General features: G+C 43.2%; 1 protein-coding gene, 8 non-coding genes and 3 pseudogenes across 9 annotated transcripts; all 12 read right to left on the reverse strand.

Moving 5' to 3' along the window:
* Nucleotides 1-25,019: 25,019 nt before the first annotated feature.
* Nucleotides 25,020-30,502, reverse strand: LOC147973658 (uncharacterized; annotated as a pseudogene).
* On the reverse strand, nucleotides 27,000-27,073 carry LOC125511859 (small nucleolar RNA Z267). Its single transcript, XR_007285133.1, has one exon. It is a non-coding gene; the product is annotated as a small nucleolar RNA Z267 (small nucleolar RNA).
* On the reverse strand, nucleotides 27,218-27,307 carry LOC125511863 (small nucleolar RNA R44/J54/Z268 family). The gene has a single exon (XR_007285136.1). It is a non-coding gene; the product is annotated as a small nucleolar RNA R44/J54/Z268 family (small nucleolar RNA).
* On the reverse strand, nucleotides 27,603-27,723 carry LOC125511697 (small nucleolar RNA SNORD14). The gene has a single exon (XR_007285060.2). It is a non-coding gene; the product is annotated as a small nucleolar RNA SNORD14 (small nucleolar RNA).
* LOC125511887 (small nucleolar RNA snoR2/U65) lies at nucleotides 27,768-27,904 on the reverse strand (annotated as a pseudogene).
* Nucleotides 27,957-28,137, reverse strand: LOC125511857 (small nucleolar RNA Z112). Its single transcript, XR_007285131.1, has one exon. It is a non-coding gene; the product is annotated as a small nucleolar RNA Z112 (small nucleolar RNA).
* On the reverse strand, nucleotides 28,177-28,271 carry LOC125511861 (small nucleolar RNA Z152/R70/R12). Its single transcript, XR_007285135.1, has one exon. It is a non-coding gene; the product is annotated as a small nucleolar RNA Z152/R70/R12 (small nucleolar RNA).
* On the reverse strand, nucleotides 29,722-29,810 carry LOC125511763 (small nucleolar RNA Z103; annotated as a pseudogene).
* Nucleotides 29,851-29,945, reverse strand: LOC125511760 (small nucleolar RNA Z103). Its single transcript, XR_007285110.1, has one exon. It is a non-coding gene; the product is annotated as a small nucleolar RNA Z103 (small nucleolar RNA).
* Nucleotides 30,011-30,105, reverse strand: LOC125511759 (small nucleolar RNA Z103). Its single transcript, XR_007285109.2, has one exon. It is a non-coding gene; the product is annotated as a small nucleolar RNA Z103 (small nucleolar RNA).
* Nucleotides 30,178-30,276, reverse strand: LOC125511752 (small nucleolar RNA Z103). Its single transcript, XR_007285104.1, has one exon. It is a non-coding gene; the product is annotated as a small nucleolar RNA Z103 (small nucleolar RNA).
* Nucleotides 30,503-31,593: 1,091 nt separating the features above from the next.
* LOC147973659 (uncharacterized) lies at nucleotides 31,594-33,015 on the reverse strand. Its single transcript, XM_087525066.1, has 2 exons — nucleotides 32,221-33,015; nucleotides 31,594-32,151 (listed from the first exon to the last, which is right to left on the reverse strand). The coding sequence occupies exons 1-2, from the start codon at nucleotides 32,833-32,835 to the stop codon at nucleotides 31,948-31,950; spliced, it is 819 nt and encodes a 272-aa protein (XP_087381192.1). The 5' UTR covers nucleotides 32,836-33,015; the 3' UTR covers nucleotides 31,594-31,947.
* Between the last annotated feature and the right edge of the window lie 39,074 nt (nucleotides 33,016-72,089).

The raw sequence follows: 72,089 nt of genomic DNA on the forward strand, positions 1-72,089 counted from the left end.
AAAGAGTATGAGCACCGACATCTAGCAATGAGTGTGTGTGAACATAAATGTAATGTCGGTGAGAAATACGTACTCCCCAAGCTTAGGCTTTTGGCCTAAGTTGGTCTATTGCCAGGGATAGCCTGGCGGATACCCGTAAGTGTAGCTGGGGTCGTACTGCGACGAAGAATAGTTGGGATCATACTGTGATGAAGAAGAAGACTCTGATTGCCACTGGCTGACAGTCATCTCTGGATCCCAAGAATAAACAGATTGTCGTGGAGGCTCATCTTGTGGTTCCTGTTCCGGGGCTGGTGCAGGATTCTTGTAAGCTTGGACGGCAGCCCACGTAACGAGGTAGGGTCCTACAAAATTAAACAAAGAAGGAGCAGGCAATGTAATAGTTTCAGGATAATGTTTATCAAAGTATAACTTATATTTGAGCTCTCCATTCCTGTCCTTAACAAGAAAATCATGGGCTATCATGCTCTTATAGTCTAGATAAGCATTAGGCAGCAATTTTTCTTCTTTCTCATAATGCCTAATAGCTATGTTAAAGTGTGCAGCAAGGCGAGAAGCATAAATGCCTCCAAAGATGGGGCCTTTAGTACGGTTCAGACTCAACCGCCTAGCAATAATTCCGCCCATACTGACAGTGTTGTCGCGGTATAAACCATGGAACAGAATAATAATATCAGGAACACTAAGGTTCCCACAGTTCCCACGACCAATCAAGCATCGACTAGCAAATAAAGCAAAATAGCGTAACACAGGAAAATGTATGCTAGTGATTCTTGCATCAGAAACCTTCCTAGTTTCTCCCACAGAGATAAGGTTAATAAATGGTTCCAACTCTTTACGAGGTGGTTCCTCTAAGATACCATCAGGAGGTATGTTGCAGACTGCGCAAAATTCAGACAATGGCATTTTCTTCACAACGTCATATAAATGAAACTCTACTGAAGGAGGTGACTCTTTAGGGAAAAAGTAGAAGTTTTGCACAAAAGTATTTGTGAGTAAGAGATACTGTGGATGTTGGTCGCGGACGAAGTCGGTGAGGCCAGCATTCTTAATCAATGAATAGAAATCCTCATAAATCTCGGCCTCTCTCAAGAAATTATCAGAAGGCCATTCACACGGCCGGATCTCCGCGGTACGAGGCAAATTATATTTGGGCCTCTGAGCTTCTTCATTTTGTTTATCCTTTGAGCTTCGGCTCGATGAACCCCTCAAAAGTCTCCTCATTATTTTTCTGAAATAATCTGAAATTTTTAGTAACTTCAAACAAAAGTGAACCAACTTCAATAAAACTGATAGCAACTACTCCTACAAGTGCCTAGAGCCTATATCAAGCATTGGAACTACTTGGAACCATATAAATTTGGCATGCAAGCTCAAGAACATGGTCACCTATGCAGCACAAATTTGCAAAGAATAAAGCACTAGAACAAAAACTAATTGGACCAATGGAGGAGTCACATACCAAGGAACAATCCCCCCAAGCAGTTTTGCGAGAGGTGCTTTGAGCAAGGAGATCGAAAATCACAGCAAAAGTGGCTGGAACTCGTGCTTGAGTTGGTTTTTCGGGTTTGTGTGAGACAGAGGAAGAAGATGGGTGCTGGGATAAGTGGAGGAGGGCCACCGTGGGCCCATGAGGCAGGGGGGCGCGCCCTAAGGGGGGGCGCCCACCACCCTCGTGGCCAGGTGGCAGCTCCTCCCGCGGTAATTTTTGCACAGTAAATCCTCAAATATTCCCGAAAAAATCTTATTAAATTGGCATGGCATTCTGAGGACTTTTATTTTTGGGATATTTTTATATTGCATGGATAAGCCAGGAAACAGACAGAAAAAATATTATTTTTACTTTATTTCTACTAATTAACAGAAAGTATAGAGAGGGTACAGAAGTTTGTGCTTCTAGTTTCATCCATCTCATGCTCATCAAAAAGAATCCACTAACAAGGTTGATCAAGTCTTGTTAACAAACTCATTCCGATAATCATGAAACCGGAGAAATTTTGAATAACACTAAGTTACCTCAACGGGGATATGCACATCCCCAATAATAAGTATATCGTATTTCTTTTTGACAGTAGGAAGAGGAAATTCAAAACCTCCAATTATAATCGATGGAATTTTTCCAATGGAGTTGATACTATGAACTTGAGGTTGTTTCCTCGGAAAGTGTACCGTATGCTCATTACCATTAACATGAAAAGTGACATTGCCTTTGTTGCAATCAATAACAGCCCCTGCAGTATTAAGAAAAGGTCTTCCAAGAATAATAGACATACTATCATCCTCGGGAATATCAAGAATAACAAAGTCTGTTAAAATAGTAACGTTTGCAACCACAACAGGCACATCCTCACAGATACTGACAGGTATAGCAGTTGATTTATTAGCCATTTGCAAAGATATTTCAGTAGGTGTCAACTTATGCAAGTCAAGTCTACGATATAAAGAGAGAGGCATAACACTAACACCGGCTCCAAGATCACATAAAGCAGTTTTAATATAATTTCTTTTAATGGAGCAAGGTATAGTAGGTACTCCGGGGTCTCCAAGTTTCTTTGGTATTCCACCCTTAAAAGTATAATTAGCAAGCATGGTGGAAATTTCAGCTTCCGGTATCTTTCTTTTATTATTAATGATATCCTTCATATATTTAGCATAAGGATTTGTTTTGAGCACATCAGTTAATCGCATACGCAAAAAGATAGGCCTAATCATTTCAGCAAAGCACTCAAAATCCTCACCATCCTTTTTCTTGGATGGTTTCGGAGGAAAAGGCAGGGGTTTCTGAACCCAAGGTTCCCTTTCTTTACCATGTTTCCAAGCAACAAAGTCTCTTTTATCATAACGTTGATTCTTTGATTGTGGGTTATCAAGATCAACAGCAGGTTCAATTTCTACATCATTATCATTACTAGGTTGGGCATCATCATGAACATCATCATTAATATTTTCATTAGGTTCATGTCCATTACCAGATTGTGTTTCAACATCAGACATAGAGATATCATTTGGATTATCAGGTGGTTTAGCAATAGGTTCACTAGAAGTTTGCACAGTTCTATCATTTTTCTTCTTCTTCTTTTTAGAAGAACTAGGAACATCAATATTATTTCTTTGAGAATCTTGCTCGATTCTCTTAGGGTGGCCTTCAGGATACAAAGGTTCCTGAGTCATTCTACTAGTTCTAGTAGCCACTCTAACAACATAATCATTTTTCTTACTATTCATTTCATCAAGCACTTCTTTTTGAGCCTTAAGTACTTGTTCTACTTGAGTGGTAACCATAGAAGCATGTTTGGTAACAAGTTTAAGTTCACCTTTAATATTAGCCATATAATCACCCAAGCGTCTAATCATATAAGCATTTTCTTTTAATTGTCTACCAAAATAAGCATTGAAGTCATCTTGCTTAAACATAAAGTTATCAAACTCATCCAAGCACTGACTAGCAATTTTAGTAGGAGGGACTTCAGCTTTATCATATCTATAGAGAGAATTTACCTTTACTACCTGTGTCGGGATATCGGGATCAGGAAGTTCTTCAGTAAATAAAGAATTGAGATCATATGTTTCTTCAATAGGCGGTATATTAAGACCATGTGTTTCTTCAATAGGAGGTAAATTCTTAACATCTTCAGCTTTAATACCTTTTTCTTTCATAGATTTCTTTGCCTCTTGCATATCTTCGGGACTGAGGAATAGAACACCTCTCTTCTTCGGAGTTGGTTTAGGAATAGACTCAGTAATTGGAGCAGGAGCTGGCTCAGGAGGTTCCCAATTATTTTCATTTGTCAACATATTATTCAATAGAATTTCAGCTTCATCTGGTGTTCTTTCCCTGAAAAGAGAACCAGCACAACTATCGAGGTAATCTCTGGAAGCATCGGTTAGTCCATTATAAAAGATATCAAGTATTTCAGGTTTCTTAAGAGGATGATCAGGCAAAGCATTAAGTAACTTGAGAAGCCTCCCCCAAGCTTGTGGGAGACTCTCTTCTTTAATTTGCATGAAGTTGTATATTTCCCTCAAAGCAGCTTGTTTCTTATGAGCAGGGAAATATTTAGTAGAGAAGTAATAAATCATATCCTCGGGACTACGCACACAACCAAGATCAAGAGAATTAAACCATATCTTAGCATCACCCTTTAATGAGAACGGAAATATTTTGAGTATATAAAAGTAACGCGATCTCTCATCATTAGTAAACAGGGCGGCTATATCATTTAACTTAGTAAGATGTGCCACAAAAGTTTCAGATTAATAGCCATAAAACGGATCAGATTCAACCAAAGTAATTATATCAGGATCAACAGAGAATTCATAATCCTTATCAGGAACACATATAGGTGAAGTAGCAAAAGCAGGGTCTGGTTTCATTTTATCTCTAAGTGATTCTTTGTTCCATTTAACTAATAACCTCTTAAGCTCACATCTATCCCTGCAAGCTAAAATAGCTAAAGAAGATTCTTTATCAAAAACATAACCCTCAGGAATAACAGGCATATTTTCATCATCACTATCATCATCGTATTCAGATTCAATAATTTCTTTTTCTCTAGCCCTAGCAATTTGTTCATCAAGAAATTCACCAAGGGGCACAGTAGTATCAGGCATAGAAGAAGTTTCATCATAAGTATCATGCATAGCAGAAGTGGCATCATCAATAACATGCGGCATATCGAAACGAATAGCATAAGCAGGTTTAGGTGTCGCTAGCTTACTCATAACAGAAGGTGAATCAAGTGCAGAGCTAGATGGCAGTTCCTTACCTCCCCTCGTAGTTGAGGGATAAATTGTGGTCTTAGCATCTTTCAAGTTCTTCATAGTGTCCAGCAGATATAAATCCCAAGTGACTCAAAGAATAGAGCTACGCTCCCCGGCAACGGCGCCAGAAATTAGTCTTGATAACCCACAAGTATAGGGGATCGCAACAGCTTTTGAGGGTAGAGTATTCAACCCAAATTTATTGATTCGACACAAGGGGAGCCAAAGAATATTCTCAAGTATTAGCAGCTGAGTTGTCAATTCAACCACACCTGGAAACTTAGTATCTGCAGCAAAGTGTTTAGTAGCATAGTAATATGATAGTGGTGGTAGCAGCAACAAAAGTAAAGACAGCAAAAGTAATGTTTTTGGTATTTTGTAGTGATTGTAACAGTAGCAGCGGGAAAGTAAATAAGCGTAAACCAGTATATGGAAAACTCGTAGGCACCAGATCAGTGATGGATAATTATGCTGGATGTGGTTCATCATGTAATAGTCATAACATAGGGTGACACAGAACTAGCTCCAATTCATTAATGTAATGTAGGCATGTATTCCGTATATAGTCATACGTGCTTATGGAAAAGAACTTGCATGACATCTTTTGTCCTACCCTCCCGTGGCAGCGGGGTCCTATCGGAAACTAAGGGATATTAAGGCCTCCTTTTAATAGAGAACCGGAACAAAGCATTAGCACATAGTGAATACATGAACTCCTCAAACTATGGTCATCACCGGGAGTGGTCCCGATTATTGTCACTTCGGGGTTGCCGGATCATAACACATAGTAGGTGACTATAGACTTGCAATATAGGATCAAGAACTCACATATATTCATGAAAACATAATAGGTTCAGATCTGAAATCATGGGACTCGGGCCCTAGTGACAAGCATTAAGCATAGCAAAGTCATAGCAACATCAATCTCAGAACATAGTGGATACTAGGGATCAAACCCTAACAAAACTAACTCGATTACATGATAAATCTCATCCAACCCATCACCGTCCAGCAAGCCTACGATGGAATTACTCACGCACGGCGGTGAGCATCATGAAATTGGCGATGGAGGATGGTTGATGATGACGACTACGACGAATCCCCCTCTCTGGAGCCCCAAACGGACTCCAGATCAGCCCTTGCTACGTCTTGAGCTTGCGTTGGTTTTCCCCGAAGAGGAAGGAATGATGCAGCAGAGTAGCGTAAGTATTTCCCTCAGTTTTTGAGAACCAAGGTATCAATCCAGTAGGAGCCCACGCTCAAGTCCCTCGTACCTGCACAAAGCGATAGCTACTCGCAACCAACGCGATTAGGGGTTGTCAAGCCCTTCACGGTCACTTACGAGAGTGAGATCTGATAGATATAATATTTTTTGGTATTTTTGGTACAAAGATGCAAAGTAAAAAGTAAAAGCAAAGTAAAAAAGCAAAACAATATTAAAGTGATGGAGATTGATATGATGAGAATAGACCCGGGGGCCATAGGTTTCACTAGTGGCTTCTCTCAAGAGCATAAGTATTCTACGGTGGGTGAACAAATTACTGTTGAGCAATTGATAGAATTGAGCATAGTTATGAGAATATCTAGGCATGATCATGTATATAGGCATCACGTCCGTGACTAGTAGATCGAAACGATTCTGCATCTACTACTATTACTCCACTCATCGACCGTTGATACGTCTCCAACGTATCTATAATTTTCGATTGCTCCATGCTATATTATCTACTGTTTTGGGCAATATTGGGCTTTAATATCCACTTTTATATTATTTTTTGGACTAACCTATTAACCGGAGGCCCAGCCCAGATTTGTTGTTTTATGCCTATTTCAGTGTTTTGAAGAAAAGGAATATCAGATGGAGTCGAAACGGAACGAAATCAACTGGAGAAGTTATTTTTGGAAGGAAACACACCCGATGGACTTGGACCCTACGCCAAGGAAGGAACGAGGTGCTCACGAGGGTGCCCCCCAGGGCGCGCACCCCTGTCTCGTGGGACCCTCGTGGCTCCCCTGATGTACCTCCTGCACCCATATATACCCACGTGACCTAAAACTTCCAGAACACACAATAGATCGGGAGTTCCACCGCCAGAAGCCTCCGTAGCCACCGAAAACCAATCTAGACCCGTTCCAACACCCTGCCGGAGGGGCAATCCTTCTCCGGTGGCCATCTTCATCATCCCAGTGCTCTCCATGACGAGGAGGGAGTAGTTCTCCCTCGGGGCTGAGGGTATGTACCAGTAGCTATGTGTTTGATCTCTCTCTCTCGTGTTCTTGAGATGATACGACCTTGATGTATCGCGAGCTTTGCTATTATAGTTGGATCTTATGTTTCTCCTCCCCCTCTTCTCTCTTGTAATGAATTGAGTTTCCCCTTTGAAGTAATCTTATCGGATTGAGTCTTTAAAGACTTGAGAACACTTGATGTATGTCTTGCCGTAGATATCTGTGGTGACAATGGGATACCACGTGCCACTTGATGTATGTTTTGGTGACCAACTTGCGGGTTCATGAACCTATGCATAGGGGTTGGCACATGTTTTCGTCGTGATTCTCCGGTAGAAACTTTGGGACACTCTTTGAGGTCCTATGTGTTGGTTGAATAGATGAATCTGAGATTGTGTGATGCATATCGTATAATCATGCCCACGGATACTTGAGGTGACAATGGAGTATCTAGGTGACATTAGGGTTTTGGTTGATTTGTATCTTAAGGTGTTATTCTAGTACGAACTCTAGGGCTGTTTGTGACAATTATAGGAATAGCCCACCGGATTGATTGGAAAGAAAAACTTTGAGGTGGTTTCGTACCCTACCATAATCTCTTCGTTCGTTCTCCACTATTAGTGACTTTGGAGTGACTCTTTGTTGCATGTTGAGGGATAGTTATGTGATCCAATTATGTTAGTATTGTTGAGGGAACTTACACTAGCGAAAGTATGAACCCTAGGCCTTGTTTACCATCATTGCAATACCGTTTACGCTCACTTTTATCACTTGCTACCTTGCTGTTTTTATTATTTCAGATTACAAAAACTATCATCTACTATCCATATTGCACTTGTATCACCATCTCTTCGCCGAACTAGTGCACCTATACAATTTACCATTGTATTGGGTGTGTTGGGGACACAAGAGACTCTTTGTTATTTGGTTGCAGGGTTGCTTGAGAGAGACCATCTTCATCCTATGCCTCCTACGGATTGATAAACCTTAGGTCATCCACTTGAGGGAAATTTGCTACTGTCCTACAAACCTCTGCACTTGGAGGCCCAACAATATCTACAAGAAGAAGGTTGTGTAGTAGACATCAAGCTCTTTTCTGGCGCCGTTGCCGGGGAGGCGAGGAAAGCGGCACTAACACCCCGTCAACTAAGCTCTTTTCGGGCGCCGTTGCCGGGGAGGTTAGCGCTTGAAGGTATATATTTAGATCTTGCAATCGAGTCTTTTAGTTTCTTGTTTTATCACTAGTTTAGCTTATAAAATAAAACTATAAAAAAATGGAATTGAGTTTGTCTCATACGCTTCACCTTTTTAATATCTTTCGTAAGTATGATGGAAAGGAAAATTGTGCTCAAGTGCTAGAAGCAGAAATCTATAAAATGGTTGGCACTAAATCTTTGAATGATGAGCATGATTGCAATGTTGTTAGTATGAATTCCTTGAATATCCATGATGCTAATGATATGTAAATCCACAAGCTTGGGGAAGCTATGTTTGATGAAGATGATATTTTTTGTCCCCCAAGCTTTGATGAGCAAATTTACTATGATGAAAGCATGCCTCCTATCTATGATGATTATTGTGATGACATGTATGCTTTAAAGAATAATGATAACCATGAAACTTGTCATCTTGATCTTAATTTTCAATCACATGATAGTTATTTTGTTGAGTTTCCTCCCACTATTATTCATGAGAAGAATCTTGCTTATGTGGAGAGTAGTAAATTTTCTATGCTTGTAGATCATGAAAAAAATGCTTTAGGTGCTGGTTATATTGTTGAATTCATTCATGATGCTACTGAAAATTATTATGAGGGAGGAACATATGCTTGTAGCAATTGCAATAATATCAAGTTTCCTCTCTATGTGCTTAAAATTTCGAAGTTATGTTTGTTTTGCCCTCCTATGCTAGTTGATTATTGTTCCCATAAGTTGTTTGCTCACAAAATCCCTATGCATAGGAAGTATGTTAGACTTAAATGTGCTAGTCATATTCTTCATGATGCTCTTTTTATGTTACAATTCTTATCTTTTATGTGAGCATCGTTGAAATCATCATGCCTAGCTAAGGGCATTAAGCGATAGCGCTTGTTGGGAGGCAACCCAATTTTACTTTTATTACTTGATTTTTGTTCCTGTTTAGTAATAAATAATTCATCTAGCCTCTGTTTAGATGTGGTTTTAGTTGTTTAATTATTGTTTGTGCCAAGTAGAACCGTTGGGAAGACTTGGGGAAAGTCTTTGCGATCATGCTGTAAAAAAACAGAAACTTTAGCGCTCACGAGAATTGCTGCCATTTTTATTTGGAGAGTGATATTTAGTTAATTCTTTTTGTAGATGATTAATAGATAAATTCCTCAGGTCCATAAATTTATTTGATAATTTTATGAGTTCCATAAGTATACGTTTGGTCCAGATTACTACAGACTGTTCTATTTTTTACAGATTCTGTTTTCTATGTGTTCTTTGCTTATTTTGATGAATCTATGGCTAGTAAAAGAGTTTATAAACCATAGAGAAGTTGGAATACAGTAGGTTTAACACCAATATAAATAAATAATGAGTTTATTACAGTACCTTGAAGTGGTGATTTATTTCCTTACACTAACGGAGCTTACGAGTTTTCTGTTAAGTTTTGTGCTGTGAAGTTTTCAAGTTTTGGGTAAGGATTCGATAGACTATGGAATAAGGAGTGGCAAGAGCCTAATCTTGGGTATGCCCAAGTCACCCCAAGGTAATATTCAAGGATAGCCAAGATCCTAAGCTTGGGATGCCCCGGAAGGCATCCCCTCTTTCGTCTTCGTTCATCGGTAACTTTACTTGGAGCTATATTTTTATTCGCCATATGATATGTGTTTTGCTTGGAGCATCAATTTATTTTGTTAGGATTTGCTTGCTGTTATTTAGAACAATGTTTTGAATCTTTTATTTCAATAAAATTGGCATTGATAGCCTTTACTATGCCTATGTTACAAGTATACATGTTGCTGTTTGAAAACAGAAAGTTTACCGCTGTTGCAATAATTCCCTAGAAAAGTCAGAATGTGATAAAATGCTGAAACATTTTTCATATTAAGCTCTGATAAATTTACTACAGTGGGAATATTATTTCATAATTTTTGGAGCTAGGGAAGTATGGATGTTGCAGCATTCTTTACAGACTATCCTGTTTAGGCAGATTGCTGTTATGTTTGCATTGTTTGCATATGTTTGCTTCTTTAATGATTCTATTTGAGGATAGGACTATTAAATATACAGAGACATTTAGTATGCAATGTTGAATAATAATTTTAGTGATTTGCTACAGTAGAGTATGATAAGGTTTTGGCAATGGTTTATACTAACTTATCTCACGAGTCCTTGTTGAGTTTTGTGTGGATGAAGCTTTTGAGATTTAGGGAGACCGTGATATGAGAGGAATTAAGGAGACACAAAAGCTCAAGCTTGGGGATGACCAAGGCACCCCAAGATAACATTTCAAGAAGTCTCAAGCATCTAAGCTTGGGGATGCCTCGGTTGGCATCCCACCTTTCTTCTTCAACAATTATCGGTTAGTATCGGTTGATCCTAAGTTTTTGCTCTTCACATGATGTTTGCTATTCTTAGATGTCATTTTATTTTGCTTTGCTTTCTGTTTGATTTAGAGTACCAAGATCTGAAATTATTAAATGTTAGAGAGTCTTCACATAGTTGCATAATTATTCGACTACTCATTGATCTTCACTTATATCTTTCGGAGTAGTTTGTCATTTGCTCTAGTGCTTCACTTATATCTTTTAGAGCATGGTCGTAGTTTTATTTTGAAGAAATAGATGAACTCTCATGCTTCACTTAGATTATTTTGAGTCTTAAATAGCATGATAATTTGCTTAAAATCCTAATATGCTAGGTATACAATATTAATAATAAAATTCTCTTATGAGTGTGTTGAATACTAAGAGAAGTTTGATACTTGATGATTGTTTTGAGATATGGAGATGGTGATATTAGAGTCATGCTAGTTGTGTAGTTGTGAATTTGAGAAATACTTGTGTTGAAGTTTGCGATTCCCGTAGCATGCACGTATGGTGAACCGTTATGTGATGAAGTCGGAGCATGATTTATTTATTGATTGTCTTCCTTATGAGTGGCGGTCGGGGACGAGCGATGGTCTTTTCCTACCAATCTATCCCCCTAGGAGCATGCGCGTAATACTTTGCTTTGATAAGTTGTAGATTTTTGCAATAAGTATGTGAGTTCTTTATGACTAATGTTGAGTCCATGGATTATACGCACTCTCACCCTTCCACCTTTGCTAGCCTCTCTAGTACCGCGCAACTTTCGCCGGTACCATAAACCCACCATATACCTTCCTCAAAACAGCCACCATACCTACCTATTATGGCATTTCCATAGCCATTCCGAGATATATTGCCATGCAACTTTCCACCATTCCGTTTATTATGACACACTTCATCATTGTCATATTGCTTTGCATGATCATGTAGTTGACATCATATTTGTGGCAAAGCCACCGTTCATAATTCTTTCATACATGTCACTCATGCACCATTGCACATCCCGGTACACCGCCGGAGGCATTCATATAGAGTCATATCTTATTCTAAGTATCGAGTTGTAATTCTTGAGTTGTAAGTAAATAAAAGTGTGATGATCATCATTATTAGAGCATTGTCCCAGTGAGGAAAGGATGATGGAGACTATGATTCCCCCACAAGTCGGGATGAGACTCCGGACGAAAATACATAAATAAAAGAGGCCAAAGAAGCCCAAATAAAAAAGAGAAAATAGGCCATAAAAAAAGAGAGAAGGCCCAAATAAAAAATATAAAAATAAAAAAATGAGAGAAAAAGAGAGAAGGGACAATGCTACTATCCTTTTACCACACTTGTGCTTCAAAGTAGCACCATGATCTTCATGATAGAGAGTCTCCTATGTTGTCACTTTCATATACTAGTGGTAATCTTTCATTATAGAACTTGCCTTGTATATTCCAATGATGGGCTTCCTCAAAATGCCCTAGGTCTTCGTGAGCAAGCGAGTTGGATGCACACCCACTAGTTTATTTTGTTGAGCTTTCATATACTTATAGCTCTAGTGCATCCGTTGCATGGCAATCCCTACTCACTCACATGGATATCTATTGATGGGCATCTCCATAGCCCGTTGATACGCCTAGTTGATGTGAGACTATCTTCTCCTTTTTTGTCTTCTTCACAACCACCATTCTATTCCACCTATAGTGCTATATCCATGGCTCACGCTCATGTATTGCGTGAAGATTGAAAAAGTTTTGAAAAAGTTAGAGTATGAAACAATTGCTTGGCTTGTCATCGGGGTTGTGCATGATTTAAATACTTTGTGTGGGGAAGATGGAGCATAGCCAGACTATATGATTTTGTAGGTATAACTTTCTTTGGCCATGTTATTTTGAGAAGACATAATTGCTTTGTTAGTATGCTTGAAGTATTATTATTTCTATGCCAATATGAACTTTTGTCTTGAATCTTATGTATCTGAATATTCATGCCACAATTAAGAAGAATTACATTGGAATTATGCCCACTAGCATTCCACATCAAAAATTATCTTTTTATCATTTACCTACTCGAGGACAAGCAGGAATTAAGCTTAGGGATGCTTGATACATCTCCAACGTATCTATAATTTTTGATTGCTCCATGCTATATTATCTACTGGTTTGGGCAATATTGGGCTTTAATATCCACTTTTATATTATTTTTGGGACTAACCTATTAACCGGAGGCCCATCCCAGATTTGTTGTTTTATGCCTATTTCAGTGTTTTGAAGAAAAGGAATATCAGACGGAGTCGAAACGGAACGAAATCAACTGGAGAAGTTATTTTTGGAAGGAAACACACCCGATGGACTTGGACCCAACGTCAAGGAAGGAACGAGGTGCTCACGAGGGTGGGCCCCCCCCAGGGCGCGCCCCCCTGTCTCGTGGGACCCCCGTCACTCCCCTGATGTACCTCCTGCACCCATATATACCCACGTGACCTAAAACTTCCAGAACACACAATAGATCGGGAGTTCCGCTGCCAGAAGCCTCCGTAGCCACCGAAAACCAATCTAGACCCGTTCCGGCACCCTGCCGGAGGGGGAAATCCTTCTCCGGTGGCCATCTTCATCATCCCGGTGCTCTCCATGACGAGGAGGGAGTAGTTCTCCCTCGGGGCTGAGGGTATGTACCAGTAGCTATGTGTTTGATCTCTCTCTCTCTCTCGTGTTCTTGAGATGATACGACCTTGATGTATCGCGAGCTTTGCTATTATAGTTGGATCTTATGTTTCTCCTCCCCCTCTTCTCTCTTGTAATGAATTGAGTTTCCCCTTTGAAGTAATCTTATCGGATTGAGTCTTTAAAGACTTGAGAACACTTGATGTATGTCTTGCCGTAGATATCTGTGGTGACAATGGGATACCACGTGCCACTTGATGTATGTTTTGGTGACCAACTTGCGGGTTCATGAACCTATGCATAGGGGTTGGCACACGTTTTCGTCATGATTCTCTGGTAGAAACTTTGGGGCACTCTTTGAGGTCCTATGTGTTGGTTGAATAGATGAATCTGAGATTGTGTGATGCATATCGTATAATCATGCCCACGGATACTTGAGGTGACAATGGAGTATCTAGGTGACATTAGGGTTTTGGTTGATTTGTATCTTAAGGTGTTATTCTAGTACGAACTCTAGGGCTGTTTGTGACAATTATAGGAATAGCCCACCGGATTGATTGGAAAGAAAAACTTTGAGGTGGTTTCGTACCCTACCATAATCTCTTCGTTCGTTCTCCACTATTAGTGACTTTGGAGTGACTCTTTGTTGCATGTTGAGGGATAGTTATGTGATCCAATTATGTTAGTATTGTTGAGGGAACTTACACTAGCGAAAGTATGAACCCTAGGCCTTGTTTACCATCATTGCAATACCGTTTACGCTCACTTTTATCACTTGCTACCTTGCTGTTTTTATTATTTCAGATTACAAAAACTATTATCTACTATCCATATTGCACTTGTATCACCATCTCTTCGCCGAACTAGTGCACCTATACAATTTACCATTGTATTGGGTGTGTTGGGGACACAAGAGACTCGTTGTTATTTGGTTGCAGGGTTGCTTGAGAGAGACCATCTTCATCCTACGCCTCCTACGGATTGATAAACCTTAGGTCATCCACTTGAGGGAAATTTGCTATTGTCCTACAAACCTCTGCACTTGGAGGCCCAACAACGTCTACAAGAAGAAGGTTGTGTAGTAGACATCAACTGCTATCCAACATGCATCTAGAGTATTAAGTTAAAAACAGAGTAACGCCTTAAGCAAGATGACATGATGTAGAGAGATAAATTCATGCAATATGAAATAAACCCCATCTTGTTATCCTCGATGGCAACGATACAATACGTGCCTTGCTGCCCCTTCTGTCACTAGGTAAGGACACCGCAAGATCGAACCCAAAGCTAAGCACTTCTCCCATGGCAAGAACTACCAATCTAGTTGGCCAAACCAAACGGATAATTCGAAGAGACTTGCAAAGATAACCAATCATACATAAAAGAATTCAGAGAAGATTCAAATATTATTCATAGATAGACTTGATCATAAACCCACAATTCATCGGTCTCAACAAACACATCGCAAAAAGAAGATTACATCGAATAGATCTCCACAAGAGAGGGGGAGAACTTTGTATTGAGATTCAAAGAGAGAGAAGAAGCCATCTAGCTACTAACTATGGACCCGAAGGTCTGAGGTAAACTACTCACACTTCATCGGAGAGGCTATGATGATGTAGAAGCCCTCCGTGATGACGGCCCTCTTCCGGCGGAGCTCCAGAACAGGCCCCACGATGGGATCTCGTGGATACAGAAAGTTGCGGCGGTGGAATTAGGTTTTTGGCTCCTGTTCTGATCGTTTGGGGGTACGTGTGTATATATAGGAGGAAGGAGTACGTCGGTGGAGCACCAAGGGGCCCACGAGGCAGGGGGCGCGCCCTAGGGGGGGCGCCCCCCACCCTCGTGACCTCCTCTTTGATCCCTTGCAGTAGGGTCCAAGTCTCCTAGATCACATTCGGTGAGAAAACCACGTTCCCGAAGATTTTATTCCGTTTTGACTCCGTTTGATATTCTGTTTATCCGAAACACTGAAATAGGCAAAAAAACAGCAATTCTGGACTGGGCCTCCGGTTAATAGGTTAGTCCCAAAAATAATATAAAAGTGGAAAATAAAGCCCAATATAGTCCAAAACAGTAGATAATATAGCATGGAGCAATCAAAAATTATAGATACGTTGGAGACGTATCAGGCATCCCCAAGCTTAATTCCTGTTCGTCCTCGAGTAGGTAAATGATAAAAAGGGATTTTTTGATGCGGAGTGCTACTTGGCATAATTTCAATGCAAATCTTCTTAATTGTGGTATGAATATTCAGATTAGAAAGATTCAAGACAAAAGTTTATATTGACATAAAAAAATACTTCAAGCATACTAACAAAGCAATTATGTCTTCTCAAAATAACATGGCCAAAGAAAGTTATCCCTACAAAATCTTATAGTCTGGCTATGCTCCATCTTCCCCACACAAAGTATTTAAATCATGCACAACCCCGATGAAAAGCCAAGCAATTGTTTCATACTCTAACTTTTTCAAAACTTTTCAATTTTCACGCAATACATGAGCGTGAGCCATGGATATAGCACTATAGGTGGAATAGAATGGTGGTTGTGGAGAAGACAAAAAAGGAGAAGATAGTCTCACATCAACTAGGCGTATCAACGTGCTATGGAGATGCCCATCAATAGATATCAATGTGAGTGAGTAGGGATTGCCATGCAACGGATGAACTAGAGCTATAAATGTATGAAAGCTCAACAAAAGAAACTAGTGGGTGTGCATCCAACTTGCTTGCTCACGAAGACCTAGGGAAATTTGAGGAAGCCCATCATTGGAATATACAAGCCAAGTTCTATAACGTAAAATTCCCACTAGTATATGAAAGTGACAACATATGAGACTCTCTATATGAAGAACATGGTGCTACTTGGAAGCACAATATATGAGACTTGCTATATCATGGTGCTACTTTGAAGCACAAGTGTGGAAAAAAGGATAGTAGCATTGCCCCTTTTTTTGGGCCTTCTATTTTTGGGGACAATGCTCTATTGAATTATGATCATCACACTTCTATTTATTTACAACTCAATGATTACAACTCGATACTAAAACAAAGTATGACTCTATATGAATGCCTCCGGCGGTGTACCGAGATATGCAATGAATCAAGAGTGACAAGTATGAAAGAATTATGAACGGTGGCTTTCCACAAATAGTATGTCAACTACATGATCATGCTAAGCAATATGACAATGATGGATGTGTCATGATGAACTAGATGGTGGAAAGTTGCATGGCAATATATCTCGGAATGGCTATGGAAATGCCATAATAGGTAGGTATGGTGGCTGTTTTGAGGAAGGTATATGGTAGGTGTATGATACCGGCGGAAGTTGCGCGGTATTAGAGAGGCTAGCAAGGGTGGAAGGGTGGGAGTGCGTATAATCCATGGACTCAACATTAGTCATAAAGAACTCTTATACTTATTGCAAAAATTTAGAAGTTATCAAAGCAAAGTATTACACGCATGCTCCTAGGGGGATAGATTGGTAGGAAAAGACCATCGCTCATTCCCGACCGCCACTCATAAGGAAGACAATCAATAAATAAATCATGCTCCGACTTCATCACATAACGGTTCACCATACGTGCATGCTACGGGAATCACAAACTTCAACACAAGTATTCTTTAAATTCACAACTACTCAACTAGCATGACTTTAATATTATCACCTCCATATCTCAAAACAATTATCATGCTTCAATATTTTCTTAGTATTCAACACACTCAAAAGAAAGTTTCACAAATCTTGAATGCCAAGCATATTATTATTAGGCAAATTACCATGCTATTAAGAGACTCTCAAATTAATTTAAGTGAAGCATGAGAGATCAATAGTTTCTTTAAAACAAATCCACCACCGTGCTCTAAAAGATTTAAGTGAAGCACTTAGAGCAAAATTATCTAGCTCAAAGGATATAAGTGAAGCACATAGAGCAAAATTATCTAGCTCAAAAGATATAAGTGAAGCACATAGAGTATTCTATCAAATTTTAATTCATATATGGCTCTCTCAAAAGATGTGTACAGCAAGGATGATTGTGGCATACTAAGACACAAAGACACAAATAATACAAGACGCTCCAAGCAAAACACATATCATGTTGGTGAATAAAAATATAGCTCCAAGTAAATTACCGATGAAAGTGGACGAAAAGAGGGGATGCCTTCCGGGGGCATCCCCAAGCTTTGACTTTTTGGTGTCCTTGTATTATCTTGGGGGTGCCATGGGCATCCCCAAGCTTAGGCTCTTGCCACTCCTTGTTCCATGATCCATCAAAAAAATTCACCCAAAACTTGAAAACTTCACAACACAAAACTCAAAATAGAAAACTCGTGAGTTCCGTTAGCGAAAGAAAACAAAAGACCACTTCAAGGTACTGTAATTAACTCATTCTTTATTTATATTGGTGTTAAACCTACTGTATTCCAACTTCTCTATGGATTATAAACTATTTTACTAACCATAGATTCATCAAAATAAGCAAACAACACACAAAAAACAGAATCTGTCAAAAACAGAACAGTTTGTAGTAATCTGAAGCTAGCGCAAGATCTGGAACCCCAAAAATTCTAAAATAAATTGATGGACGTGAGGAATTTATCTATTAATCATCTGCAAAAAGAATTAACTAAATATCACTCTTCAAATAAAAATGACAGCAGTTCTCGTGAGCGCTAAAGTTTCTGTTTTTTACAGCAAGTTCAACAAGACTTTCCCCAAGTCTTCCCAACGGTTCTACTTGGCACAAACACTAATTAAACACAAAAAAAAACAGAGGATAAATAATTTATTAATTACTAAACAGGAGCAAAAGGCAAGGAATAAAAATAAAATTGGGTTGCCTCCCAACAAGCGTTATCGTTTAACGCCCCTAGCTAGGCATAAAAGCGAGGATAGATCTAGGTATTGCCATCTTTGGTAGGCAATCCATAAGTGGCTCTCATGATAGTTTCATATGGTAATTTTATTTTCTTTCTTGGAAAGTGTTCCATGCCTTTTTTAATGGAAATTGAAATCTAATATTCCCTTCCTTCATATCAATAATCGCACCAACCGTTCTAAGGAAAGGTCTACCAAGAATAATAGGGCAAGAAGGATTGCAATCTATATCAAGAACAATGAAATCTACGGGCACATAATTCCTATTTGCAACAATAAGAACATCATTAATTCTTCCCATAGGTTTCTTAATAGTGGAATCCGCAAGATGCAAGTTTAGAGAGCAATCATCAAAATTACGGAAATCTAGTAAATCACACAAAGTCTTGGGAATAGTATAGACACTAGCACCCAAATCATACAAAGCATAAAACTCATGATCTTTAATTTTAATTTTAATAGTTAGTTCCCACTCATCATAGAGTTTTCTAGGGATAGAAACTTTCAACTCATGTTTTTCTTAATAAGATTGCATCAAGGCATCAACAATATGTTCGGTGAAGGCTTTATTTTGACTATAAGCATGTGGAGAATTTAGCACGGATTGCAACAAGGAAATACAATCAATTAAAGAGCAAATTTCATAATTAAATTCCTTGAAATCCAATATAGTGGGTTTAGCAACATCTAGATTTTTATTTCTTTCAATCCCACCTTCATCAATTTCATCATTAAGATCTAAACACTCCGAAATTTTAGAACGCCTTCTAGGTAAAGGAAGATCATATTCAGTTTCATCAAGATTCATATTGCAAAATAAAGATTTAATTGGAGACACATCAATAACTTTTAGATCTTCATCTTGATTTTCATAGGAATTGGAAGAACATGCTTTAATAAAGGGATCTTTGGAAGCATGCATCCTAGCGGTTCTTTCTTTACACTCATCAATTGAAATTCTCATCGATTTTAGAGACTCATTAATATCATGCTTAGGTGGAATAGATCTAAGTTTCAAAGCATCAACATCAAGAGCAATTCTATCAACGTTCCTAGCCAAATCATCAATCTTAAGCAATTTTTCTTCAATCATAGCATTAAAATTCTTTTGCGAAGAAATAAATTCTTTAATATTAGATTCAAAATCAGCGGGCATCTTATTATAATTTCCATAAGAGTTGTTGTAGGAATCCCCATAATTATTAGAAGGATTACTAGGATATGGCCTAGGATTAAAATTCCCTCTATAAGCGTTGTTACCAAAATTATTCCCACCAACAAAATTCACATCCATAGATTCATTGTTATTCTCAATAAAAGTAGACAAAGGCATATCATTAGGATCAGAAGAAACACACTTAGTAGCAAATAATTTCATAAGTTCATCCATCTTTCCACTCAACACATTAATTTCTTCTATCGCATGCACTTTTTTATTAGAAGTTCTTTCAGTATGCCATTGAGAATAAGTAACCATAATATTATCTAGGAGTTTAGTAGCATCTCCTAAAGTGATTTCCATAAATGTGCCTCCCGCGGCCGAATCTAAAAGATTTCTAGAAGCAAAATTCAATCCGACATAAATTTTTTGTATAATCATCCACAAATTCAAACCATGAGTAGGGCAATTACGTATCATTAATTCCATTCTCTCCCAAGCTTGTGCAACATGTTCATGATCAAGTTGTTTAAAGTTCATTATATCGTTTCTAAGAGAGATGATCTTAGCGGGAGGAAAATACTTAGAGATAAAAGCATCTTTGCACTTGTTACATGAATCAATACTATTCTTAGGCAAAGACGAAAACCAAGCTTTAGCACGATCTCTAAGTGAAAAAGGAAATAGCTTCAATTTAACGACATCATTATTGACATCTTTTTTCTTTTGCATATCACATAAATCAACGAAGCTATTCAGATGAGTAGCGGCGTCTTCACTAGGAAGGCCGGCGAATTGATCTTTCATAACAAGATTCAACAAAGCAGTATTAATTTCACAAGATTCAGTATCGGTAAGAGGAGTAATCGGAGTGCTAAGGAAATCATTATTATTGGTATTGGTGAAGTCACACAATTTGGTAGTATCTTGAGCCATCGCGACAAACAAGCAATCTAACACACGAGCAAACAAAAAGCAAGCGGACGAAAAAAAGGCAAATAGAGAGGGAGGATAGAGAGAGAGGGCGAATAAAACGGCAAGGGTGAATTGGGGGCAAAAGGAAAACGAGAGGAAAATGATGTAATGCGAGATATAGGGATTGTGATGGGTACTTGGTATATTGACTTTTTGCGTAGACTCCCCGACAACGGCGCTAGAAATCCTTCTTGCTACGTCTTGAGCTTGCGTTGGTTTTCCCCGAAGAGGAAGGGATGATGCAGCAGAGTAGCGTAAGTATTTCCCTCAGTTTTTTAGAACCAAGGTATCAATCCAGTAGGAGCCCACGCTCAAGTCCCTCATACCTGCACAAAGCGATAGCTACTCGTAACCAACGCGATTAGGGGTTGTCAAGCCCTTCACGGTCACTTACGAGAGTGAGATCTAATAGATATAATATTTTTTGGTATTTTTGGTATAAAGACGCAAAGTAAAAAGTAAAAGCAAAGTAAAAAGCAAAACAATATTAAAGTGATGGAGATTGATATGATGAGAATAGACCCGGGGCCATAGGTTTCACTAGTGGCTTCTCTCAAGAGCATAAGTATTCTACGGTGGGTGAACAAATTACTGTTGAGCAATTGATAGAATTGAGCATAGTTATGAGAATATCTATGCATGATCATGTATATAGGCATCACGTCCGTGACAAGTAGATCGAAACGATTCTGCATCTACTACTATTACTCCACTCATCGACCGCTATCCAGCATGCATCTAGAGTATTAAGTTAAAAACAGAGTAACGCCTTAAGCAAGATGACATGATGTAGAGAGATAAATTCATGCAATATGAAATAAACCCCATCTTGTTATCCTCGATGGCAACGATACAATACGTGCCTTGCTGCCCCTTCTGTCACTAGGTAAGGACACCGCAAGATCGAACCCAAAGCTAAGCACTTCTCCCATGGCAAGAACTACCAATCTAGTTGGCCAAACCAAACGGATAATTTGAAGAGACTTGCAAAGATAACCAATCATACATAAAAGAATTCAGAGAAGATTCAAATATTATTCATAGATAGACTTGATCATAAACCCACAATTCATCGGTCTCAACAAACACATCGCAAAAAGAAGATTACATCGAATAGATCTCCACAAGAGAGGGGGAGAACTTTGTATTGAGATTCAAAGAGAGAGAAGAAGCCATCTAGCTACTAACTATGGACCCGAAGGTCTGAGGTAAACTACTCACACTTCATCGGAGAGGCTATGATGATGTAGAAGCCCTCCGTGATGACGGCCCTCTTCCGGCGGAGCTCCGGAACAGGCCCCACGATGGGATCTCGTGGATACAGAAAGTTGCGGCGGTGGAATTAGGTTTTTGGCTCCTGTTCTGATCGTTTGGGGGTACGTGTGTATATATAGGAGGAAGGAGTACGTCGGTGGAGCACCAAGGGGCCCATGAGGCAGGGGGCGCGCCCTAGGGGGGGCGCCCCCCACCCTCGTGACCTCCTCTTTGATCCCTTGCAGTAGGGTCCAAGTCTCCTGGATCACATTCGGTGAGAAAACCACGTTCCCGAAGATTTTATTCCGTTTTGACTCCGTTTGATATTCTGTTTATCCGAAACACTGAAATAGGCAAAAAAACAGCAATTCTGGACTGGGCCTCCGGTTAATAGGTTAGTCCCAAAAATAATATAAAAGTGGAAAATAAAGCCCAATATAGTCCAAAACAGTAGATAATATAGCATGGAGCAATCAAAAATTATAGATATGTTGGAGACGTATCAGCCCTCCTGAGAGGTTTTAGGGCTTGGCGGCGGCTCCGTGTCGTAAAACGCGATGATTTCTTCTCTCTGATTTTTTTCTCTCCGAAAGCAAATATATAGAGTTGGAGTTGGCGTCGGAGGGCATCCAGGGGGCCCACGAGGTAGGGAGGCGCGCCCTAGAGGGGTGGCGCGCCCCCACCCTCGTGGACAAGGTGTGGGGCCCCTGGTCTTCATCTTTGACGAGGATTTTTTATTATTTTTTCTAAGATGTTCCGTGGAGTTTCAGGTCATTCTGAGAATATTTGTTTTCTGCACATAAAACAACATCATGGCAATTCTGCTGAAAACAGTGTCAGTCCGGGTTAGTTCCATTCAAATCATACAAGTTAGAGTCCAAAACAAGGGCAAAAGTGTTTGGAAAAGTAGATACGACGGAGACGTATCAGTAACCTTTCTGAAGAAGGAACTCACTGAGTCAGTTGTACCACATCCGTCCCGACTGCCTTAAGCCATATAATGACTTATTCAGCTTTACACAATACATGTTGCGTTTTGCATTTTTATTCGGAATGGAGATTCCATCAGGAACCTTCATATATATGTCCGAATCTAGTGACCCGTAAAGATATGCGGTCAGGACGTCCATCAACTGCATAGATAGACGATTTTGCACTGCCAAAGATATAAGATATCGAAAAGTAGTTGCACTCATTACTGGAGAATATGCTTCAGTGAAATCAATGCCGGGTTTCTGCGTGAAACCTTGTTCTACGAGCCTTGCTTTATATCTCACCACCTCATTGTTCTCATTCCGTTTCCGCAGAAAAACCCATTTGAATCCCACAGGGAAAACACTGGGGGTGTTGGTATTGCTTCAGTGAATACCTTTCTTTTGTTAAGCGAGGCAATTTCTCCTTGGATTGCATCCTTCCATTTAGGCCAGTCGGAGCGCTTTTGGCACTCAACGATAGACCTTGGATCATGATCAGTGAGAAGGGTATCTGCAATCTTTTCAGCAAAATATATGTCGACAGTCGTAGTCTTACGGTCAAATGATTCTCCAGAATCAACATAGTTGATGGAAATTTCCTGCACCCCTAGTGACTCTTCGTGATTTCCCAATACGATCGAGTCTGGGTGTTCCGATGTCCCAGTCAGTTTGTGCACACTGGAACTGGGTTGTGGAGGTTGCCCTTCCACTGGGTGTATACTACCCATCAGGTGTTTGTCAACGTTGAGTTGACCTGCATTTACTGACTCCGAGGTTTTTCTCCTCGATTTCCTTTGCTGCTTGCTAGAAGCATGCTCCGGGTCAGAGGCCGTACTACTCCCCCTCTTTTTAGGAATAGGGAGTTGAGTGGTTTTTATTGGTACCTCCACTCTTTCTGGCGCATTTCTGGCCGGGTTTAAGGATTTTGTAACACCTTTCAAATCAGTAAATGAATCTGGCAGATTATTTGCAAGATGTTGCAAATTAATGATCTTCCGAACTTGAAGTTCGGTCTCATGGGTACGTGGATCAGAGGATGAAATGGAATGAGCATTCCAATCAATTTCCGGGCATTCTTTCTGGTACTTGAAATCTCCCCCTAATGCCGGAAAATGTTCCTCATTAAATATGCAATCAGCGTGACGGCCTGTGAACAGATCCCCAATCAGGGGTTCCAGGTACTTAATAATCGACGGCGATTTGTACCCCACATAGATCCCCAACTTCCTGTGTGGGCCCATAGATGTCCGTTGTGGTGGTGAGATCGGGATGTATGCAGCACATCCGAACTTACGTAGATGGGAAATGCTTGGAGGATTTCCACGTACCAATTCCAGAGGGGAAGAACTGTGATATGCAGTTGGCCTCAATTGTATCAAGTCAACAACGTGTAAAACAGCGTGACCCCAACAAGAGGTTGGCAAGTTGCAATTCATCAACAAAGGTCTTGCAATGAGTTTGATCCTCTTAATCAATGCTTCAGCCAAACAATTTTGTGTATGGACATATGGAACAGAGTGTTGAACTTCAATCCCCAAAGCCATGCAATAATCATTGAAAGCACGTGAGGAGAATTCTGCAGCATTGTCCATTTGAATTGATTTAATTCGACTTTCAGGATAATGAGCTTGCAACTTAATGACTTGCCTCATTATCTTGGCAAATGCATGGTTTCGTGTGGATAGAAGACACACATGTGACCATCGTATAGATGCGTCAATCAGAACCATGAAATACCGGAAAGGTCCAGATAATGGCTGAATGGGACCACAAATATCTCCTTGAATACGTTCAAGGAACTAAAGTGGTTCAGCTTGTATTTTGAGGTGTGAGGGCCTCAAAATTAGCTTTCCCGTGGCACAAGATGTGCACACAAAATCAGAAGATTGAGGAAATTTTGACTCAAGCAAATTATGACCAATGGAATTGCTAGTAATTTTTCTCATCATCCCTATTCCAGGATGGCCTAGGCGATCATGCCAGGTTTGGAATGCGTTAACATTCTGAAAAGTTACTTTGTATGCAACATGTTCCACAGGTTTGATGTACGTATAGTACAAACCGGACGATAGAGAAGGAATTTTCTCATGTACCTTTTTGCCATATCCATCATCTTTAGTAAAGAGTAGATACTCCTCTTTGTTGTCTTCATGGGTTTCAATATGAAAACCATTTTTACGGATATCTCGATAACTGATCAGGGTACGTGCAGAATCGGGATATAGTAAAGCATCCTCAATTGTCACACATGTACCACTTGGGAGGGTGAATATGGCACGTCCAGTACCAACAATCACAGTATCGCGTCCAGTGATAGTTAGAATATCTCCATTCGTCTTTTTCAGAGTTTGGAAATATTTCATCTCCCTCAGTATGGAGTTTGTGGCACCACTGTCCACAAGGCATAATTCCTCTTCCATCGGATTGTCCCCGTAGAAAACTATATAAAACAAAGAATTTTCAATAAGAAAACCTCATAGTAATATATAGAATACAATCTTTATTATATCAAATGTGCTGATACAATACAATATAAAGACAACAACAAACTTGTGTTCTTATTACAATCATCACAAATGGACATAATTAAGTAGATCACTAGGAGATTGAGGGACTAGTCGAAGTCGCCAAACACGTTGTTTGCAGTTTTCTCAATCAACGTGTTCTCAATTTCAGCAGTAGCCTCAGGCAGATAAGGAATCACGGCGTTGCTCGGTCCAGGAGGAACATCGTGCGAACCACCAGCTCCTTTTGCGCTATCCGGATAAAGGTTGAAGTTGGCTTCAAACCTTTTCCCTTGAGGTGCTTTGCATCCCTGAGATTGCTGGTACAGCATAACCAGATGCTTGGGCATTGTGCACTTTTCAGTAGAATGCGTGGAACATCCACACTTGTTGCAAAGCTTAGATTTATCAAACCTGGGCTTTGAAGTGCCTTTTCCCTTACCTGGGTATCTAGATCTCCTGTTCCCATTACGCTTTCGCTTATGCTCGAAATTGGATTGTTTACCCCGAGGGGTACCATTAAACTTCTGTCTATTTGCAACATTTAGATGGACTTCAGGTAAAGGTTGTGCCCCAACTGGGCGCTGAGAGCCATTCTTAGCGAGTAGCTCATCATGCTTTTCAGCCTGAAGTAACATGTGAATAAGCTCGGAATAGACAGTGTAGTTATGAGCACGGTATTGCTGTTGGAGGATCCTAGCTGAAGGGAGCATAGTAGACAAAGTTTTCTCTATCTTCTCCCCCTCAGTAGGTTCCTTCTCACAAAAACGCAGTTTGGAACATATCTTATGAACAGCATGATTGTACTCACCGATGGACTTGAAATCCTGAAGACGAAGATGAGTTCAATCATGGAGTGCTTCGGGCAGGACTACTGCCTTCTGCTGTCCATACCTCGTTTTGAGGGCCAGAAACAGAGTACTAGGAGATTCTTCCTGTAAATACTCACACTTGAGATCTGGATGAATATGGTGCCTTATGATGAATAAGGCAGCATAGTTCTGCTGTTCTATCAACGGCGTGGCCCCATCCGGGAGGAGTCTCCAGGGGTTGTATTGCACGCGCTATCCCACGAGGCGCAAGACTGATCTTGATGTCCATAGCCCATGTAGGGTAATTGTGGCCATTGAGGGCAAGCTCCTCAAACTCTTTGGCTGTCATCTTCGCCTACATGGGAAACCAGAGATAATTAATTTACGGGTGGTAAATTAAAAACCATCATGGTTGTGTAATAAGAATGCAAAAATTTGATACTCAAGTGAAAACTTGAAAAAATCTCAACCTCAATTGTGTGAACATAACACTTTGAAGATCACTTAGATCTCACAGTAATAAGGTACATCACCATTACCTTGTGTATGCTACAATTCAGATATAAGGAATACACATTGAAGGTAATCATTTGTTGAGAATGACAAAGCGTAGACCTCATAGTAAGAGAGGATACTCTGCAAATGAGCAGTAGATCACAACTCATTCCCTTGTGATTCCAAGTAAGATGAGGGAGAAGCATTCAAAATTTTGCAAGTTTGAAATGCAAGAGAAGATCTCAATCAGAAAGACATGTTCGATAAAAATGAGACATGATAAACACAAGGAACATGTCATTCTTCCCAGATGAAATCCGATACTTTATTTATATTATCAATCCATTACATAATATAAACACACCTACTAATAATTACACAAGTCCTAACATAGAATAAATCTAGAACATGACTAAAATGTAAGTAGTAGTCAATCTATGTACTAAACAGTACTAAACATAGACGGCGGCGAGTGCTTCCTCTCTTCTCCTTTCTCTATTGCCTTTTGCTCTCGCTTGCTGTTCTACGTGCGTGATAATAACCCCATCTGAGGGAGAGGATAGGGGCACCAGTAACCGCATCTGCGCATGCTCAGATACTGAACGGATGGTCAGTTTTTGGCGCCAAAATCGATTCAGGTCCTGTGTAAAAATCAAAACAGTGGATTTCTGAATTGATAGATCAAAACAAAAATAGAGAAATGTGGATCTGTCTGTGCTAACTTCATACAATGGCAACAGTGGATTGATTGCAAATGCCTCAGATTGTAGGTTCATTTCAAAGCAAAACGCTGCAAAGTATATTTAACACCATCACCGGCAATTTGCTCCAACCAACTTACTAAACCAAGCTGATAGCACCAACAAAATCCCAAACAAAATGATAAACTAAGAAAAGCTGCCTCACTGGTGCTGACAATCAAAGCAGACGCAAGAAAATAACTAAAATTCGCATAGGCTTGGAAAACGGAGAACATCAGAGAGATTCCCATTATAGACTTGGTCTATCATACCCATTACATGGTTCTGATGTCCCTGTCTTGGTGTCATCACCTGCTTCCATGGATTTCCATCCAAGATCCGAATTAGACAACTAACAAAGAAAGAACAATGAACAGAGAGACAACAGTTGCCACCCTATTTAAGATTAATAATGTTTAACATCAAAAGAATCTAAAATTCAGCTTATATTTACCACAGTAAATGATAGACCATCATGAGATAATTATTATACCGTATTAACATTCCAAAGGTAAGGCCAACCATTTGTCAACCAATTCCCTGAGAGAGTGAAATATATCGGCAAGAAAGATCAGATGCAACAAAAACAACAAAATAAACTAGGGAAATCATCATGGCTCAGACATCCAAGGAAGGAATTAGCAGCATTAGCTCTCAAGCCTGACAGGGCATAAGCTCTAAGGCGGCATCTGCGAATGTTTTGAGAAACAAGCCTTAGTTCTATCATCATTGCCATTGATTTCCTAGAAAAACTACAAAAATTATTACAGCGAGGCAATACATGTAATCACAAAAAACGGCTCTGTGTACCGACTGAATCACAGCCACAGGTTCCTATCAAATGTGAAAATCTTTGTTGGCACAATGTAGCATCTCCGGTAAAGGCATGTTGCTACCTGAGACGTGGCATCGGGCCCAAGAAAACAGGAAAAAAAGAAAGGTTGCAAGAGAACAGACATCATTGCTTAGTCCCTCAGAGACCCGTTTCAAATCACACACACAGCTGAATCAAGCCGGTGCAAATGGTATTCCTTCCCAGAGCAAACCACAGAGGTTATGATACAGGAATGGACACTTGCAGAAGCAGAGAAGCGGCTGCCGTTTACAGTGTCATACGGCACTTCCTGGTCTAGTGCTCTTCCCAGGGACAAGATGTAGTACAAAAAGGAAAGAATGACAACTTCAAGCAGTGCTCAGTGGAAAGAGAAGTCGTTTTTTGGTTTGGAGGCTCATGGTGACAGATGCCACCACTGCCAAATACCTATATCAATCATCACCACATCACAAAATCAGAGGAAACGGAAATGAAATAAACAGAAGATGATGGAAGGTAAAGGCTTCAGTCTGTGTAAAAACATGAATCGATCAATGGCGGATGAATCCGCGTCACAGAAATATGCTAAGATCCTTTCGGACCTGAATCATCACCAGTCAACAATATCCAATTCTATTCACACGAAAGAAAGGAAAAATAAGCAACAAAAAAATAGATAAATTTGGATAGGGAAACTATCATTCTGCTAAACATGTCTAGTACATTATACTCCAGCACTTGTGAAAATGTTTGTGTGCAAAAAGATAGAGGCACCAGAAAGGATCATTATCTCTAAAGCCTGGCAGGGTAAAAAACCTGAAGGCGGCATCTGCAAATGTTTCGAGAAACAAGCCTTGGTTCTATCATAATCACAATTGATTTCCCCAAACATCCACAGCAAATATTATAGTTCTGTCTATTGACTGAATCGCAGCACAGCAGACAAAGTAACATTAGGGAAAAACAGAGACAAAATAAACAATAAAAATTATGAAGTCTGGAAGCACTGCTCAGTGGAAAGATAAGTAAAGGCTCACAGTGACAAATGCCACCACTGCCAAAAACCTATATGAATCACCATCACATCACAAGAATGACAATAAACAATAATGAATTCAACAGAAGAGAATGAAAGAAAAGGCATCAGTGCTAACACCATGAATCAATATCCAGCGGTCAAATCGACCTCACCAGAATACAGTAAGATAATACTCCCTCCTTTTTACTTTGCATATAATAATTGTTTGAAGTAAAGTTTGACCATATTTATATGAAAAAAAATATTAACATCTACATTTCTAAATTTATAAAATATGAAAATTAAAGTCATGACGCATCTAATGTTGTTGATTTCGCATTATGAATGCTAGTATATTTTTCTACAAACTTGGTCAAAGTTTACAAGGTTTGACTCCAGACAAATCTTATATGCGAACTAAAAAGGACCGGAGGGAGTACATCCCTTGGAAAATAATGATTCATGGAAATATAATTACTTGTTACAGTTTATTAGTGTATAATATACATGGTCAAACTTAAAACAACTACTGTGCATACAATTTGAGTGCAGAATCACAGTGAGAACAATTCCTGTATCCAAACCTGAATGGATGCAAACCGAAATAAACTGATTTAGCAAAACCGTGCACCCACTGAAGTAAACTAGTTTCCATCAGTCGGATCATTTCGTACAACTCTAAGGTTCAACATGGCTCAAGGTCAACAAACTGGATACAACACATTAGAGCTGCTTTTCCTGAGATTTTCCATTAGCTTTTGAATCAATTAAGTAATTTCTATGCTCGATGAATCATTCTGTAGCATCAAAGCATGAGATTGAGAACTCTCATTGTGCAGCGCTTCACATTAGCTGTCGCAAAGAAACATAAGCAAGTGAATAGCAAGTGGCAAAAATTTAAATCGATCAGACCTGTGGCTTGATAAAGGATTACATGTGCGTGCAGTATAATCATAGTCAATCATTTGAGGATAGGATCCTCACTTCCATTAAGAGAAAAAATAGTTTGGGGAAAATAATAATAAAGTGGATGGATCAGATTTCTGGCTTGGAATCCTGATGGGATTACATTTGCGCATAGTATAATCATAGTCGATCATTTGGGGAAAGGATCCTCACGTCCATCCAAATTTAGAACGATAATAACAATAAACAAAAATCGAAGAACAGGAATAAAATATGGAAGAACCATGGATCAGATTTCTGGCTTGGAATCCTGATGGGATTACAGTTGCGCACAGTATAATCATAGTCGATCATTTGGGGAAAGGATCCTCACGTGCATTCAATTTGATTTCACGACAAATAAATAAGAAAGAAAATACAACAAAGGGAGAAGCAGAGACAGTTCGATGAGATGGATCAGATTTCTGGCTTGGAATCCTCTGATAAAGGATTACATTTGCGCACAGTATAATCATAGTCGATCAGCTGGGGAAAGGATCCTCACTTCCATCTACATCAAGAACTCAACAGAGAAACCCAAGAGAATAGAACAGGGCAGCAACATCAATCACATAATAAAACGAAAGTGGCAGATCTGACGGGGGATGCATCAGACGAACGAAACGAATCGAACTGCCAAGAAGATAAGACCGGTAGAAAAAAAGCTAAAAGATCTACGCAAAGCAAGAACAAGACGACCGGGCGGCCGCCGGAAGACCATGGGAGGACCATGGGAGGCTGGAGGACTGCGCTATATATGGGGGTTGTGGGCGCAGGAATCCTAAACCCTAGCTCGCATCGCATCGAACGGGGGAGGAACCGCCACGTCTGCGCGTTGGATTAGGTTTTTTTTTTTTTTGCGTTCCCTCCTGGTGGTACTAGCGACGGCGTCGGGAGTTGTTCGGGCCTTGCTATAACCCGGCCCATCGTATAATCTGGGCCTGTATTAGTTAACTTTCCCGTAGTTCAAAAAATAAATAATTAACTTTCCCATCGATCGCTGAAAAAAAGTTAATTTTCCAACCGTTATCTCAAAAAAAATTCCCGTCGCTACGCCCGCTTGATTTTCCATTGCAGGAGCCAACCTTGCAGTGTATCCTGCAATCAGGAAGTTACCATGCTAATGCACAGATAAACCAATGTAGAAGCACCTCCTGAACACAACTTTCGCCAATTCCACAACAACGACGAAGGGGACACCACGAAGATGGGGGAGGAGCATGAAGCACGAAAAATGACCTGATGCACTAGAAAGGCATCCATGGGGAGGAAAGGATGCCAAATCCTCGTCGATGCCGCAAAAATGGATGATGGGACGTCAACTCGGTCCCTAAGTGTCAAACTTCCACTATTGACTCCACTAACTACCCTCAACAACAACTCAAAGAGCACGAAGACGAAGACCATACACGACCACTGTCCCAACCATCAACGTGTTAAGATCCAATCATAGCCACCTATCATCAAGGAAGAAGCGTGCGGCCACTAGTACCACAACAAAAAGACGCGAATGTCCCTGCACAAATCCTAAGGACACTCCAATAGATGTTGGGATAACCAAAGCTTCGAATGAAGATATAGAGGAAACTTACTCCACGAAGCCCGAGCCAAAGTCATGGGCAATCAAAACCCTTGCTAAAAAAAGTGTACTACTGAATACACATGGAACAAAGGGCTCGCGTTGCCCTGCCTCCCGACGCCGCCCAAGGTAAAGAAACCGGGTGCGCTGGTTTTCGGCCCTCCTTCTCTCTCCTCTATCTAAATTGGTTCTTGGTGGCTACGGGGAGAAAGACATCACAAAATATATTTGAACTCAAAGTCACCAAATCTATCGATAATCATATATTCATATGATGCGATCCATCGTCCCATACATGCGCTTACAAAATCGAGCGGTGTTCGGACGGTGTCATGCGGTGTTCCTACATTTAGCTTGAATCAAACAGATCTAAATTAACCGTGATGCCTACACCTAATTAACCTATCGATTAGCTATGCACACACATGGATGCATCTTATCAGAACCAAAAAAACACAGGGATAGCAGCGGCGGCGCATGCACGACGATTGTTGTCTTCAAAAACCGACAACGACCCCCCGTGCGTGCATGGTCGAGACGCGCACGGTCACGGATGCGCAGCGCGCGCGGTGCTGCCGTGGTCGGAGACTCCGCGTCTGGCAGCTATTGCTCCGGCAGCGACTCGCTGAACCGGGTGAGGTCTCTGATCAGCGGTGCGTTGGACCTCACGGCCTTGTCCTCGGCAATGGCCTCCACCAGGTTCCTCGGCACCAGACACTTGCCCTCCGCCGCCAGCCGCTCTTGCACGCCGCCGCAGGTCAGCAGCGCGTGCATTCGCTCTCTCGCCACGGGCGGTACGATCTTCTCCTGCTGGAATTCAATCAGTTAAGCGCACAAGAACAGAGGAATGTCGCGGCGGTTGCTGCTGATCGTTACCTCGAGGGTGCGCATGAGCGCGAGCACGCCGACCTGGGCCTGGAGGAGCTTCACGTGGCGGCCGGCCTCCTGCAGCATCTCGGCGGTGTTCAGCCTGTGGCCGCCGGGGACCAGGCGCGACAGCTCCGCCGTCTTCTCGCTGATCCGCCTCCGGCGCTCCCTCGCCGCCGCGCTTGGCGCGGTCTGGCCCACGCGCCCGTTGCCCTCGGCTCTCCTCGCGTCCGCTCCGCGCACGAACCCGGCGTGAGGCGTCTGCGGCGGGGGCGGGGGCAGTGGCAGGACGAACTCGGTCGCGAACTCCGGCCTCCATGGCTGGCCATCGACGCCCTCGAAGTCGAGCCACGCGTGGCCGTCGTCGCCGTCGTCGCCGCCGCCGCAGCCGGCTCGCGGCCTCTTGGCGCACGGCTGCAGGTCGTCGACGTCGGCGCCATCGTCGGGGTCGACGGGGCTGAGGTCGAGGAAGCCGTCGATGCCGGCGTCCATGGCGGGGTCGGTCGGGTCGCAGAGGAAGCCGAGGAGCGCGTCGGCGACCTCCGGGTCGGCGGCGGCGTCGAGGTGGTGGGGCAGCGGCGGCGCGGTTGCCAATGGAAATGCCGGGTGGAAGCTCACCGCCATGGACGACGCGCGCGCGCGCGTACTGGAGCGTGGGCGGTCGGTTGCTGTCGCGCGCTGGCTTGCAGCCTACAACCTACTACACGGAGAGGAGAGCGTAACTGAACCGCCTTGGACAGAAGAGGGAACCGTACGCTGTGTGTTAGCAACTGCCGGCAATTAGCGGCGCCGACAGGTGGGCCCTATCCGCCTCGCACGATCCGCACTTCTCCCCGCTCTCTTCGCAACCGCCCTCACCAATTTTCTCGCCACCACCACCGCGCCGTTTCCCCCTCACAAGCGCGCGCCAAAGGCCCAGCCTCGCCACGCACCGCGGCCCAGCTGCACGCAAGGGCGAGAAGGCGGCATCGAGGTGGGCCATGGCCGCGCGCACCCTTCGTTTCCGCCGCCGTGCGGACTGCATCTCTGTTCTCTTTTTTTTTCGTCTCGTGCCCATCCTCCTCCAAGTTTTTTTAATAGAAACTGCACCCTTTACCTTCAATATTCATCGGCATACACATTATATCAGGCGTAGAACCTAGCAGAACATGGCGCCCGGTGGGAAGAGAACTCGGCGCTTTGGCAAGTATATGACCCTCTCCATTATGCTGATGTCCTTCATGAATGAAAAGCACGTCTCAAAACATGTTTCTTCGGTCTTTGAGCTCTCGCAGAGTTGTGACATATCGACAAGGCACTTCAGAATCAATGTTTCTCATCACTTTAATGCGACACGGATGAAATCCAAGTGAAGGTCCACGGCCAGAGCGGGTGCTTCAATGCACGCTCGTGCTTCAAGGGATGTCGGGTCAACAAGCCCCTCCACCACGACAGTGGAGGCGCCCATATATGCGGGATCCTATTTGACGCCCGCAAGCGTCAAAGGACGAGCCTTCGGGGTCTCCACACCTGCTCCCTCTTGCAAACCGCCCCGGCCTCCTGAGCTGCACACCGGTTCTGTCACGACCCCGCGCCGTGCCACCTCCGCTGGCTGCGCCCCCGGCCTCGCGGCCACGAGCTCATCAGAAAACCGCCGGGATGGCGTGCTCGAGTAGCAACACAACTGGCGACGAACAGGATGTGCGATGGCGGGTTTCCTTCGCCGCCGATCTCATCACACGCACAGTCTCCTTCTCCGACGGCGTGCTCACGCTACGGCGAGACGCTCTCCGCCTCGTTCTCTCGGACAGGCGCGGAGTTACGTGGACGCGCGGTTTCTCCGTTCGGGGGAAATCGTCGACATCGGCGAGATTGTTTCCTTCTCGTGTCATTTCGCGAAGATTCGAGATTGACTACCAGCGGCGAGCGCTACGCCGACGAAGGAGGCGCGGGGCGAGGGACGTGGCAATGCGATACACGGGAAGGGCACGGGGCTGCGTGTGCGTGGGCCAAGTCCAGGCGAAACGGACCCAAGCCCCACTCACCGCCCGCCAATGGCGGATGCAAGCCACGTGGGAGCTGATCCGGCCATCCATCCCCATCGGCAGGTGGGAAACACTGGTATAAAGCCCCCGCCTCGCCCAATCCTTGACCTAGAGGAATCATTCTCCCACTTCTGGGCGGCGGAGAAAAACCCTAGATCGAGAAATTAGGAGTCGTTCGAGTGGTGGAAGGGCAAGGTCGGAGGGGATCCCAGATCCTTTGCGGAGGTCGCGACCGCTAAGGTACCACCTCCTCCCATGGCGACCGAGGCGGGGCGCGGGAACCGTGGAGGGGGTGGAGCGGGACATGCGAACCGCGGAGGAGGGCGGCAACCTGGCCGTGGCAATGGCCCTAGGAGGCGACCACAGCAAGTTCTCATGGAAGCGGGACGAGGGAAGCGACCACACCAACTCTACATCCTCCACAATCGCGCCAGCCTCGGAGGGCGCCTCGCGGTGGGACGAGGCGGCGGCGCCCAAGCATCGCGACCAAGACGGCGGGATCTGGGTGCAGAAGGCCAAGGAATCGTCCGAATCTGGCGGCATCTCCACCGGGCATCAATCTGCTTCACCTCGGCGCCACATACAGGGAATACAAAACCCCGCTCAGGTGCCTCCATCCAAAAAAATCCATTGCCTGCCCCATTTGCAAGTCTTATGAACATCCTCCTATTCGATGCCCTCAAGCATATTGTGAAAGATGCGGCAAATTAGGACACCTTGCTTCTGTTTGTACTGAATTTCTGCCATGGGAATGTGTGGCACCGATGTGTGCGTTCCAGGGCAAAGGGCAAGGGTTTTACTATATTCATGACGCTTGCTCTGCCAACCAGCTTAAAGAGAGGGCTAATAACATTGTGGTCACGATTGTAGAGGGAGAAACATCTACTAGACAAATGGAACTTGATTTATCTGCTTACTTAGCTACTGATTGGCGCTGTTCAGCTCATGCAATAGGACCAGGAACCTTTGTAGTGCGCTTTCCTAATCCTCGAGCAGTGGCCCAAATTTGCTATGTGGGGAAATCACTCTTAAAACTAGCGGGGCTGTTATTCATGTTACTAAATGGTCATCTGCTGTTGGGGCTAAAGGGGTTATGGAAATAGCTTGGGTCAAAATTAGCAATATCCCTCTGGACAAAAGGAGTAATAGGAATCTGGCTTATGTTGCCTCGCTGGTGGGTGTTCCTTTGGAAGTAGATGCTGCTACCTTGCACCGTCCGGCATCTGTCAGGGTCCGGATTGGTTGTAGAAATGTGGAGGAGATTCCTACAGTCGCAGAGGCTGTGCTTGGTGATCATTTTTATGATTTCTTTTATGAAGTGGATCAGATTCTGGTGAGGGATCCTAATAGAGAGAAAAAAGTTGTTCAAGCTTTCTCTAATCCTGGTGAAAAAAATATGGAGATGAAAAATTCCTTGCTGTCGACTCCTGGAGCTAACCTGGGTAGTTTTTCCACTGGGCTTGGAGGGAAATCTCCCTGCATTTCCCAGGGGGAAAATAGGACCCTATTTGGGAGTCGCAGGAGAGTTTGGAATCTGATGAGTCACTGCACACGACCTTGTTTTTAGATTCCTTCAATCAGGAGACAATGGATGAAAAAGTAAGAGAACAAAATGAAAATTCTGCTGTTATAAGTATGCAAAAAAACAAAAAATCTTACTCTGATATTGTGAAAAAAAATCAGCAGGTTGAGAAGGTGGTTGGGGAGGCCAAGACGGCCAAAAATAATGAATACAGAGTGGAGTTTCCTGATATGGAGGGGGATATTGAAATGATCCCTGCTCCTCCCCTGGTCACTGAAGAAAATCTTCGGTTCAGTCTGAGGAATGCACATAACAAGATGGAGAGGGTTGACGAAAAGGCCAGGGCAGCTGCAAAAAAGAGGGACATCGAAGGTACTCCTCGAGTCCCCAACTCTTTTGATACGCTATCTAATCCTGAACTTATTCTCAGAGCTGTGAAAATGGGGGTAAACATCCCAGATGTTGATTTTACTAATGTTGATATCATTAGAGAATTAGAAAAATGTAGAAATGTGGAAACTGTTAAGGACAAACAGACTCAACCTGATGTGGGTGGGGGACATTTGGTATTAACTAATGCAAAAGGGGACCAGACTCCTCTTAATATGAACTGGGAGGATAATAGTGATGTGGATAATGATAACTTTGTTGTGGTCCCATCTAGGAAGAAAAGAGAGAGAGAAAGATTAATGTGGTGATAGCTAGACCTTGCACTAGAAGTCAAAAAGGGAGGGGCTTCCTTGCAAAATGTTACCGGTGGATCTACTCTGCTTCCTAGTAGAAACACCAGGCAGGGGGGTGTCAAAAAGAAAAAATGAACGGTATATTTTGGAACTGCAGGGGAGCAGGTAAGAAAGGGATGACTACCTGCTTCGCTGATATAATAAAAGATCATTCCCTGGACTTCCTTGGTATCCAGGAAACTAAGAAGAAGAATTTCACCCCTAAACTCCTTAGAAAAATTGACCCTCTTGATAAGTTCAATTGGAACTGGATCCCTTTGATTGGTAAGTCTCGAGGCATATTGTGTGGGACTAGGAGAGAAACCTTGGAGATTATTTCCTGGTCGGGGGGTGAATTCCTTATGCAGACTACTTGTTGGGGAACGTGGTAATTTCAAAAAATTTCCTACGCACACGCAAGATCATGGTGATGCATAGCAACGAGAGGGGAGAGTGTGATCTACGTACCCTTGTAGACCGACAGCGGAAGCGTTAGCACAACGCGGTTGATGTAGTCATACGTCTTCACGGCCCGATCGATCAAGCACCGAAACTACGGCACCTCCGAGTTCTAGCACACGTTCAGCTCGATGACGATCCCCGGACTCCGATCCAGCAGAGTGTCGAGGAAGAGTTCCGTCAGCACGACGGCGTGGTGACGATCTTGATGTACTACCGTCGCAGGGCTTTGCCGAAGCACCGCTACAATATTATCGAGGACTATGGTGGAAGGGGGCACCGCACACGGTTAAGAATATGATCACACGGATCAACTTGTGTGTCTAGGGGCGCCCCTTGCCCCCGTATATAAAGGATCAAAGGGGGGTGCGGCCGGCCAGGAGGAGGGCGCGCCAGGAGGAGTCCTACTCCCACCGGGAGTAGGATTCCCCCCCCCCCCTTTCCTAGTTGGAATAGGATTCGGGAGGGGAAAGAGGAGAGAGAGAAGAAAGGGGGGCGCCGCCCCCCTCTCCTTGTCCTATTCGGACTAGGGGGGAGGGGCGCACGGCCCAGCCCTGGCCACCTCTCCTCTCTTCCACTAAAGCCCACTAAGGCCCATATACCTCCCGGGGGTTTCGATAACCTCCCGGTACTCCGGTAAAATCCCGATTTCACCCGGAACACTTCCGATATCCAAATATAGGCTTCCAATATATCAATCTTTATGTATTGACCATTTCAAGACTCCTCGTCATGTCCGTGATCACATCCGGGACTCTGAACAAACTTCGGTACATCAAAATGCATAAACTCATAATATAACTGTCATCGAAACCTTAAGCGTGCGGACCCTACGGGTTCGAGAACAATATAGACATGACTGAGACATGTCTCCGGTCAATAACCAATAGCGGAACCTAGATGCTCATATTGGCTCCTACATATTCTACGAAGATCTTTTATCGGTCAGACCGCATAACAACATACGTTGTTCCCTTTGTCATCGGTATGTTACTTGCCCGAGATTTGATTGTCGGTATCTCAATACCTAGTTCAATCTCGTTACCGGCAAGTCTCTTTACTCGTTCCGTAATACATCATCTCACAACTAAATCATTAGTTGCAATGCTTGCAAGGCTTATGTGATGTGCATTACCGAGAGGGCCCAGAGATACCTCTCCGACAATCGGAGTGACAAATCCTAATCTCGAAATACGCCAACCCAACATGTACCTTTGGAGACACCTGTAGAGCTCCTTTATAATCACCCAGTTACGCTGTGACGTTTGGTAGCACACAAAGTGTTCCTCCGGCAAACGGGAGTTGCATAATCTCATAGTCATAGGAACATGTATAAGTCATGAAGAAAGCAATAGCAACATACTAAACGATCGGGTGCTAAGCTAATGGAATGGGTCATGTCAATCACATCATTCTCCTAATGATGTGATCCCGTTAATCAAATAACAACTCTTTTGTTCATGGTTAGGAAACATAACCATCTTCGATTAACGAGCTAGTCAAGTAGAGGCATACTAGTGACACTCTGTTTGTCTATGTATTCACACATGTATTATGTTTCCGGTTAATACAATTCTAGCATGAATAATAAACATTTATCATGATATAAGGAAATAAATAATAACTTTATTATTGCCTCTAGGGCATATTTCCTTCAGTCTCCCACTTGCACTAGAGTCAATAATCTAGTTCACATCGCCATGTGATTCAACACTAAGAGTTCACATCGCCATGTGATTAACACCCATAGTTCACATCGTCATGTGACCTATACCCAAAGGGTTTACTAGAGTCAATAATCTAGTTCACATCATTTATGTGATTAACACCCAAAGAGTACTAAGGTGTGATCATGTTTTGTTTGTGAGATAATTTTAGTCAACGGGTCTGTCACATACAGATCCGTAAGTATTTTGCGAATTCTATGTCTACAATGCTCTGCACGGAGCTACTCTAGCTAATTGCTCCCTCTTTCAATATGTATCTAGATCGAGACTTAGAGTCATCCAGATCTGTGTCAAAACTTGCATCGACGTAACTTTTTACGACGAACCTTTTGTCACCTCCATAATCGAGAAATATTTCCTTATTCCACTAAGGATAATTTTGACCAATGTCCAGTAATCTACTCTTAGATCACTATTGTACTCCCTTGCTTAACACAGTGTAGGGTATACAATAGATCTGGTACACATCATGGCATACTTTATAGAACCTATGGCTGAGGCATAGGGAATGACTTTCATTCTCTTTCTATCTTCTGCCGTGGTCGGGCTTTGAGTCTTACTTAATTTCATACCTTGTAACACAGCCAAGAACTCTTTCTTTGACCGTTCCATTTTTGAACTACTTCAAAATATTGTCAAGGTATGTACTCATTGAAAAAACTTATCAAGCGTCTTGATCTATCTCTATAGATTTTGATGCTTAATATGTTAGCAGCTTCACCGAGGTCTTTCTTTGAAAAACTTCTTTAAAAACACTCCTTTATGCTTTGCAGAATAATTCTACATTATTTCCGATCAACAATATGTCATTCACATATACTTATCAGAAATGTTGTAGTGCTCCCACTCACTTTCTTGTAAATATAGGCTTCACCGCAAGTCTGTATAAAACTATATGCTTTGATCATACTATCAAAGCGTTTATTCCAACTCCGAGAGGCTTGCACCAGTCCATAAATGGATCGCTGGAGCTTGCACACTTTGTTAGCTCCTTTTGGATCGACGAAACCTTCCGGCTGCATCATATACAACTCGTCTTCCAGAAATCCATTCAGGAATGCAGTTTTGACATCCATATGCTGGATTTCATAAAATGCGGCAATTGCTAACATGATTCGGACAGATTTAAGCATAGATACGAGTGAGAAACTCTCATCATAGTCAACACCTTGAACTTGTCGAAAACCTTTTTGCGACAATTCTAGCTTTGTAGATAGTAACACTACTATCAGCGTTCGTCTTCCTCTTGAAGATCCATTTAATCTCAATGGCTCGCCGATCATTGGGCAAGTCAATCAAAGTCCATACTTTGTTCTCATACATGGATCTCATCTCAGATTTCATGGCCTCAAGCCATTTCGTGGAATCTAGGCTCATCATCGCTTCCTCATAGTTCGCAAGTTCGTCATGGTCTAGTAACATGACTTCCAGAACAGGATTACCGTACCACTTTGGTGCGGATCTCACTCTGGTTTACCTATGAGATTCGGTATTAACTTGATCTGAAGTTACATGATCATCATCATTAGTCTTCCTCACTAATTGGTGTAGTAGTCACAGGAACAGATTTCTTGTGATGAACTACTTTTCAATAAGGGAGAAGGTACAATTACCTTATCAAGTTCTACTTTCCTCCCACTCACTTCTTTCAAGAGAAACTCCTTCTCTAAAAAGGATCCATTCTTAGCAACGAATGTCTTGCCTTCGGATCTGTGATAGAAGGTGTACCCAATAGTCTCCTTTAGGTATCCTATGAAGACATATTTCTCCGATTTGGGTTTGAGCTTATCAGGATGAAACTTTTTCGTATAAGTATCACAATCCCAAACTTTAAGAAACGACAACTTTGGTTTCTTGCCAAACCATAGTTCAGATTGTGTCGTCTCAATGGACTTAGATGGTGCCCTTTTAAACGTGAATGCAGTTGTCTTTAATGCATAACCCCAAAACGATAGTGGTAGATCGGTAAGAGACATCATAGATCGCACCATATCTAATAAAGTACGGTTATGATGTTCGGACACACCATTATGCTGTGGTGTTCCAGGTGGCGTGAGTAGTGAAACTATTTCACATTGTTTTAACTGAAGGCCAGACTCGTAACTCAAATATTTTACCTCTGCGATCATATCGTAGAAACTTTTATTTTCTTGTTACGATGTTTCTCCACTTCACTCTGAAATTCTTTGAACTTTTCAAATATTTCACACATGTGTTTCATTAAGTAGATATACCCATATCTGCTCAAATCATCTGTGAAGGTCAGAAAATAATGATACCCGCCATGAGCCTTAACACTCATCGGATCTCATACATCAGTATGTATTATTTCCAATAAGTTAGTTGCTCGCTCCATAGTTCCGGAGAACGGCGTTTTAGTCATCTTGCCCATGAGGCATGGTTCGCAAGCATCAACTGATTCATAATCAAGTGATTCCAAAAACCCATTAGCATGGAGTTTCTTCATGCGCTTTACACCAGTATGACCTAAACGGCTGTGCCACAAATAAGTTGCACTATCATTATTAACTTTGCATCTTTTGGTTTCAATATTATGATTATTTGTATCACTACGATCGAGATCCAACGAACTATTTTCATTGGGTGTGTGACCATATAAGGTTTTATTCATGTAAACAGAACAACAACTTATTCTCTTACTTAAATGAATAACCGTATTACAATAAACATGATCAAATCATATTCATGCTCAACGCAAACACCAAATAACACTTATTCAGGTTCAACACTAATCCCGAAAGTATAGGGAGTGTGCGATGATGATCATATCAATCTTGGAACCACTTCCAACACACATCGTCACTTCACCCTTAACTAGTCTCTGTTCATTCTGCAACTCCCGTTTCGAGTTACTAATCTTAGCAACTGAACTAGTATCAAATACTGAGGGGTTGCTATAAACACTAGTAAAGTACACACCAATAACATGTATATCAAATATACTTATGTTCACTTTGCCATCCTTCTTATCTGTCAATCACTTGGGGTAGTTCCGCTTCCAGTGACCAGTCCCTTTGCAGTAGAAACTCTTAGTCTCAGGCTTAGGACCAGACTTGGGCTTCTTCACTTGAGCGGCAACTTGCTTGCTGTTCTTCTTGAAGTTCCCCTTCTTCCCTCTGCCCTTTTCTTGAAACTAGTGGTCTTGTCTACCATCAACACTTGATATTTTTCTCGATTTCTACCTTTGTCAATTTCCGCATTACGAAGAGCTTAGGAATCGTTTCCGTTATCCCTTGCATATCATAGTTCATCACGAAGTTCTACTAACTTGGTGATGGTGACTAGAGAATTCTGTCAATCACTATCTTATCTGGAAGATTAACTCCCACTTGATTCAAGCGATTGTAGTACTCAGACAATCTGAGCACATGCCCACTAGTTGAGCGATTCTCCTCCATCTTTTAGCTATAGAACTTGTTGGAGACTTCATATCTCTCAACTCGGGTATTTTGCTTGAAATATTAACTTCAACTCCTGGAACATCTCATATGGTCCATGACGTTCAAAACGTCTTTGAAGTCCCGATTCTAAGCCATTAAGCATGGTGCACTAAACTATCAAGTAGTCATCATATTGAGCTAGCCAAACGTTCATAACGTCTGCATCTGCTCCTGCAATAGGTCCGTCACCTAGCGGTGCATCAAGGACATAATTCTTCTGTGCAGCAATGAGGATAAACCTCAGATCACGGATCCAATCCGCATCATTGCTACTAACATCTTTCAACACAATTTTCTCTAGGAACATATCAAAATAAACACAGGGAAGCAACAACACAGGCTATTGATCTACAACATAATTTGCAAAATACTACCAGGACTAAGTTCATGATAAATTTAAGTTCAATTAATCATATTACTTAAGAACTCCCACTTAGATAGACATCCCTCTAATCCTCTAAGTGATTACGTGATCCAAATCAACTAAACCATGTCCGATCATCACGTGAGATGGAGTAGTTTCATTGGTGAACATCACTATGTTGATCATATCTACTATATGATTCACGCTCGACCTTTCGGTCTCCGTGTTCTGAGGCCATATCTGTATATGCTTGGCTCGTCAAGTATAACCTGAGTATTCTGTTGTGCAACTGTTTTGCACCCGTTGTATTTGAACGTAGAGCCTATCACACCCGATCATCACGTGGTGTCTCAGCACGAAGAACTTTCGCAACGGTGCATACTCAGGGAGAACACTTCTTGATAATTAGTGAGAGATCATCTTATAATGCTACCGTCAATCAAAGCAAGATAAGATGCATAAAAGATAAACATCACATGCAATCAATATAAGTGATATGATATGGCCATCATCATCTTGTGCTTGTGATTTCCATCTTCGAAGCACCGTCGTGATCACCATCGTCACCGGCGCGACACCTTGATCTCCATCGTAGCATCGTTGTCGTCTTGCCAATCTTATGCTTCCACGACTATCGCTACCGCTTAGTGATAAAGTAAAGCATTACAGCGTGATTGCATTGCATACAATAAAGCGACAACCATATGGCTCCTGCCAGTTGCCGATAACTCGGTTACAAAACATGATCATCTCATACAATAAAATTTAGCATCATGTCTTGACCATATCACATCACAACATGCCCTACAAAAACAAGTTAGACGTCCTCTACTTTGTTGTTGCAAGTTTTACGTGCCTGCTACGGGCTTAAGCAAGAACCAGTCTTACCTACGCATCAAAACCACAACGATAGTTTGTCAAGTTGATGCTGTTTTAACCTTCGCAAGGACCGGGCGTAGCCACACTCGGTTCAACTAAAATTGGAGAAACTGTCACCTGCTAGCCACCTTTGTGCAAAGCACGTCGGGAGAACCGGTCTCGCGTAAGCGTACGCGTAATGTCGGTCTGGGCCGCTTCGTCCAACAATACCGTCGAACCAAAGTATGACATGCTGGTAAGCAGTATGACTTATATCGCCCACAACTCACTTGTGTTCTACTCGTGCATATAACATCAACACATAAAACCTAGGCTCTGATACCATTGTTGGGGAACGTGGTAATTTCAAAAAATTTCCTACGCACACGCAAGATCATGGTGATGCATAGCAACGAGAGGGCAGAGTGTGATCTACGTACCCTTGTAGACCGACAGCGGAAGCGTTAGCACAACGCGGTTGATGTAGTCGTACGTCTTCACGGCCCGACCGATCAAGCACCGAAACTACGGCACCTCCAAGTTCTAGCACACGTTCAGCTCGATGACGATCCCCGGACTCCGATCCAGCAAAGTGTCGGGGAAGAGTTCCGTCAGCACGACGGCGTGGTGACGATCTTGATGTACGACCGTCGCAGGGCTTCGCCTAAGCACCGCTACAATATTATCGAGGACTATGGTGGAAGGGGGCACCGCACACGGTTAAGAATATGATCACACGGATCAACTTGTGTGTCTAGGGGTGCCCCTTGCCCGCGTATATAAAGGATCAAAGGGGGGGTGCGGCCGGCCAGGAGGAGGGCGCGCCAGGAGGAGTCCTACTCCCACCGGGAGTAGGATTCCCCCCCTTTCCTAGTTGGAATAGGATTCGGGAGGGGAAAGAGGAGAGAGAGAAGAAAGGGGGGCGCCGCCCCCCTCTCCATGTCCTATTCGGACTAGGGGGGGAGGGGCGCGCGGCCCAGCCCTGGCCACCTCTCCTCTCTTCCACTAAAGCCAACTAAGGCCCATATACCTCCCGGGGGGTTCCGGTAACCTCCCGGTGTTGGGGAACGTAGGATAAATTCAAAATTTTCCTGCGTGTCACCAAGATCTATCTATGGAGTCATCTAGCAATGAGGGAGGAGTGCATCTACATACCCTTGTAGATCGCGCGCGGAAGCGTTCAAGAGAACGGGGTTGATGGAGTCGTACTCGTCGTGATCCAAATCACCGATGATCCTAGCGCCGAACGGACGGCACCTCCGCGTTCAACACACGTACGGAGCAGCGACGTCTCCTCCTTCTTGATCCAGCAAGGGGGAGGAGAGGTTGATGGAGATCCAGCAGCACGACGGTGTGGTGGTGGAAGTAGCAGGATTCCAACAAGGCTTCGCCAAGCGCTGCGGGAGGAGGGAGATGTGTCATGGGAGGGAGAGGGAGGCGCCAGGGCTTAGGTGTGGCTGCCCTCCCTTCGCCCCACTATATATAGGGCCAAGGGAGAGGGGGGGCGCAGCCTTGGCCCTTCCTCCAAGGAAGGGTGCAGCCAGGGAGGAGTCCATCCTCCCCAAGGCACCTAGGAGGTGCCTTCCCCCTTTAGGACTCTCCCTTTCCCTTATCTCTTGGCGCATGGGCCTGTTGGGGCTGGTGCCCTTGGCCCATATAGGCCAAGGCGCACACCCCTACAGCCCATGTGCCCCCCCGGGGCAGGTGGACCCCCGGACCCCTTTCGGCACTCCCGGTACAATACTGATAATGCGCGAAACTTTTCCGGCGACCAAAACAAGACTTCCCATATATAAATCTTTACCTCCGGACCATTCCGGAACTCCTCGTGACGTCCGGGATCACATCCGGGACTCCGAACAACTTTCGGGTTACCGCATACTAATATCTCTATAACCCTAGCGTCACCGAACCTTAAGTGTGTAGACCCTACGGGTTCGGGAGACATGCAGACATGACCGAGATGACTCTCCGGTCAATAACCAACAGCGGGATCTGGATACCCATGTTGGTTCCCACATGTTCCACGATGATCTCATCTGATGAACCACGATGTCAAGGACTTAATCAATCCCGTATACAATTCCCTTTGCCTATCGGTACGATACTTGCCCGAGATTCGATCGTCGGTATCCCGATACCTTGTTCAATCTCGTTACCGGCAAGTCTCTTTACTCGTTCCGTAACACATCATCCCGTGATCAACTCTTTGATCACATTGTGCACATTATGATGATGTCCTACCGAGTGGGCCCAGAGATACCTCTCCGTTTACACGGAGTGACAAATCCCAGTCTCGATTCGTGCCAACCCAACAGACACTTTTGGAGATACCTGTAGTGTACCTTTATAGCCACCCAGTTACGTTGTGACGTTTGGCACACCCAAAGCACTCCTACGGTATTCGGGAGTTGCACAATCTCATGGTCTAAGGAAATGATACTTGACATTAGAAAAGCTTTAACATACGAACTACATGATCTTGTGCTAGGCTTAGGATTGGGTCTTTGTCAATCATATCATTCTCCTAATGATGTGATCCCGTTATCAATGACATCCAATGTCCATGGTCAGGAAACCGTAACCATCTATTGATCAACGAGCTAGTCAACTAGAGGCTTACTAGGGACATGGTGTTGTCTATGTATCCACACATGTATATGAGTTTCCTATCAATACAATTCTAGCATGGATAATAAACGATTATCATGAACAAGGAAATATAATAATAACTAATTTATTATTGCCTCTAGGGCATATTTCCAACAGTCTCCCACTTGCACTAGAGTCAATAATCCAGTTCACATCGATATGTGATTAACACTCAAGGTCACATCCCCATGTGACTAACACCCAAAGAGTTTACTAGGGTCAATAATCTAGTTCACATTACCATGTGATTAACACTCGATGAGTTCTGGGTTTGAACATGTTATGCTTGTGAGAGATGTTATAGTCAACGGGTCTGAATCTTTCAGATCCGTATGTACTTCTCAAATCTCTATGTCATCTTGTAGATGCAGCTACTACGCTATATTTGGAGCCATTTCAAATAACTGTTCTACTTGGAGCTATTCTAAATTGTTGCTCCATTATACGTATCCGGTATCTCTACTCATAGCTATCCGGATAGGTGTTAAGCTTGCATCGACGTAACTCTTTACGTCGAACTCTTTATCACCTCCATAACCGAGAAACATATCCTTATTCCTCTAAGGATAATTTAGACCGCTATCTGGTGATCTACTCCTAGATTACCTTTGTACCCTCTTGCCAGATATGTGGCAAGGCACACATCAGGTGCGGTACTCAGCATGGCATACCGTATAGAGCCTATGACAAAAGCATAGGGGACGACATTCGTCCTTTCTCTTTCTTCTGCCGTGGTCGAGCTTTAAGTCTTAACTTCATACCTTACAACTCAGGCAAGTACTCCTTCTTTGACTGATCCATCTTGAACCCCTTCAAGATCATGTCAAGGTATGTGCTCATTTGAAAGTACCATTAAGCGTTTTGATCTATCCTTATAGATCTTGATGCTCAATGTTCAAGTAGCTTAATCCAGGCTTTCCATTGAAAAACACTTTCCAAATAACCCTATATGCTTTCTAGAAATTCTACATCATTTCTGATCAATAATATGTCAACAACATATACTCATCAGAAATTCTATAGTGCTCCCACTCACTTCTTTGGAAATACAAGTTTCTCATAAACTTTGTATAAACCCAAAATCTTTGATCATCTCATCAAAGCGTACATTCCAACTCCAAGATGCTTACTCCAGTCCTTAGAAGGATTGCTGGAGCTTTGCATACTTATTAGCATCTTTCAGGATTGACAAAACCTTCCGGTTGTATCACATACAACCTTTCCTCAAGAAAATCGTCGAGGAAACAATGTTTTGACATCCTATCTGCAAGATTTCATAAATAATGCAGTAATCGCTAATATAATTCCAACAGACTCTTAGCATCGCTACGAGTGAGAAAGTCTCATCGTAGTCAACTCCTTGAACTTGTCGGAAAACATCTTAACGACAAGTCGAGCTTTCTTAATGGTGATACTTACCATCATTGTCCGTCTTCCTTTTAAAATCCATATGTACCTAACAGCCTTACGACCATCAAGTAGTTCTCCCAAAGTCTACACTTTGTTTTCATACATAGATCCTATCTCGGATTTTATGGCCTCGAGCCATTTATCGGAATCCGGGCCCATCATCGCTTCTCCATGGCTCGTAGGTTCATTGTTGTCTAGCAACATGACTTTCCAAGACAGGATCACGTACCACTCTGAAGTAGTACGCATCCTTGTCATCCCACGAGGTTTGGTAGTGACTTGATCTGAAGTTTCATGATCACTATCATAAGCTTCCACTTCAATTGGTGTAGGTGCCACAGGAACAACTTCCTGTGGCCTGCCACACACTAGTTGAAGAGACGGTTCAATAACCTCATCAAGTCTCCACCATCCTCCCACTCAATTCTTTCGAGAGAAACTTTTCCTCGAGAAAGGACCCGATTCTAGAAACAATCCCTTATTGCTTTCGGATCCGAGACAGGAGGTATACCCAACTGTTTTGGGTGTCCTATGAAGATGCATTTATCCGCTTTGGGTTCGAGTTTATCAGCCTGAAACTTTTTCACATAAGCGTCGCAGCCCAAACTTTTAAGAAATGACAGCTTAGGTTTCTCTAAACCATAGTTCATACGGTGTCATCTCATCAGAATTACGTGGTGCCCTATTTAAAGTGAATGTGGTTGTCTCTAATGCCTAACCCATAAACTATCGTGGTAGTTCGATAAGAGACATCATGGGATGCATCATATCCAATAGGGTGCAGTTATGATGTTCGGACACACCATCACATTATGGTGTTCCAGGCTGTATTAGTTGTGAAACAATTTCCACAATGTCTTAATTCTGTGCCAAACTCGTATTTCAAATATTCATCTCTATGATCATATCATAGATATTTTATCCTCTTGTCACGACGATCTTTCAACTTCACCCTGAAATTACTTGAACCTTTCAATAATTCAGACTCGTGATTTATCAAGTAAATGTACTCAACATCTACTCAAATCATCTGTGAAGTAAGAACATAACGATATCCACTACACGCCTCAGCACTCATTGGACTGCACACATCAAAATGTATTTCTTCCAACAAGTTGCTTTCTAGTTCCATTTTACTGAAAACGAGGCTTTCAGTCATCTTGCCCATGTGGTATGATTTGCATGTCTCAAGTGATTCAAAATCAAGTGAGTCCAAACGGTCCATTTGCATGGAGTTTCTTCATGCATATACACCAATAGACATGGTTCGCATGTCTCAAACCTTTCAAAACAAGTAAGCCCAAAGATCCATCAACATGGAGCTTCTTCATGCGTTTTATACCGATATGACTTACGTGGCAGTGCCACAAGTAGGTGGTACTATCATTACTATCTTTTGGCATGAACATGTGTATCACTACGATCGAGATTCAATAAACCATTCATTTCAGGTGTAAGACCATTGAAGGTATTATTCAAATAAACAGAGTAACCATTATTCTCCTTAAATGAATAACCGTATTGCGACAGACATAATCCAATCATGTCTATGCTCAACGCAAACACCAATCTCGATGGTAGAGGGAGCGTACGATATTTGATCAACCTTGGAAATACTTCCAACACATATTGTCATCTCACATTTAGCTAGTCTTCGTTTATTCCGTAGCTTTTATTTCGAGTTACTAACACTTAGCAACCGAACCGGTATCTAATACCATGGTGCTACTAGGAGTACTAGTAAAGTACACATTAACATAATGTATATCCAATATACTTCTATCGACAGCCTTCTCATCTACCAAGTATCTAGGGTAATTCTTCTCCAGTGGCTGTTCCCCTTATTACAGAAGCACTTAGTCTCGGGTTTGGGTTCAACCTTGGCTTTCTTCACTAGAGTAGCAGCTGATTTGCCGTTTCATGAAGCATCCCTTTTTGCCCTTGCCCTCCTTGAAACTAGTGGTTTCACAAACCATCAACAATTGATGCTCCTTCTTGATTTCTACTTTTGTGGTGTCAAACATCGCGAATATCTCAAGGATCATCATATATGTCCCCGATACATTATAGTTCATCACGAAGCTCTAGCAGCTTGGTGGTAATGACTTCGGAGAAACATCAGTATCTCATTTGGAAGATCAACTCCCACTTGATTCAAATGATTGTTGTACTCAGACAATCTGAGCACAAGCTCAACAATTGAGCTTTTCTCCCTTAGTTTGCAGGCTAAGAAAATCGTCGGAGGTCTTATACCTCTTGACGTGGGCACGAGCCTGAAATCCCAATTTCAGCCCTCGAAACATCTCATATGTTTCGCGACGTTTCAAAACGTCTTCGGTGCCTCAACTCTAAACCGTTTAACTAAACTATCACGTAGTTATCAAAATGTGTATGTCAGATGTTCACAACATCCACAGACAACGTTCGAGGTTCAGCACACTGAGCGGTGCATTAAGGACATAAGCCTTCTATGAAGCAATGAGGACAATCCTCAGTTTACGGACCTAGTCCGCATAATTGCTACTATCAACTTTCAACTAAATTTTCTCTAGGAACATAACTAAACAGTAGAACTGAAGTGCGAGCTACGACATAATTTGCGAAGACCTTTTGACTATGTTCAGGATAATTAAGTTCATCTTATGAACTCCCACTCAGATTGACATCCCTCTAGTCATCTAAGTGATTACATGATCCGAGTCAACTAGGCCGTGTCCGATCATCACGTGAGACGGACTAGTCAACATCGGTGAACATCTTCATGTTGATCGTATCTTCTATACGACTCATGCTCGACCTTTCGGTCTCTTGTGTTCCGAGGCCATGTCTGTACATGCTAGGCTCGTCAAGTTAACCTAAGTGTTTCGCATGTGTTCCGAGGCCATGTCTGTACATGCTAGGCTCGTCAACACCCGTTGTATTCGAATGTAAGAATCTATCACACCCGATCATCACGTGGTGCTTCGAAACGACGAACTTTCGCAACGGTGCACAGTTAGGGGGAACACTTTCTTGAAATTATTATGAGGGATCATCTTATTTACTGCCGTCGTTCTAAGTAAACAAGGTGCATAAACATGATAAACATCACATGCAATCAAATAGTGACATGATATGGCCAATATCATATTGCTCCTTTTGATCTTCATCTTCGGGGCTCCATGATCATCATCGTCACCGGCATGACACCATGATCTCCATCATCATGATCTCCATCATCGTGTCTCCATGAAGTTGCCTCGCCAACTATTACTTCTACTACTACAGCTAACGGTTAGCAATAAACTAAAGTAATTACATGACATTTATGTTGACACACAGGTCATAAATAAATTAAGACAACTCCTATGGCTCCTGCCGGTTGTCATACTCATCGACATGCAACTCGTGATTCCTATTACAAGAACATGATCATCTCATACATCACATATATCATTCATCACATCCTTTTGGCCATATCACATCACATAGCATACCCTGCAAAAACAAGTTAGACGTCCTCTAATTGTTGTTTGCATGTTTTACGTGGCTGCTATGGGTTTCTAGCAAGAACGTTTCTTACCTATGCAAAAACCACAACGTGATATGCCAATTGCTATTTACCCTTCATAAGGACCCTTTTCATCGAATCCGATCCGACTAAAGTGGGAGAGACAGACACCCGCCAGCCACCTTATGCAACTAGTGCATGTTAGTCGGTGGAACCGGTCTCACGTAAGCGTACGTGTAAGGTTGGTCCGGGCCGCTTCATCCCACAATGTCGCCGAATCAAGATTGGACTAGTAACGGTAAGCATATTGAACAAAATCAACGCCCACAACTACTTTGTGTTCTACTCGTGCATAGAATCTACGCAATAGACCTAGCTCATGATGCCACTGTTGGGGAACGTAGCATAAATTCAAAATTTTCCTACGTGTCACCAAGATCTATCTATGGAGTCATCTAGCAACGAGGGAGGAGTGGATCTACATACCCTTGTAGATCGCGCGCGGAAGCGTTCAAGAGAACGGGGTTGATGGAGTCGTACTCGTCGTGATCCAAATCACCGATGATCCTAGCGCCGAACGGACGGCACCTCCGCGTTCAACACACGTACGGAGAAGCAACGTCTCCTCCTTCTTGATCCAGCAAGGGGGAGGAGAGGTTGATGGAGATCTAGCAGCACGACGGTGTGGTGGTGGAAGTAGCGGGATTCCAACAGGGCTTCGCCAAGAGCTGCGGGAGGAGGGAGATGTGTCATGGGAGGGAGAGGGAGGCGCCAGAGCTTAGGTGTGGCTGCCCTCCCTTCCCCCCACTATATATAGGGCCAAGGGAGAGGGGGGCGCAGCCTTGGCCCTTCCTCCAAGGAAGGGTTCGGCCAGGGAGGAGTCCATCCTCCCCAAGGCACCTAGGAGGTGCCTTCCCCCTTTAGGACTCTTCCTTTCCCTTATCTCTTGGCGCATGGGCCTCTCGGGGCTGGTGCCCTTGGCCCATATAGGCCAAGGCGCACACCCCTACAGCCCATGTGGCCCCCCCGGGGCAGGTGGACCCCCTTGGTGGACCCCCGGACCCCTTTCGGCACTCCCGGTACAATACCGATAATGCGCGAAACTTTTCCGGCGACCAAAACAAGACTTCCCATATATAAATCTTTACCTCCGGACCATTCCGGAACTCCTCGTGACGTCCGGGATCTCATCCGGGACTCCGAACAACTTTCGGGTTACCACATACTAATATCTCTATAACCCTAGCGTCACCGAACCTTAAGTGTGTAGACCCTACGGGTTCGGGAGACATGCAGACATGACCGAGATGACTCTCCGGTCAATAACCAACAGCGGGATCTGGATACCCATGTTGGTTCCCACATGTTCCACGATGATCTCATCTGATGAACCACGATGTCAAGGACTTAATCAATCCCGTATACAATTCCCTTTGTCTATCGGTACGATACTTGCCCGAGATTCGATCGTCGGTATCCCGATACCTTGTTCAATCTCGTTACCGGCAAGTCTCTTTACTCGTTCCGTAACACATCATCCCGTGATCAACTCTTTGATCACATTGTGCACATTATGATGATGTCCTACCGAGTGGGCCCAGAGATACCTCTCCGTTTACACGGAGTGACAAATCCCAGTCTCGATTCGTGCCAACCCAACAGACACTTTCGGAGATACCTGTAGTGTACCTTTATAGCCACCCAGTTACGTTGTGACGTTTGGCACACCCAAAGCACTCCTACGGTATCCGGGAGTTGCACAATCTCATGGTCTAAGGAAATGATACTTGACATTAGAAAAGCTTTAGCATACGAACTACATGATCTTGTGCTAGGCTTAGGATTGGGTCTTTGTCCATCACATCATTCTCCTAATGATGTGATCCCGTTATCAATGACATCCAATGTCCATGGTCAGGAAACCGTAACCATCTATTGATCAACGAGCTAGTCAACTAGAGGCTTACTAGGGACATGGTGTTGTCTATGTATCCACACATGTATCTGAGTTTCCTATCAATACAATTCTAGCATGGATAATAAACAATTATCATGAACAAGGAAATATAATAATAACTAATTTATTATTGCCTCTAGGGCATATTTCCAACACCCGGTACTCCGGTAAAATCCCGATTTCACCCGGAACACTTCCGATATCCAAATATCGGCTTCCAATATATCAATCTTTATGTCTCGACCATTTCGAGACTCCTCGTCATGTCTGTGATCACATCCGGGACTCCAAACAAACTTCGGTACATCAAAATGCATAAACTCATAATATAACTGTCATCGAAACCTTAAGCGTGCGGACCCTACGGGTTCGAGAACAATGTGGACATGACCGAGACATGTCTCCGGTCAATAACCAATAGCGGAACCTAGATGCTCATATTGGCTCCTACATATTCTACGAAGATCTTTTATCGGTCAGACCGCATAACAACATACGTTGTTCCCTTTGTCATCGGTATGTTACTTGCCCGAGATTCGATTGTCGGTATCTCAATACCTAGTTCAATCTCGTTACCGGCAAGTCTCTTTACTCGTTCCGTAATACATCATCTCACAACTAACTCATTAGTTGCAATGCTTGCAAGGCTTATGTGATGGCATTACCGAGAGGGCCCAGAGATACCTCTCCGACAATCGGAGTGACAAATCCTAATCTCGAAATACGCCAACCCAACATGTACCTTTGGAGACACCTGTAGAGCTCCTTTATAATCACCCAGTTACGTTGTGACGTTTGGTAGCACACAAAGTGTTCCTCTGGCAAACGGGAGTTGCATAATCTCATAGTCATAGGAACATGTATAAGTCATGAAGAAAGCAATAGCAACATACTAAACGATCGGGTGCTAAGCTAATGGAATGGGTCATGTCAATCACATCATTCTCCTAATGATGTGATCCCGTTAATCAAATAACAACTCTTTTGTTTATGGTTAGGAAACATAGCTATCTTCGATTAACGAGCTAGTCAAGTAGAGGCATACTAGTGACACTCTGTTTGTCTATGTATTCACACATGTATTATGTTTCCGGTTAATACAATTCTAGCATGAATAATAAACATTTATCATGATATAAGGAAATAAATAGTAACTTTATTATTGCCTCTAGGGCATATTTCCTTCACTACTGTCTTTGATGTGAACCTCAAATGTGTGTGGACCCTAGTGGTGGTATATGGGGCAGCCCAAAAAGAGAGAAAAAATGATTTCCTTGCAGTATTGGCTACGACATGTGCCATGATTAGTAATCCTTATGTGGTTGGTGGTGATTTTAATATCTTACATGAAAGTGGTGACAAGAATAAAAAATTAACCTACTCCCAATATACCGATAGCTTCAACGCTATCATTCAGTCCCTGAACCTTAGAGAGATTCATATGGGAGGGGGAAAATACACCTGGTCCAATAAGCAAAAACACCCTACGCTGGAGAAACTGGACAGAATCCTTATGAACCCTACTTGGGAAGATCTATTCCGTATGGTTACAGTTCGTAAGTTGGTACGAGATGTCTCAGACCACAACTCGTTGTTGCTGTCGATGAACCCTATTAGAAAAAATCCCACCCAGCAGCGCGAATTCAGATTCGAGCTGAGCTGGCTTAAGAATGAGGATTTCTTTAGGACGGCTAAAAAGATTTGGGAAAGACCTGTGCATTCTGATGACCCTATCGATATCCTTAATATCAAGTTGAAACGCCTCAAGAAATATTATAAAGGGTGGGGGCACATTCCTTTGGGCATGCTAGAAAGAGGAAAAATGGATTAATGAGGAGTTGGAAAAAATAGAAAAACAGGAAGAAGAAGGCCCCCTCGACCCGGAATCATATGAGAGGAGGACAACCCTAAATATAGAACTTAATGAAATCCTTGCAGATGAGGAACTTTTTTGGCTGCAACACTCTAATCAGCGTTGGTTACTTAAAGGGGATCAAAACACAGCCTATTTTCATCGAATAGCCAATGGCAGAAAGAGAAAAAACACGATACACTCCTTTACTGATGGAGAAGTTATTATTGAAGGGACTCAAAATCTCCTTGACCATGCCACTGCCTACTATAAAAATCTTTTTGGACCAGCTAGTGGAAACTTATTTCACCTTGCCCCTGATACTTGGATGGATGAAGAAAAACTTACGGAAGAAGATACCTGATCCTTACAAGTGAATTTACAGAAGAGGAAGTTAAAAAAGCCTTGTTTAGTATGGAAAGTAACAGAGCGCCCGACCCTCACAATATCCCTGTGGAATTCTATAAACACTGTTGGGAATTTGTTAAAAACGATATTATGCACCTATTCAAAGCGTTCCACAACAATACCTTGGATGTGGCACGCCTGAACTATGGTGTCATAACACTGATTCCTAAGATGAATGGAGCAAAGAAAATACAACAGTACCGCCCAATATGCCTCCTACGATGCCCATACAAACTGATCATGAAAGTTCTGGACAATAGGGTTGCGGTATTTGCTGATAAGCTGATTAGCAAGCACCAGAATGCTTTTATCAAGCATAGAAATGTAATGGATGGAATCCTCACTCTACATGAGGTGTTGCATCACACTCATCAAAAGAAAAATGTGGGATTGTATTAAAATTGGACTTTGAAAAAGTATACGATAAGATAAACTGGGACTTCCTGCTAGAATGTCATCGTAATCGTGGCTTTGGGGCAACCTGGTGTGGATGGATCGAACGAATCCTACATAATGGCACGGTGAGCATTAAACAGAACAATGAAACAGGTGCGTATTTCCAAAGTCACAAGGGGGTCCGGCAAGGCGATCCCCATTCTCCTTTCCTTTTTAACCTGGCTGTAGAGACACTCTCGAAAATGGTTCTTAATGCACAAAAAGAGAAAATGCTGACGGGCTTAGCACCTGACTTGATTGAGGGGGGTGTGGCTATCCTGCAATATGCAGATGACACTGTAATATGTTTTGAACATGATAAGGAAGCGGCTGTGAATCTGAAGCTTCTATTGTACCTGTTTGAACTTATGTCAGGACTGAAGATCAATTTTATGAAAAGCGAAATCCTCTGTGTCGGTGGAGATGATAGTACCCTTTCCTTTTATGCTGATCTCTTTAATTGTAGTATTGGACATTTCCCAATGAAATACTTGGGAGTCCCAGTCAGTTTCTCTTCTTTGCGTAGCATAGACTGGGATTTTATGGATGAGAGGTTCCTTAAATGCTGTGAATCCTGGATTGGTAATGCAGCATCTTCGGGTGGGAGGCTCATCCTTCTCAATTCCTCATTAACTAGCATTGTCTTTTACTACATGTCTATGTTCCTTCTTCCTAAAGGGGTGATTGAGAAACTGGATAAACACCGTAAGCGGTTCTTTTGGCAAGAACATGAGGGGCGTAAACGATACCATCTAGTGAGATGGAATAGAATTTGTAGATCCAAAGAGAAAGGGGGACTGGGAGTCAAGGATCTTCATAAACAGAATTTAAGCCTCCTCACCAAGTGGTGGTGGAAGCTGGAAACTAAACAAGGGCTATGGCAGGATGTGATCCGGGCCAAGTACTTTAAGCAAGACACGGTGACCTCTGTCAAAACTAAATTCAATGACTCGCCAATCTGGAAAGCGATCATGAAAACTAAAGATTACTACCTGGCTGGCAGAAAAGTGAATTTACAATTTGGAGATCTTGCTAGACTGTGGGTTGATCCAGTTGGCAATGAACCTCCCCTCCAGTTGCAGTTTCCTATGATTTATGATATTTGCAATGATCAGGATTGTTGGGGAACGTAGCAATAATTCAAAATTTTCCTACGTGTCACCAAGATCAATCTATGGAGTCATATAGCAACGAGGGAGGAGTGGATCTACATACCCTTGTAGATCGCGCGCGGAAGCGTTCAAGAGAACGGGGTTGATGGAGTCGTACTCGTCGTGATCCAAATCACCGATGATCCTAGCGCCGAACGGACGGCACCTCCGCGTTCAACACACATATGGAGCAGCGACGTATCCTCCTTATTGATCCAGCAAGGGGGGAGGAGAGGTTGATGGAGATCCAGCAGCACGACGGCGTGGTGGTGGAAGTAGCGGGATTCCAACAGGGCTTCGCCAAGCGCTGCGGGAGGAGGGAGATGTGTCATGGGAGGGAGAGGGAGGCGCCAGGGCTTAGGTGTGGTTGCCCTCCCTTCCCCCCACTATATATAGGGCCAAGGGAGAGGGGGGGGGGGCGCAGCCTTGGCCCTTCCTTCAAGGAAGGGTGCGGCCAAGGGAGGAGTCCCTCCTCCCCAAGGCACCTCGGAGGTGCCTTCCCCCTTTAGGACTCTTCCTTTCCCTCTTCTCTTGGCGCATGGGCCTCTTGGGGCTAGTGCCCTTGGCCCATATAGGCCAAGGCGCACCCCCTACAGCCCATGTGGCCCCCCGAGGCAGGTGGCCCCACCCGGTGGACCCCCGGGACCCTTCCGGTGGTCCCGGTACAATACCGGTGACCCCGAAACTTGTCCCGATGGCCGAAATAGCACTTCCTATATATAATTCTTTACCTCTGGACCATTCCGGAACTCCTCGTGACGTCCGGGATCTCATCTGGGACTCCGAACAACTTTTGGGTTACCGCATACTAATATCTCTATAACCCTAGCGTCACCGAACCTTAAGTGTGTAGACCCTACGGGTTCGGGAGACATGCAGACATGACCGAGATGACTCTCCGGTCAATAACCAACAGCGGGATCTAGATACCCATGTTGGCTCCCACATGTTCCACGATGATCTCATCGGGTGAACCACGATGTCAAGGACTTAATCAATCCCGTATACAATTCCCTTTGTCTATCGGTACGACACTTGCCCGAGATTCGATCGTCGGTATCCCGATACCTTGTTCAATCTCGTTACTGGCAAGTCTCTTTACTCGTTCCGTAACACATCATCCCGTGATCAACTCCTTGATCACATTGTGCACATTATGATGATGTCCTACCGAGTGGGCCCAGAGATACCTCTCCGTTTACACGGAGTGACAAATCCCAGTCTCGATTCGTGCCAACCCAACAGACACTTTCGGAGATACCTGTAGTGTACCTTTATAGCCACCCAGTTACGTTGTGACGTTTGGCACACCCAAAGCACTCCTACGGTATTCGGGAGTTGCACAATCTCATGGTCTAAGGAAATGATACTTGACATTAGAAAAGCTTTAGCATACGAACTACATGATCTTGTGCTAGGCTTAGGATTGGGTCTTGTCCATCACATCATTCTCCTAATAATGTGATCCCGTTATCAACGACATCCAATGTCTATGGCCAGGAAACCGTAACCATCTATTGATCAACGAGCTAGTCAACTAGAGGCTTACTAGGGACATGGTGTTGTCTATGTATCCACACATGTATCTGAGTTTCCTATCAATACAATTCTAGCATGGATAATAAACGATTATCATGAACAAGGAAATATAATAATAACTAATTTATTATTGCCTCTAGGGCATATTTCCAATAGTCTCCCACTTGCACTAGAGTCAATAATCCAGTTCACATCGATATGTGATTAACACTCAAGGTCACATCCCCATGTGACTAACACCCAAAGAGTTTACTAGAGTCAATAATCTAGTTCACATTACCATGTGATTAACACTCGATGAGTTCTGGGTTTGATCATGTTATGCTTGTGAGAGATGTTATAGTCAACGGGTCTGAATCTTTCAGATCCGTATGTACTTCGCAAATCTCTATGTCATCTTGTAGATGCAGCTACTATGCTATATTTGGAGCCATTTCAAATAACTGTTCTACTTGGAGCTATTCTAAATTGTTGCTCCATTATACGTATCCGGTATCTCTACTCAGAGCTATCCGGATAGGTGTTAAGCTTGCATCGACATAACTCTTTACGTCGAACTCTTTATCACCTCCATAACCGAGAAACATATCCTTATTCCTCTAAGGATAATTTAGACCGCTATCTGGTGATCTACTCCTAGATTACCTTTGTACCCTCTTGCCAGATATGTGGCAAGGCACACATCAGGTGCGGTACTCAGCATGGCATACCGTATAGAGCCTATGACAAAAGCATAGGGGACGACATTCGTCCTTTCTCTTTCTTCTGCCGTGGTCGAGCTTTAAGTCTTAACTTCATACCTTACAACTCAGGCAAGTACTCCTTCTTTGACTGATCCATCTTGAACCCCTTCAAGATCATGTCAAGGTATGTGCTCATTTGAAAGTACCATTAATCGTTTTGATCTATCCTTATAGATCTTGATGCTCAATGTTCAAGTAGCTTAATCCAGGCTTTCCATTGAAAAACACTTTCCAAATAACCCTATATGCTTTCCAGAAATTCTATGTCATTTCTAATCCATAATATGTCAACAACATATACTCATCAGAAATTCTATAGTGCTCCCACTCACTTCTTTGGAAATACAAGTTTCTCATAAACTTTGTATAAACCCAAAATCTTTGATCATCTCATCAAAGCGTACATTCCAACTCCGAGATGCTTACTCCAGTCCTTAGAAGGATTGCTGGAGCTTTGCATACTTATTAGCATCTTTCAGGATTGACAAAACCTTCCGGTTGTATCACATACAACCTTTCCTCAAGAAAATCATCGAGGAAACAATGTTTTGACATCCTATCTGCAAGATTTCATAAATAATGCAGTAATCGCTAATATAATTCCAACAGACTCTTAGCATCGCTACGAGTGAGAAAGTCTCATCGTAGTCAACTCCTTGAACTTGTCGGAAAACATCTTAACGACAAGTCGAGCTTTCTTAATGGTGATACTTACCATCATTGTCCGTCTTCCTTTTAAAATCCATATGTACCTAACAGCCTTATGACCATCAAGTTGTTCTGCCAAAGTCTACACTTTGTTTTCATACATGGATCCTCTCTTGGATTTTATGGCCTCGAACCATTTATTGAAATCCGGGCCCACCATCGCTTCTCCATAGCTCGTAGGTTCATTGTTGTCTAGCAACATGACTTCCAAGACAGGATCACGTACCACTCTGAAGTAGTACGCATCCTTGTCATCCCACGAGGTTTGGTAGTGACTTGATCTGAAGTTTCATGATCACTATCATAAGCTTCCACTTCAATTGGTGTAGGTGCCACAGGAACAACTCCTTTGCCATGCCACACACTAGTTGAAGAGACGGTTCAATAACCTCATCAAGTCTCCACCATCCTCCCACTCAATTCTTTCAAGAGAAACTTTTCCTCGAGAAAGGACCCGATTCTAGAAACAATCCCTTATTGCTTTAGAATCTGAGACAGGAGGTATACCCAATTGTTTTGGGTGTCCTATGAAGATGCATTTATCCGCTTTGGGTTCGAGCTTATCAGCCTGAAACCTTTTCACATAAGCGTCGCAACCCCAAACTTTTAAGAAATGACAGCTTAGGTTTCTCTAAACCATAGTTCATACGGTGTCATCTCATCGGAATTACGTGGAGCCCTATTTAAAGTGAATGTGGTTGTCTTTAATGCCTAACCCATAAACTGTCGTGGTAATTCGATAAGAGACATCATGGTATGCATCATATCCAATAGGGTGCAGTTATGATGTTCGGACATCACACTACGGTGTTCCAGGCTGTATTAGTTGTGAAACAATTTCCACAATGTCTTAATTTTGTGCCAAACTCGTAATTCAGATATTCATCTCTATGATCATATCATAGATCTTTTATCCTCTTGTCACGACGATCATTCAACTTCACCCTGAAATTACTTGAACCTTTCAATAATTCAGACTCGTGATTCATCAAGTAAATGTACTCAACATCTTCTCAAATCATCTGTGAAGTAAGAACATAACGATATCCACTACATGCCTCAGCACTTATTGGATTGCACACATCAAAATGTATTACTTCCAACAAGTTGCTTTCTAGTTCCATTTTACTGAAAACGAGGCTTTCAGTCATCTTGCCCATGTGGTATGATTTGCATGTCTCAAGTGATTCAAAATCAAGTGAGTCCAAACGGTCCATTTGCATGGAGTTTCTTCATGCATATACACCAATAGACATGGTTCGCATGTCTCAAACCTTTCAAAAACGAGTGAGCCCAAAGATCCATCGACATGGAGCTTCTTCATGCGTTTTATACTGATATGACTTACGTGGCAGTGGCACAAGTAGGTGGTACTATCATTACTATCTTTTGGCATGAACATGTGTATCACTACGATCGAGATTCAATAAACCATTCATTTTAGGTGTAAGACCATTGAAGGTATTATTCAAATAAACAGAGTAACCATTATTCTCCTTAAATGAATAACCGTATTGCGATAGACATAATCCAATCATGTCTATGCTCAACGCAAACACCAATCTCGATGGTAGAGGGAGCGTACGATATTTGATCAACCTTGGAAATACTTCCAACACATATCGTCATCTCACCTTTAGCTAGTCTCCGTTTATTCCGTAGCTTTTATTTCGAGTTACTAACACTTAGCAACCGAACCGGTATCTAATACCCTGGTGCTACTAGGAGTACTAGTAAAGTACACATTAACGTAATACATCCAATATACTTCTATCGACCTTGCCAGCCTTCTTATCTACCAAGTATCTAGGGTAATTCTGCTCCAGTGGCTGTTCCCTTTATTACAGAAGCACTTAGTCTCGGGTTTGGGTTCAACCTTGGGTTTCTTCACTAGAGCAGCAGCTGAATTGCCGTTTCATGAAGTATCCCTTTGTTCCCTTGCCCTTCTTGAAACTAGTGGTTTCACCAACCATCGACAATTGATGCTCCTTCTTGATTTCTACTTTTGCGGTGTCAAACATCGCGAATATCTCAAGGATCATCATATATGTCCCTGATATATCATAGTTCATCACGAAGCTCTAGCAGCTTGGTGGTAATGACTTCCGAGAACCATCACTATTTCATCTAGAAGATCAACTCCCACTCGATTCAAGCGATTGTTGTACTTAGACAATCTGAGCACAAGCTCAACAATTGAGCTTTTCTCCCTTAGTTTGTAGGCTAAGAAACTCGTCGGAGGTCTTATACCTTTTGACATGGGCACGAGCCTGAAATTCCAATTTCAGCCCTCGAAACATCTCATATGTTTCGCGACGTTTCAAAACGTCTACGGTGCCTCAATTCTAAACCGTTTAACTGAACTATCACGTAGTTATCAAAATGTGTATGTCAGATGTTCGCAACATCCACAGACGACGTTCGAGGTTCAGCACACTGAGCGGTGCATTAAGGACATAAGCCTTCTATGAAGCAATGAGGACAATCCTCAGTTTACGGACCTAGTCCGCATAATTGCTACTATCAACTTTCAACTAAATTTTCTCTAGGAACATATCTAAACAGTAGAACTGAAGCGCGAGCTACGACATAATTTGCGAAGACCTTTTGACTATGTTCAGGATAATTAAGTTCATCTTATGAACTCCCACTCAGATAGACATCCCTCTAGTCATCTAAGTGATTACATGATCCGAGTCAACTAGGCCGTGTCCGATCATCACGTGAGACGGACTAGTCATCATCGGTGAACATCTTCATGTTGATCGTATCTACCATACGACTCATGCTCGACCTTTCGTCTCTTGTGTTCCGAGGCCATGTCTGTACATGCTAGGCTCGTCAAGTCAACATAAGTGTTTCGCGTGTGTAAATCTGGCTTACACCCGTTGTATGTGAACGTAAGAATCTATCACACCCGATCATCACGTGGTGCTTCGAAACGACGAACTTTCGCAACGGTGCACAGTTAGGGGGAACACTTTCTTGAAATTTTAGTGAGGGATCATCTTATTTACTACCGTCGTTCTAAGCAAATAAGATGTATAAACATGATAAACATCACATGCAATCATATAATAGTGACATGATATGGCCAATATCATATAGCTCCTTTGATCTCCATCTTGGGGCTCCATGATCATCTTGTCACCGGCATAACACCATGATCTACATCATCATGATCTCCATCATCGTGTCTTCTTGAAGTTGTCTCGTCATCTATTACTTCTACTACTACAGCTAACGGTTAGCAATAAAGTAAAGTAATTACATGACGTTTATGTTGACACGCAGGTCATAAATAAATTAAGACAACTCCTATGGCTCCTGCCGGTTGTCATACTCATCGACATGCAAGTCGTGATTCCTATTACAAGAACATGATCAAGCTCACACATCACATATATCATTCATCACATCCTTTTGGCCATATCACATTACATAGCATACCCTGCAAAAACAAGTTAGACGTCCTCTAATTGTTGTTTGCATGTTTTACGTGGCTGCTATGGGTTTCTAGCAAGAACGTTTCTTACCTACGCAAAAACCACAACATGATATGCCAATTGCTATTTACCCTTCATAAGGACCCTTTTCATCGAATCCGATCCGACTAAAGTGGGAGAGACAGACACCCGCTAGCCACCTTTATGCAACTAGTGCATGTCAGTCGGTGGAACCAGTCTCACGTAAGAGTACGTGTAAGGTCGGTCCGGGACGCTTCATCCCACAATGCCGCCGAATCAAGATTGGACTAGTAACGGTAAGCATATTGAACAAAATCAACGCCCACAACTACTTTGTGTTCTACTCGTGCATAGTAACTACGCATAGACCTAGCTCATGATGCCACTGTTGGGGAACGTAGCAATAATTCAAAATTTTCCTACGTGTCACCAAGATCAATCTATGGAGTCATCTAGCAACGAGGGAGGAGTGGATCTACATACCCTTGTAGATCGCGCGCGGAAGCGTTCAAGAGAACGGGGTTGATGGAGTCGTACTCGTCGTGATCCAAATCACCGATGATCCTAGCGCCGAACGGACGGCACCTCCGCGTTCAACACACGTACGGAGCAACGACGTCTCCTTCTTGATCCAGCAAGGGGGGAGGAGAGGTTGATGGAGATCCAGCAGCACGACGGCATGGTGGTGGAAGTAGCGGGATTCCAACAGGGCTTCGCCAAGCGCTGCGGGAGGAGGGAGATGTGTCATGGGAGGGAGAGGGAGGCGCCAGGGCTTATGTGTGGTTGCCCTCCCTTCCCCCCACTATATATAGGGCCAAGGGAGAGGGGGGCGCAGCCTTGGCCCTTCCTCCAAGGAAGGGTGCGGCCAAGGGAGGAGTCCCTCCTCCCCAAGGCACCTCGGAGGTGCCTTCCGCCTTTAGGACTCTTCCTTTCCCTCTTCTCTTGGCGCATGGGCCTCTTGGGGCTTGTGCCCTTGGCCCATATAGGCCAAGGCACACCCCCTACAGCCCATGTGGCCCCCCGAGGCAGGTGGCCCCACCCGGTGGACCCCCGGGACCCTTCCCGTGGTCCCGGTACAATACCGGTGACCCCGAAACTTGTCCCGATGGCCGAAATAGCACTTCCTATATATAATTCTTTACCTCCGGACCATTCCAGAACTCCTCGTGACGTCCGGGATCTCATCCGGGACTCCGAACAACTTTTGGGTTACCGCATACTAATATCTCTATAACCCTAGCGTCACCGAACCTTAAGTGTGTAGACCCTACGGGTTCGGGAGACATGCAGACATGACCGAGATGACTCTCCGGTAAATAACCAACAGCGGGATCTGGATACCCATGTTGGCTCCCACATGTTCCACTATGATCTCATCGGATGAACCACGATGTCAAGGACTTAATCAATCCCGTATACAATTCCCTTTGTCTATCGGTACGACACTTGCCCGAGATTCGATCGTCGGTATCCCGATACCTTGTTCAATCTCGTTACCGGCAAGTCTCTTTACTCGTTCCGTAACACATCATCCCGTGATCAACTCCTTGATCACATTGTGCACATTATGATGATGTCCTACCGAGTGGGCCCAGAGATACCTCTTCGTTTACACGGAGTGACAAATCCCAGTCTCGATTCGTGCCAACCCAACAGACACTTTCGGAGATACCTGTAGTGTACCTTTATAGCCACCCAGTTACGTTGTGACGTTTGGCACACCCAAAGCACTCCTACGGTATCCGGGAGTTGCACAATCTCATGGTCTAAGGAAATGATACTTGACACTAGAAAAGCTTTAGCATACGAACTACATGATCTTGTGCTAGGCTTAGGATTGGGTCTTGTCCATCACATCATTCTCCTAATAATGTGATCCCGTTATCAACGACATCCAATGTCCATGGCCAGGAAACCGTAACCATCTATTGATCAACGAGCTAGTCAACTAGAGGCTTACTAGGGACATGGTGTTGTCTATGTATCCACACATGTATCTGAGTTTCCTATCAATACAATTCTAGCATGGATAATAAACGATTATCATGAACAAGGAAATATAATAATAACTAATTTATTATTGCCTCTAGGGCATATTTCCAACAAGGATATCACGGTTGCTAAGTTCAGGGAAGGGGTGGAGGAAAAAAGCTTTTTTAGAAGGCAACTCCACCCTCCCATGCTTGAGCAATGGAGTAATATCAAATCTATAGTGGGGACTTGGCCGATGACTGGCGAAGCCGACCAAGTGGTCTGGACCTTGGGGAAGAAAAGTAGGTTTACTACGAAATCTGTTTATGAATATTTGGAAAGAAATGTGGCGGGGGCAAACTACAAGTGGATATGGAAAGCAAAAATTCCCCTTAAAATTCAAATTTTCCTTTGGCAACTGTTTCAGGACGCTATTCTAACTAGAGATGTGATGAGTAGACGAAAGTGGCTGGGAAATCCTGCCTGCTCCTTCTGTGCGGAGAGAGAAACATCCCAGCATCTCTTCTTCACTTGCCCTGTGGCCAGAGTCCTCTAGAGGACTGTAGGCTGTGTACTGGGCACGGATCTGTGTCCAAGTAACATTTGGCAGTACTATTCATGGGCTTACATGTTTTTACCTGATGGGGAGAAATTTTATACCTTTGGTCTAGCAGGTTTCTGTTGGGCGATGTGGATTAATCGTAACCGTGTTACCTTTGAGTCTAAACAGATGAGGTCGCCTTTTGATGTGGTTTACTCTGCATGTGGTTTTCTTACCTACTGGGCAGGTTTGATGACAGGAGATGATCGAGAGATGATGGAGCGCGGAGCCAAGATACTGAGGACCAATGCGTCGAACATGATGCGGATCTGTGCAGCGCCGAGGGGAACCTCAAACTGAGAGCTGAAGCGTTTTGCTGCTGAAAGATAGTTCGTTTGCTCCTGCGTGAGTACTTAACTATATCTGAAAAAATAGTCCTTTCGCCCCTGCGTGGGCTCATGGTTTATGTCTGGAGTAACCCTCCTAAAACTTGTTGAAATTCTCCTGGTTAGAGTTAGTCGGCTGGTTTTAGGGTGTCGTTGGGTTTTCGCCCCATGGTGAGCTGCTCGATGACGAGTGCTCATTGTGGGTTTCCGAGCGGTGCTTTGAGCTCGCTTCCCTTTCTAGGTCTCCTTTTGAACTCTTAAAACTATTTGTATTTCCGTTATGCTAAGTAATGGAAAGGGGTTATGCCCGGCTCAAAAAAAAGGACGAGCCTTCGCTGAAGAGAGTCACCACTTGGGCCGGCCCACGTGCGGATTTGGTTCGCTGTTATTTCCTTGTCTCTTGCGGGGTGTTTTTTTCGTTTTTCTTTTATGTATTTTTTGATTCCAGTTTTTTTAGCCTTTTAGGCGATTTTCAGTTGTTTTGTTTCGTTTTTTCATTCTTTTGATTTGGTTCTTTGTTTTCCTTTCATCTTGTTTCTTTTACCTTCCTTTTTTTTATTTTCTGTTTATGTTCTTCTTCTCTTTATTGCGTATTGTATAAAAAGTTCACATCGTATTACAAAAGTCTCCATCGTATTAAGAAAATGTTCATTGTATATTATGAAATAGTTCACCTTACATTATAAAAATGTTCATCATGTATTATTAAATTGTTCAACATATATTAGAAAATGCTTATTGTGTATTTAAATTTTTTTCATCGTTTATTAATAAATTGTTCCACGTTTACTATAAAATGTTCATTTGTGTATTTGAATTTTGTTTAGTATTTTTTTTACAGAAAAACTCACTCAATTTGAAAATTTGTTCAATCTATTTTATAAAAACGTTGAATGTCTTTTTAAGGACTTACCGTTGTCCTTTCTACTTTAAGCTTAGCACTGCGTTTATATCGTTCAAGGTCGTTAGCCGAGCTAGCCTCGCTAGAATCCAACATGAGGTCGGTGGTTCGATCCCACGCGGGCAATTCTATTTTATGGAATTTTCGCTTGCCTCGTGATAATTGCGCTGGCCCGTGTGCGCATTGATTCAGCGAAACTGCGACGATCGGACGCACACGGGCAGCGTATAGGAGCTCTGCCCATATCTTGGCCATTCTCCTCCGAAGTCAAGGAAAAAATATGCTATGGGTGAGAGCAACTAATCAAGGAGGAGCGCTGCTTCAGAAGCCTCCCAACGATCACTTGCGCGTGAGCTAGACACGCTCTCAGCCATCGCCATGTGTCATGCTCTGGGCGCTCCCTTTGGATTTTATTCTCACGTGTTTTCGGATTTTTAGATGGGTTTCTTCGGCTTTTCGGTTTTTTATCGGCCTTCTTAGCTTTTCGATGATTTTTTTATAAAAAACTGTTTTTGCACGAAAAAACAAGTTTATTTCCTCTTGTGAGAGGCCTGGTTTTGCTTCTGCGAGAGGCACGGTCGTGCCTCTCGAGAACGAAAAAAATGTATTTACTTTTTTTCCTTTCGTGAGAGGCATGATTTTGCTTCCACGAAAGACATGGTTTTGCTTTCGCGAGAGGCATGGCTGTGCCTCTCGGGAAAAAAAATTCTCTCTCTTTTTTCCCTGCCGTGAGAGGCATGGTTTTGCTTCCACCAGACGCACGGCAGTGCCTCAAGGAAACAAAAAAAATATTTTCTCATTCTTTTTTCAGTGGGAGGCATAGTTTAGCTTCGATGAGAGGCACAGCCGTGCGTATCGGAAATTACAGAAAGGGAAAAAACATGCTCCCGGTTCGGTTTTGTTTGATAGAAAAAAGTTCGTCAAAACCTATCAATATGGGATCTAGTTTTGAAGATCTTGACATGTATAAACCAATGATAAAAACGGTTCAAGATTTGGACGCACGGTTTATGAGATAAAACGTTTTGAATAAAGGAATCTATGAAAAAAAGGGAAAACTCCCAGATTGCGAGAAGTGAAGCACATGCAGTGTGTCACTTGTCACAACCTGAAAATGTGGGAGTGATCTTTGAAAGGAGTATTTCGGCTATGGGTTCCTTTTTCTTCTTCATCGGCAAAACAAACTGTACAGAATGGTGTAAAAAAAATTTAGGGCAAAAGCTAAGCTTTATTGATCAAAATCCACATGGAGTGGTATACAATTCGGATTGTAAGAGTTGGCCAACCAAATGTGGCGCCCCACACCGAGAGACAGTGCATGCTTAGCTAACCTATGAGCGTCACCGTTTGAAGAACGGCTTTCAAAAACGAAATTACAATTAAAATCCGAAGAGCAAAGTAAAATTTCTGTAATCACCGAACCATAAGAACCCTGGTTACGAAGCTTGATATCATCAACAACCTGCTTGCAGTCGGACGCGATTATTAGGTTCCCCAAGAGAAAATCATCCGCCAAAGCCAATCCTTCTCTGCAAGCAATCGCCTCCAATGTGGGTGGGTCAGTGATCCCTGGCAAGACCAACGCCGAACTGCCCAGATAATTGCCCGTCTGGTCACGGCATACTGCCGCCGCCGTCCCACGTCGATTTCGGTAGACCGCTCTGTCCACATGGATTTTCACGAATCCCTCCGGAGGTGCTTTTGGCCTTACATGTACCACTGGAATTGTTCGAGGGGTTCCCTGTAAATTGCGCTGTGGTTTTGCCTGAACCAATTCTAGCTCTCGGATGAAACTGCTGACGAACAAGAAGATAGCATGCGGGCTTTGGGTGATTCCTTCGTGTATATATTTTCGCCGAGCCGTCCAGATTGCCCACAAAGTCACCGCCACCCGAACGAAGCTGCTATGACTCAAGGATGCCATGAGAGTAAAGAGCCACTGTTTTGCATTTGGTTCCATCGTAGCGATCATCCGATCCACCGTTTCGCCGTCCTCCAAGGCCCATACACACCGCGCTACTGAACACTCAAGGAGGGAGTGTCTCCACGAGTCGTGCGAGCCACAGAAACTACAGGAGCTAGTAGTAGACATATTGCGGTGAGCTCAAACATCCTCAGTAGGGAGGGATTGTCTTGCTAATCTCCATAGGAACATCCTGATTTTTGCAGGTACCTACACATTCCAAAGCTGCTTCCATGACTTCTCCTCATTACGTGCCGTCGAGGGTCCAGCCGCTCCTTCAAGCCAAGCGCCCCTTCTGTTCCGTATGGCCACCATCATTCTATACGCTGACCGGACTGTGAACTTACCATTCCTTTCAAAGTGCCAAGCCCAGAAAGCATCAAAGTTGCGGGTGCATATAGGAATCGCTAGGATAGCTTCAATATCCATAGGCATAAAGGTTTGTTCAACTTTTTGCTTATCCCATGAAGCGGTGCTTAAGTTGAAATAATCTGAAGCTAACCTGGGTGGATTAACAATCTTGCTTCCATAAGAGCGCATCATTTCATCTCGGGGTATCCAGTTGTCCAGCCATACATCGGTACCGTTACCATTACCGATACGTTTTATCAGTCCAAGTTTCAAAACATCAACACCTTCCTTAAGCGCTCTCCATACTTGACTTGGCCGAGAGCCCAACTCGGCTTGAAGTATTGTTGAATTTGGGAAGTACACACTTTTTAGAATCCGAGCGCTCAACGAGTGTGGCTGTTGCAAGATCCTCCAGCCCTGTTTAGCTAACATTGCGAGATTAAAAAGTTCAAAGTCCTTGAAACCTAATCCACCCATAGCCTTGGGTTGTGTCATCGCCTCCCAAGAAACCCAGCTAGGCTTCCGGTGCCCCTCTTTGCTACCCCATCAGAACTTCCTTATTAGCATGTTGAGATGTTCACATAATCCCCGAGGAAGTTTAAAGCAAGACATTGAGAAAACACGAATAGCTTGCGCCACTGATTTTACCAATACTTCCTTACCTGCTATGGATAGTCTTCTCAATCCAACTTTGTATTTTACTCCATAATCTGTCCTTCAATAACTTGAAAGCACCGTTCTTTGAAGATCCCACATCTGAAGGCATACCCAAATATTTCTCATTTAGAGATTCATTAGGGACTTGGAGTGTTTGCTTTCTCATCCCGAACACTTTCCAGAACACCCTTACAGAATGGTGTAAATCAACCAGGCCCATCAGCTCGTGGGCCATGCACTCTTGTTCGGTTTCCAATTGACAGACCAAAGTGGGCCTTCCAAATGCAGCCCATGACGCCGAGCTGCTGTCGCCTCATGCGACGGCGACCGGGGAGTTTGGAAGGACACCGGAAGCGACGGCGACGGCGACCGTAACCACGCAAGTAGGTACGCGCCGGGCGGACCTGGAAGAACAACGGACCGGACTAGCACTGTACGAGGAGAAGAGTAGACTGTTGACCATCACGAGCGCAAGTATACATCATGTGTTGCGGACCTGCGACGATGCATACAACTCACGACCGTCGTTGGCCTATAGCCTACATATGTACGTACGCCTCACGGGTCACGGCCTCGTTGTGGTGTGTGAACACCGGCGACCGTTTGGTCGGTTTATTTCTACGTTGATGTAGATTGATGGAAAGGTTTGCGTTCCCCGGCTAACTAGCTTCACGTGATCCATGGGCATTCTGCATGCTCGCCACTCAGTTGAATATCCGGTCGCGTAGTTAAAGGCATCTCCAAGGGTGTGTCACACACAAAAAAATATATTTTCCCACGTATGTCTGCGGACATGTTCGAATATGTCCGTGGAAAGCAGGGGGTGAGCTTCATTTCTCCTCTCGGCAATCCCCATTTCTCCTTCCTTCATGCAATGCGCATATGCATAGGACGTAGATCACACACAAAGAAATAGTTCAAATTACATATGTAGTAGGACATAGTTCATGCAACATATGACATAATTCATATAACAACATACATAAAGAGGAAATACCCCCTTCGCTCTATATTAACAATTAATATGGATCAAAGAAAGCATATGTTTTTATACATGGGCTATACTATAAGGCATGAACAACTAAAAATAGTCTCCTAAGCTTGTGATCCGACCACCACACGTACAAAATATTTCCATGGTATTAGCACATATGCCAGCAAGGCTCGAAAGGGACAAAAAGTTAGACATATCACAGTAACATCTTTCATCGACATCACTTCAATATACGTAACACCCCGGTGTAATGATGCTACAGTAACCCCTGGGTTAAGTTAATCATTTTGCTAAACAAGTGTTTGATCATCTTTGTCTCCTCACTCTTTCAAATTCCAGTTGAATTCATTTTCAAATTATGAGTGAAATTCAAAATGCTCAAACATGAAAACTAAAATGTCCATCATGTGCCAAATATTCCACAACTAATATTGGTGGTGGCCCAACATTTTTGCAAAGGGTTTGAGTGGCCTACACTACTTAAGACAGTGACCTAAGCAATAAATTAAATGCCCTTTTTAATTTATAAAATTGACAACTATTCCAAAAGCCTCCCAACCTTTTTGTGGCAGTGCACTTTAATTCTAGGAATTTGTTTTGTCCAGTGGCATAATTTTGCAAAGTCATTTTTGGCAAAAAGGAAAATACAAAAACTGCTGGAAAAAAAAGAAAAGGGAGAGAGAGAGAAGGCCCCTGACTCCCCCTGAGCCTCGCCCCCCCCCCCTCCACCCGAGCAAGCCCACCTACCCCCGACGGCCCAACTCCCTGCACCGGTTGCCTCCCCCTCCTTCCTGTTCCTCGAACTCGGCCGCTACAGGGCGCTCTCGCCCACGGTCGGTGCCGCATCACCTCGTCGACAACGCGGGAGAGGACAAGGCCGCCCCGACGCCTCGGCCTCCACCCATCTCTCCCACTTGCTCCCTCTCTTTCTCTGCCTGTCCCTCTCCCCACCAGTTCCCCGCTCGCTTCCTCTCCCCCGGTTCCCCATCCACGCCCGAGCGCGGTCGCCGCCGTCCTCCGTCGTTGTCGCGGCCACCCACGGCCCTGCGCCCGCTGACCCTGTCGGTGAGCTCCGCGGGGGTCGACTCCTTCGACCGGTGGCCTCAGCTGGATCTCGGAGGCACGGCAGCGCCGTTTCCCCCTTCGTCCGCATCTTCGGCCATCG

This window comes from Triticum urartu, chromosome 5A, assembly GCF_056163025.1.
Source record: "Triticum urartu cultivar PI428250 chromosome 5A, HENAU_Tu73, whole genome shotgun sequence".
Taxonomy (NCBI): Eukaryota; Viridiplantae; Streptophyta; class Magnoliopsida; order Poales; family Poaceae; genus Triticum; species Triticum urartu.

Excerpts from the sequence above, each read along its gene's own strand:
- LOC147973659 (XM_087525066.1), bottom strand. The coding sequence starts at position 32,835 with ATGGCGGTGAGCTTCCACCCGGCATTTCCATTGGCAACCGCGCCGCCG. Across the intron at positions 32,152-32,220 it reads CGCTCATGCGCACCCTCGAG|GAGAAGATCGTACCGCCCGT; the intron begins GTAACGATCAGC and ends GAATTCCAGCAG.